Raw genomic sequence first — 69068 nt, 5'->3', positions numbered from 1 at the left:
AGTGGGACCCCCTGTGCACAGGGACCCCCAGCCGCGGGGTGGCCGTGGCAGCAGCCCCAGGGAGCTCCAGCCCCGGGATCCCGGAACAAGTGGAAATCCCAAGTGTGCAAATTCTGCCTGTGCCCAAAGGAATGGCAAAGAGAAGTGAGGTTTTAAAATGAAGCAGTATTTATTTGCCAAAGATTGCCAAACTCTAGGATTTACAGAACAGCTTTCATTACAACAATACTTATAACAACAACAACAATAACAATCTACAGGATTTATTTACATGGGATCCTATGGACTAACAATCTTCAAAACATATTTACAGTGAACTACTAACCTAAGGACATATTTACAAAAATCTTCTAAGTTTTCAAACATATATACAGAGGCGTAATATGTACGGCCATCATCTCCATCAGTCCTGGAAGAAAGGAAGAAGCAAAGTTGGAGTCTGCTGCCAGCTAGACTGGAAGCTGGGCCCCAGGAGCTGGGACAGGGCTGGCAGGGCTGCTGTGGCCCCAGACAAGTGCAGGGCAGGCCAGGGCTGGTGCTTGTGGCAGCACAATCCAGGCCCCCTGCGGGCAGCGTGTCCCTGAGCGGGGCCATCCAGCCCAGCCCCAGCCTGGCGTCAGGGCAGCCACTGTGTCTGTGGGCAGGGCATGGGGAGCATCTGCCTGTCTTACTTGTGAAGCTCCATCTTCATCCAAGGACCATGGGCTCCTCCTCATCCTTCTCATCCACTTCCATCGCCTCGATGTCATCCTCCTCATCAACTTCCATCTCCTCGATGTTATCCTCCATGTCCACTTCCATCTCCTCAACTTGCTCTTCTGTGTCCACCTCCATCCTTTCTTCCTCACCTAGCACCATGTCCACTTGCATCCCCTCCACCGTGTCTCTGGCAGTCTGCAAGAGACATCACAATCTGACAGTGGGGTTCCTGTCCCACACCATCCATTGCCACGTGGCTGCAGCCTGCTCAAGCAGGCTGCTTTCTCCCTGGAATGGCACTGTACCTCCACTGGAGCAGCAGTGCTCATCCTGCTGGGATTGGCGCTCCAGAGCAGGCAGCAGGAAAATCCCAGGCAGCAGCAGCAACAGCTGAGTGCTGACAGGCAGAGCGCAGAGCGAGCGCCAACTGACCACTGGCAGCAGGCAGAGTGTCTGCTCTGCTGGTTTCCAGGTGCTGGACGTTCCACCAGGAACACTGTGGGAGCTGTGATGTCACAGATGTTTCATGGCCGCTCCACACGGCATGGTGGAATGATGAAATCCTTGAATGGTTTGGCTAGGAAGGGACCCTAAAGATCATCTGGTTCCAAGCTGAGCAGCCTCCCAGCACAGCAGGTTGTCTCGGCCCCTGTCCAAGCTGGCCTTGGATGTTTGTGGCCATGGGGTATGCACAGCCTCGCTGCACTGGTCCCGGTGTCAGGGACAAGCACCCTGACAGGAAAGAACTTCTTCCCATCATCAAATGGATTCCAGCTCTTGCAGTTTCATGCCATTCCCCCTTGTTCTGTCACTTCAGTTCCTGACAAAGTATCCTCTCCCACTTCCCTGTGGGTCAGCCTGTTCCTGCAGAGTCACGCATGTGGCTGAAGCTGCAGGCAGGAGAGAGAGAAGCCAAGCTGCCAGAGAGAGGAAATGGGGAAAGTGACATGAGAGATGAGCAAAGAAGGAAAAAGTAGAGACATGCAAGGCATTGGTTTGGGTGGGCTGTGGGATTCATGCCTTTTATTAGAGGCCAGGTTCTCTGGTGCACTCAATGACTGTGTGATTGCGGCGTGTCCACAGTGAGCCCGTGTGAGTGACCTGCACTCCCAGAGCTCGGAGCACACTTGCTTCAAGTGCTGATGAACGAGGCCAGAGACGGGTCTTTGTGTGCAACTCCAAACGCTGTGCATTGTGTCGAAGAGGGTCCAGGGACAGGGAGAAAATGAGGCTGGGGACTGAGGGTTTCATATGGGGGGGGGTGAATGTGTGAAGGCAGGACCAGCAGGGAAGAAGAGAGGGAAGAACATTCTCTGGAGAGTAGCTATAAGGAAAAAATGGCAGTTGAAGTGGGTGATAGCAAGAAAAGCTGCAGATTGCAAGAGGCTGCAAGTGGCCATGGGTGAGAGCCTTGCATTCAGAGGGGTTTCTCTGTTTCACCTTGGTCCCCTTTGCCCTAAGGTATTACAGTTGCAATGAGAGGCCCCTGGGCCTCCACAACTGCCCCCTTTATGATTTCAAGAATGAAGGCTTCTGCCATGGACTTTTGCAAGCGTTGAGCAAAACTGGATAGAATAAGCAACACAATGAATACAAGAAACAAAGTCCACAAAACAGACTTAACTAAAGGTGAAAGCCAGCCTTTCGTGCCCGAGGCTTTCAAAAGTCCAGTGAGCCAGTCATTGTTGCCTTTCGTCTGGATCTTGTTTGTTTGATCTTTGAGCGGCTGGACGCTCTGGTATACTGAGTCCCTATGTGAGAAGAGGTTGACAAGCGTGGCCATGGGCAAGAAATTGTGGCTTGGCTGTGGAAGCAGCCAGCTGAAGGCACGTGGCATAGTGAGGAGCTTTGCTGCTTGTGGCTGCCTGCTGCAGCGGCAACAAAGGACAGCATCCTTTGACTTTAGCTAATTTAGTAGTGGGTGGAGGCTTGGGTGGCCTGAAAGTAAAGAGATAGGGAGATTGCAATGTTAAACTTAAATTCTGGTCCCACTAAACTTTCTCTTCTGTAAGGCAAGGGTTTGAAGTCAGCTTATTAGAAGAATCAAATATCAAGGCTAGAATATAGTTTTTCCAAATGTTAAGTGATATATCCCGCTTAGTGGTGTCTGAGCTATCTTGGTGTTGGTCTGTGTGGTCCACACTGCTTAGGAGATCTTCTTCTGTCCTTCTTCTTCTTCTTTTCCAGGCTGCTGCTGTCTCTCTTAGGCTTTCATTCTGTTCTTCTGATGGTGGCTCTGGTGTTTGCCTGGCCATTGGTAGAAGGGTTTGATGTTTTTTTGCTGGGATCCATGTTGGGCCTGCTGCTGTAGAGACACGAGCATATCCTCTCCCCCAGGTAATGAATGATAAAGGACCCATAAATTCTTTGGATTCAGGGTCTTTGATGAACACAGGCGGCTTTTCTTTTAACTGGCCTGCAGTCACATGAAATGCAAAAGGCCTGGTGACTGGGGGAGTTGGCTCCATAAATGAGGTGTTGAAAAAGTTGAGCACATCAAGGGCCTTGGCCAGTGTCTCAATGGGAGATAATATGTGGACTCCCTGTCTCTGTTGATCAAGGATCCTTTGGATGGAAGAGTGGGCCCTCTGGACTACGGAGTGTCCTGTGGCAGAGTGTGGTATGGCTGTGACATGTTTTGTACCCCACTGGTGAGAAAATGGTTGGAATCAGTGGGAGGTATAAGCAGGACCATGATCAGTTTTAATTTCCTGTGGAACTGGGAAAGTGGAAAAAGCTAAAAAGGAACGTTTTATAACATCTTTTGATTTCTCACCAGCATGGGCAAAGGCGAAAACCGCAGCGTTGTTGGTGTGGATTGAGACGGGGATGTATTTTAGTCTCCCAAAAGGGGCTTGGTGTGTGATTGCCCGATCTGGAGAGTCTTTGGTCCTCTTGGATTGAGTGCAGCTGTGACAGAAGCAAAGGCATGTTGCTGACAATTTGGGCAGGTGTTTGCCATGGATCTTGCCTGATCTTGGGTAATTTTAAAGATGCTGAGCGGTGCAGGAATGTTTGGATGGTGGAAGTGGTGGTGGATCCTAGCCTGGTCAAAACCATTCCGTAGGGAGATTTGGACAACCATTGCTGGGGCATCTGCTTTAGCATTGCCTACTATAAATGCAGGAAGGGTGGTATGAGATCTTGTGTGCATGATATAGTGTGGGTGTTGTCTGTGGGACAAAAGAGAAATGAAAGGGGAAAGCAAATGCTCTAGTTGGGGTTAGAAATGTCTTTGAAAATGGAATTTTTCAGCCCGCTACACTAGGCCATAGATATCTGACGAATCAGTGATCAGACGAATAGGCCCTTTGAAAGTGGAGAAGGTCCCAAGGACAGCAGTCAATTCAGCAATTTGGGCAGGATGAGGATCCCCTGGTTTGGCTTTTGTCTCTTGAGCAATGCGGGCCCAGGGCAGTGCGGGGCAGGCTGGGAAGCAGAGCCTGGAGCCTTTGGAGGCTGCAAGCCTTAAATATCAGCCCCTGCAGCAGCCCAGATGCAGGTGCCACAGTTGCCAAGGCTGTCAAGGCCTTGAGAGCGGGAAGGTGGATTTTGCATCCCTGTGGCTTGATGGCGGCTCTGGAGCCAGGAGTCCCTGTGGCTGCAGCAGGAAGGGTGGCTGAAAGTTTCCTGCCTTGCTTTGCTGGCATGGCTGCAGGGGCCCCTTCAGTGAGAGCCCACTCTGTGCTGGTGACAGCTCAGCTCTTGGGGACGCGGCTGTGCCCCAGCCCAGGAGCAGCAGCAGTGCCCAGCGGCAGCAGTGGTGTCAGTGGGACCCCCTGTGCACAGGGACCCCCAGCCGCGGGGTGGCCGTGGCAGCAGCCCCAGGGAGCTCCAGCCCCGGGATCCCGGAACAAGTGGAAATCCCAAGTGTGCAAATTCTGCCTGTGCCCAAAGGAATGGCAAAGAGAAGTGAGGTTTTAAAATGAAGCAGTATTTATTTGCCAAAGATTGCCAAACTCTAGGATTTACAGAACAGCTTTCATTACAACAATACTTATAACAACAACAACAATAACAATCTACAGGATTTATTTACATGGGATCCTATGGACTAACAATCTTCAAAACATATTTACAGTGAACTACTAACCTAAGGACATATTTACAAAAATCTTCTAAGTTTTCAAACATATATACAGAGGCGTAATATGTACGGCCATCATCTCCATCAGTCCTGGAAGAAAGGAAGAAGCAAAGTTGGAGTCTGCTGCCAGCTAGACTGGAAGCTGGGCCCCAGGAGCTGGGACAGGGCTGGCAGGGCTGCTGTGGCCCCAGACAAGTGCAGGGCAGGCCAGGGCTGGTGCTTGTGGCAGCACAATCCAGGCCCCCTGCGGGCAGCGTGTCCCCGAGCGGGGCCATCCAGCCCAGCCCCAGCCTGGCGTCAGGGCAGCCACTGTGTCTGTGGGCAGGGCATGGGGAGCATCTGCCTGTCTTACTTGTGAAGCTCCATCTTCATCCAAGGACCATGGGCTCCTCCTCATCCTTCTCATCCACTTCCATCGCCTCGATGTCATCCTCCTCATCAACTTCCATCTCCTCGATGTTATCCTCCATGTCCACTTCCATCTCCTCAACTTGCTCTTCTGTGTCCACCTCCATCCTTTCTTCCTCACCTAGCACCATGTCCACTTGCATCCCCTCCACCATGTCTCTGGCAGTCTGCAAGAGACATCACAATCTGACAGTGGGGTTCCTGTCCCACACCATCCATTGCCACGTGGCTGCAGCCTGCTCAAGCAGGCTGCTTTCTCCCTGGAATGGCACTGTACCTCCACTGGAGCAGCAGTGCTCATCCTGCTGGGATTGGCGCTCCAGAGCAGGCAGCAGGAAAATCCCAGGCAGCAGCAGCAACAGCTGAGTGCTGACAGGCAGAGCGCAGAGCGAGCACCAACTGACCACTGGCAGCAGGCAGAGTGTCTGCTCTGCAGGTTTCCAGGTGCTGGACGTTCCACCTGGAACACTGTGGGAGCTGTGATGTCACAGATGTTTCATGGCCGCTCCACACGGCATGGTGGAATGATGAAATCCTTGAATGGTTTGGCTAGGAAGGGACCCTAAAGATCATCTGGTTCCAAGCTGAGCAGCCTCCCAGCACAGCAGGTTGTCTCGGCCCCTGTCCAAGCTGGCCTTGGATGTTTGTGGCCATGGGGTATGCACAGCCTCGCTGCACTGGTCCCGGTGTCAGGGACAAGCACCCTGACAGGAAAGAACTTCTTCCCATCATCAAATGGATTCCAGCTCTTGCAGTTTCATGCCATTCCCCCTTGTTCTGTCACTTCAGTTCCTGACAAAGTATCCTCTCCCACTTCCCTGTGGGTCAGCCTGTTCCTGCAGAGTCACGCATGTGGCTGAAGCTGCAGGCAGGAGAGAGAGAAGCCAAGCTGCCAGAGAGAGGAAATGGGGAAAGTGACATGAGAGATGAGCAAAGAAGGAAAAAGTAGAGACATGCAAGGCATTGGTTTGGGTGGGCTGTGGGATTCATGCCTTTTATTAGAGGCCAGGTTCTCTGGTGCACTCAATGACTGTGTGATTGCGGCGTGTCCACAGTGAGCCCGTGTGAGTGACCTGCACTCCCAGAGCTCGGAGCACACTTGCTTCAAGTGCTGATGAACGAGGCCAGAGACGGGTCTTTGTGTGCAACTCCAAACGCTGTGCATTGTGTCGAAGAGGGTCCAGGGACAGGGAGAAAATGAGGCTGGGGACTGAGGGTTTCATATGGGGGGGGGTGAATGTGTGAAGGCAGGACCAGCAGGGAAGAAGAGAGGGAAGAACATTCTCTGGAGAGTAGCTATAAGGAAAAAATGGCAGTTGAAGTGGGTGATAGCAAGAAAAGCTGCAGATTGCAAGAGGCTGCAAGTGGCCATGGGTGAGAGCCTTGCATTCAGAGGGGTTTCTCTGTTTCACCTTGGTCCCCTTTGCCCTAAGGTATTACAGTTGCAATGAGAGGCCCCTGGGCCTCCACAACTGCCCCCTTTATGATTTCAAGAATGAAGGCTTCTGCCATGGACTTTTGCAAGCGTTGAGCAAAACTGGATAGAATAAGCAACACAATGAATACAAGAAACAAAGTCCACAAAACAGACTTAACTAAAGGTGAAAGCCAGCCTTTCGTGCCCGAGGCTTTCAAAAGTCCAGTGAGCCAGTCATTGTTGCCTTTCGTCTGGATCTTGTTTGTTTGATCTTTGAGCGGCTGGACGCTCTGGTATACTGAGTCCCTATGTGAGAAGAGGTTGACAAGCGTGGCCATGGGCAAGAAATTGTGGCTTGGCTGTGGAAGCAGCCAGCTGAAGGCACGTGGCATAGTGAGGAGCTTTGCTGCTTGTGGCTGCCTGCTGCAGCGGCAACAAAGGACAGCATCCTTTGACTTTAGCTAATTTAGTAGTGGGTGGAGGCTTGGGTGGCCTGAAAGTAAAGAGATAGGGAGATTGCAATGTTAAACTTAAATTCTGGTCCCACTAAACTTTCTCTTCTGTAAGGCAAGGGTTTGAAGTCAGCTTATTAGAAGAATCAAATATCAAGGCTAGAATATAGTTTTTCCAAATGTTAAGTGATATATCCCGCTTAGTGGTGTCTGAGCTATCTTGGTGTTGGTCTGTGTGGTCCACACTGCTTAGGAGATCTTCTTCTGTCCTTCTTCTTCTTCTTTTCCAGGCTGCTGCTGTCTCTCTTAGGCTTTCATTCTGTTCTTCTGATGGTGGCTCTGGTGTTTGCCTGGCCATTGGTAGAAGGGTTTGATGTTTTTTTGCTGGGATCCATGTTGGGCCTGCTGCTGTAGAGACACGAGCATATCCTCTCCCCCAGGTAATGAATGATAAAGGACCCATAAATTCTTTGGATTCAGGGTCTTTGATGAACACAGGCGGCTTTTCTTTTAACTGGCCTGCAGTCACATGAAATGCAAAAGGCCTGGTGACTGGGGGAGTTGGCTCCATAAATGAGGTGTTGAAAAAGTTGAGCACATCAAGGGCCTTGGCCAGTGTCTCAATGGGAGATAATATGTGGACTCCCTGTCTCTGTTGATCAAGGATCCTTTGGATGGAAGAGTGGGCCCTCTGGACTACGGAGTGTCCTGTGGCAGAGTGTGGTATGGCTGTGACATGTTTTGTACCCCACTGGTGAGAAAATGGTTGGAATCAGTGGGAGGTATAAGCAGGACCATGATCAGTTTTAATTTCCTGTGGAACTGGGAAAGTGGAAAAAGCTAAAAAGGAACGTTTTATAACATCTTTTGATTTCTCACCAGCATGGGCAAAGGCGAAAACCGCAGCGTTGTTGGTGTGGATTGAGACGGGGATGTATTTTAGTCTCCCAAAAGGGGCTTGGTGTGTGATGTGTGATTGCCCGATCTGGAGACTCTTTAGTCTCTCTGCAATTGTAAGCTGCCGCACTTGCCGGGGGCTGTCTTTTGGACTTTATCTTCTGCAGTCTCAAAAGCATTCCCCTGTACTCCAGTAATGACATCTTGTACTGCATTTTCTAAAATAATTTGAGCTTCTGCACAAATGAATATATCGCACATGTAATGCAAATTGCAGCATGTGGATGTCTGCTCTGGATGGGCAAGAGAATTTGGGCTACAAACCATTGACAAATCATTGGGCTATTATTCGTTCCTTGAGGCAATATGGTCTATATGGATTTGTTTTGTCTCCCTGCTGTGTGAAGATAGCTCACCATCCCATAATATGAAGCCTAAACTTACACACTAATGCAGAATAGAATCTGAAACATATAAAAGCTAAAACTTGAGGCATCACCTGTGGCTCTGTGCTCAAGTGGGAGCTCACCTGCAGAGCTGGCCCAGCACAGGGAGGAGCTGGAGCTGCTGGAGCCAGGCCAGAGGAGGCTTCAGGATGAGCAGAGGGATGGAGCAGCTCTCCTGGCGGGAATGCCTGGCACAGCTGGGAATGTTCACCTGGAGAGAAACTTTGGGGTGATGTTACCTGAAGGAGCTGACAGGAAACAAGTCTCTACATTTTCCAGGGGATGGTGGGACAGGACACAGGGAATGGCTTCCCAGTGCCAGAGCGCAGGGATGGATGGGATATTGGCAAAAGCCCAAATTCCCCATTTTTTACCACTTTTGGGAATACCTGGTCCAGCAGGAGAGCTCCCTGACACAAGTGAGCGTTCCTTGGCTGCCAGCAGGCAGGACCCCCCCACACCACACAGGCAGCAGGCACCCAGCCCTGGGAAAGAGGAAAATTGCTGGACACAACATAAATCCATGGAGAAACCCCTGATTAGTTTTGCAGGTGGGATTTGCTCCTACAGAAACAACAGAACTCAGGCTTCAACCAGGAAAAACTTTTATTCCCCAGTGATTAGTATTTTAACAAGTATTCCCATGTGCAGTACAAAAAAAGTGCATTCAAAGCTCTGGATATTCAGGTGGCAGAAGGGCTCATGGCTAAACTAACAGTGCCAGGGACATTTAAGGAGTCTGGATTATTTCACAAAGTCAGGGTTTCCTAGAAGACTTCAAGGAATCCAAAGGGATCCAAATCTCATTTTGGAAAGCAAATTACTCCTTTTGTTCCAGCTTTTGCATTTAAATACCATTTTTGTCTGAAGCCCTGTCTGTCCCTCCCTGTGGAGGATTTTGTGAACAGCTGGCTAGTTGACAAAGGTCACACTGATATAATACCGTTAGTTAAGGAAGAAGGAGATAGGTATAGGAGCCAGCAGTCAGTGTCTAAATCAGGCAAGGGCGCTGTGCCCTTGGTGCAACATCAGGATGGGGGAGAGGATTGTTAGTTAGAAATATGAAGAAAAGATGTGGACAGCTGCAACATAGTAGTCACAAGAATGTTAAGGTAGGCATAGTTAGCTGATAAGTAACTAACCAATAATGAGCTCGCCTTTTGCAATATGTATTAGCCTCATTAACACCAATATAAATGTATGTGCCTATCAATAAAGTTTTGAGATTCGCTGATCACTCATATTGAGTGCTGCATTTCTTCTGCCGATACCACACCCTCCCACCAGTTCTGATGTATTTTACACATCCATCAGCCTTTTCCAACCTTCCTTTGTGGGCTCATTTCCCCCCAGGCCCAGGGATGAGAGCTGGTGCCTCACTACAGCCTCTCCAGTCTCCACTCTCAAATCCTGCTGCATCCAACAGCCTTGTAAGATAATGAAAAGCAAACTGAGCAAGCTTAAATATAAATACGTTTAATTGAGGTCATATAAAAATGTATTTCCAAAAAAGCAATGAGAGGAGATCAACAATAAACTCTACACATAATTCTTGTTATACTTTGCCCCAAATCACCTTTGATGTTTCCAATTCCTACATCCACATCCTGAAAACAAATTCTTCTCCAGCTGCCCCATTTAAACTGTGGGCTCCAGGTTTCCATCTTCTCAATACCTTTCAAACAAGGATCTTCAAAGCAGCATCGACAGCTTTACTTCTGACCACTCCTGCTGCTCCAGCAAGCCTCACACCAACAATTTACCTGTAATAAAAACCCAATAAAGACAGCTGAAAAGAGGACCCCTATTCAAACCTTAGCATTGACCAGTTAATTAACTGACATTCATGTTTATATAAAAGATGCACATTAAAATATCTGCAACAGAATTTTCTATTTTCTGTGTGTTGTCCGCATCCAATCTAGGCTGTAACTCCACTCTCGGGCGTGCAGAGTGCTGCCAAAACCTGGCACCACTGAGCACCAGGATGGCCCCACCGGTGCCAGGAAAGCTCAGCAGCACCTTCCTCTCCCAGCAGCATAACACTGGCACAGGCACTGAGCAGCCACGGGCAGCTGACTACTGCTGGGAGAAAAAAACCCACCAAAACGGGGGGGTTTACAGGGCAGAAAAAATGTGGAGGCACTTCTCTGATGATGCCTACTATCATCAAGGCTTCATCCAGCAAGTGGGATAAGCTAAACCTAACTGCTGGATAAACCAGCAATGTTATTGCCACCCTGAGGACCTGAGGCTAGCACAGGAGCCAGCAGAGGCCTTTTAGTTAATTCAAGACAGCAAAACATTTTTCCCCATTTCCCCTCACTGGCTCATGGTCACACCTCACCCACGTGGCTCCAGAGCTCTCCCTGTCTCTCAGGGGCAGCTTATTCCTTCTCATCTCCTCTCCACAGGTTCAAGTGCCCTCCTGGAGAGTCTCCTTGGCTGTCCCAGCACAGCACAGCTTGGGCGTTTCACACACGACAAGGTCGGGCCACCTCAGGGCTGCTGCCGGCCACCGACAGCTGCGGGTCACCGTGATCCCCCCATCAGCTGAAGGCCTAAAGAGAGGACAGCAGAAACATCGCAAATAATCCATCAGGTCCATCTGTATTCATAAAGTTCAACAGCAGCGGCCTGGCTTATGGCAGAACACAAAAGCCGAGTGAAGGCTTTTGAGCTCAGTCTCTCACTCACCACCCAGTGAGAGGCTGAGGAATTAATGCTGAACAGCACAGCCGAGCAACACCCCCAGTCCCGGGCACCAGGCCTCAGTGGGCTGCAGCGCTTGCCGGCTACCAGGAACAGCTAAATAAGAAAAAGTGAGTGAAATAAAATAGGCAGGAGATCTTTCTCCTTTTTTATGCCTTTATTAAGAAGAATCAGCTCAGGTGGGAAGAAATCGACGGGTTGCGCCCTCGCCGTCGCTGCTCCCAGGCGTGGCACGAAGCAGGAGGATGATGCAGTTTTGTCCACTGGTCTGCAGACAGACTCTGTCCTCATAGGAGAGTCGTTGAGTCCTTGGTTTGTTGGTTTAGAAACCCGGGGGGTCTCTTTAATCAGTTTCTTTTCAGGTTAGGGTGAGAAATAAAAAGGTTCAAGCAGGTACGGGACTATGCTCCCATCCTTAGACGTGACTTTAAATCACTTGTTGGCTTGTGATTTTAGGGGTTTTTCTTGTAAAAACTGTAAAACTGTAAAAACCCAAGGTGCACTGCATTTCTTATTTGCATACTGGCTCCGATGTCACTCCTATTTTCTTTACCCTGGAGGGTTTCCCTTGGTATCTCCTTGGCATACGGCTAGCATCAGGGAAACAATCAGTTAATCACCCGCCATTAACTGGTGATTAAGGGCTTTTCTTCTGCAGGGAACCTAAAGAAGTCTGACCCGGTCTGACTTGGTTTTTTTAACTCTGAAACTTAAAAAAAAATACAACTTTCTATTCATAACAGCTCCCCCCTATTTTTCTTTGATCAAGCTTAAGCTTGCATCAGCTTATAATTTTTGGCTCATTAACATAGAATTTCCTATATTTTTTTGTATTGATTATACATTTCCTCAGCACTTGGGTGATCATATTTACTAAACTTCATTACTCTTTTTGGTTTTTTTCAAGTTAATTCCTTTAGAGATCTTTAGGTTATTCTGTACAGCAGATGTCACTATTTTTGTTGAACATGGAAATAAGAACAGACTAACAAGTGTACCCACAGTGAAAGTTATAGTTTTCCAATTTTTTTTGAAAATCCATAGATTATCCCACCAACTGGAATCAAGTGTAAGAGTCTTTTGATTTCGTAAATATGCTAGTTCTTTTATTTCATTTAAAGTGTTTCTAATGACTGCCACAATTAATTTGATTTGATAAACTATTGTTTTGGTTTGGTTGAGTTGGTCATTAATATGATTAAGAGCCAATGCAGTCTGATTAGATATTACTTCCAATTCTGATTGTAGTTTCAAAATTTTGTTTAACATATCTTGTTTCTTCAGTTTTGTTTTTCTCAAATTCTCATATATAGGAACTCTTAAACTTAATCCAGATTCTTTGTGTATTATAAAGACAGTTTGTTTTATAATTTTAATGATGCCACTACTAGACCAGCCTCTTGGCAATTCAGTGGATGTTGTGGTACTATTGACCCAAAACAGGCGTTTAGGGGTTTCCTGAAAGAGATTAATTTTTGTCGTGCCCTCCCAATATTTAGAAATACTTTTTCCTTTTACCAGATTTACCAGGTTTGTTTCAGTAGCATCACGTTCAAAGCACCACCAGGTTTCTCCTACAGGGTGCTCTCCCAGGAGTGGCTGCCTAAAGGTGGCGGTGTTCCGGGTTATCCAATATATTTTCTTATTCTCTTGATAAAAGATCAATTGGGAGAGGTTAACACAATTGTTGTGGACTCTCAGCAAGGAGCTTACTTCTTTCTCATAGAAAGGTTGGTAGTACTCATTGCACGGCTCTCCTGGGCTCTCCAGAGCACCACCAGCAATCAGAGCCAGCACTACTACCCTTCCCAAGAGTCCGGTATGGGTCATCTTGCACAGCCTGCCCACCCGGCCTTGCCTCTTGAGGATTTTACTGAGAAGAAGTCTCCAAGTTCTTTAGAGTCTCTTGCTCCTCTGGTTAAACCTCTCTTGATCTGTCCCTGTTAATTTGGTCCCCCCTAGGGGAGCACTCTGGAGAAGATTAACTTGGGGTCTTTGGTACTAAGTTAGGACGACTTAACCAGAATTACTTATTAACAATTTTTAACTTTTACAAATTTCTTAAAACACTTCAAGACATGTTATGATTCTAAACTTTTTTCTTACGCAGTTCATCAGTCTTTTTGAATGTCAATTTTAAGTCATTTGGTCCTTTTATAATAGTATACTCAGCTGAATTAACTTCCGATGCGGTTGAATCCTGTCCTGAGTTAGAGTGTGAGGGTGGTGTGGAATCTGGTCCAATACCAGAAGGAGACGCTGATGAATCTTGTCCAATGCCCGGGGGTGAGAGTGGTGTGAAATCTGGTCCAATACCAGACACTGAAGAATCTTGTCCAATGCTCGGGGGTGGGACTGGTCCTTTAATTCTCGTAATGTGAGTCCAACCTTTTTCTCTGGTTCGCACAGCCGAATTAGCGATGAGGAGTACCTGAAAGGGGCCTTCAAATTTAGGCATTAATGGTCTATAATTCCAGGATTTTATTAAAACCCAATCTCCTGGGTTGATGTCATGTGCTTTTGTATCAAGAGGGGAGGTTTCGGGGAGGTATCCTCTTTTTCTAAGTCCTTCTAGAGTTCTTCCAATTACTTCTAAATATTTCCTTGTAGCTTCTTCTCCTTCCAGGTAGTCTCCTGTGCTATAGGGTGTTAACAAGAATGGCAATCCGAACATCATTTCATAGGGGGAAATCCCTATATCAGACCAGGGTCTTGTCCTGATGCGCAAGAGCGCTAGGGGTAAACACTTTAGCCAATTCATTTTTGTTTCTTCGATCAATCTAGTCAATACATTTTTGAGAGTTTTGTTCATTCGTTCCACCCTCCCAGAACTCTGGGGGTGCCACGGAGTATGCAATCTCCATTTTATTCCTAAAACTTCAATTATATTGTGCAATGTTTGAGCTACAAAATGTGGACCTCGGTCTGAGTCTATGGTATTCACCATTCCGTATCTGGGGATAATGTTTTCTAAGATTACCTTTGCTACTACTTGGGCTGTTTCTCTTTTGGTTGGGAAAGCTTCTACCCAGTGAGTGAGATGATCTACTATAACTAGTAAATATTTGTATCCTTGTACTGGTGGCATCTCAGTAAAATCTATTTGTATGCTCTGGAAAGGTCTTAGAGTTAGTTCTCTCCCTCCAGGTGCTACTTTTCTCATGACTTTCTGGTTTACTTTTTGGCAAATTAAACACCCTTTTGTGATTGCCTTTGCTAGGTCATATGCACCTATGCACAGGTTATTTCTTAGGAAATGATCACATAGTCCTTGGACTCCCCAGTGGGTTAATTTATGTAGTTCGGTTAGCACTGTCCGTGCAAGTGCTTTATTTAAGAACACCCGTCCGTCTGATGTTAACCACTCCCCTCGTTGCCCTTGGCGTAACTTTAAATCTTTTATAGCCTTTAATTCTTTTTCACTAAATACGGGGGTTTCTCTTTCATTCTCTTTGAGTGTGGTTGCTGCTTTAAAAACTCTTACTGGATCTCCTGGTTCTAAAGCTGCTTCCTTTGCTATCTGATCAGCCAATCGGTTTCCTTTAACTTCGAAGCTGTGTCCTTTTTGGTGCCCTTTTATATGGACTACTGCTATTTCTGTTGGTTTTTGTAGAGATTCTAATACAGACTTGACTAGATTCTCATGAGCTAAGTTTTTTCCCTTTGAGCTTAGATATCCACGCTCCTCCCATATCTTCCCAAAAGTGTGTACTATTCCAAATGCATATTGGGAATCTGTATAAATGGTTCCCCGGTCTCCCTCTAATAAGTCTAATCCTCTTTTCAGGGCATATATTTCACAACTTTGGGCTGACCAGGTTTGGGGTAGTTTTCCTTTTTCTTTAATTTGTAAAGTTTTTCCGTCTATGATGGCATAACCTGAAGCTCTTTTCCCATCTACTACTCTCGAAGAGCCATCTATAAACAAAATTCTTCCAGCTGTTAGAGGTTGATCTTCTAAATCCTCTCTTACTTTGGTTTGGAGACTTATCACTTCAAGGCAATCATGTTCTAGATTCTCTATAGGCTCTCCCATAAGGAATTGTGCTGGATTGAGGGCGTTTGATGTGATGAATTCTAAATTTTCTGTGTTAGTTAGTATTATTTCATATTTTAGTATTCTTGCATTGGTTAGCCACTGTTGAGCTCTTTGGCTCAGCACTGTTTTAAGATCGTGAGGGGTATGTACTTTAATTTTTCCTTGCCAGGTTAATTTTTGGGTCTCTTCTATTAGAATAGCAGTTGCTGCTATGGCTTGTATGCAAACTGGCCAACCTCTAGCTACTGGGTCTAACAATTTGGAGAGGTAAGCTACAGGTTTTCTGCAGCCTCCTCACTCTTGGGTTAGTACACCATAGGCTATACCTCTTTCAGCACTTACAAACAGATCAAAGCCTTTCTTGAGGTCTGGTAAGCTTAGGACTGGAGCAGAAGACAACTTCTCTTTTAGGTTCTCTAGTTGTTGATCGTCTTCTGCTGTCCAAATTATGGGATCTGGGGCTACCAGCTTATCATATAAAAATTTCACACTTTGTGAGTATTGATCTAGCCATAACTTGCAGTACCCGAACAGACCTAGAAGCTTTCTCACATCTCTTTTTGTTTGTGGAGCTGGGAGAGATATGATGCCTGAAATTCTGTCAGGGCTCAATTTCTTATATCCTTCTCCTATTATGTGCTCAAGGTATGTTACTTCTGATTGTACGAACTGTAGCTTCTCTTGTGAGACCTTTAATCCTTTCTCTCCCAGAAAGTTCAAAAGTTTAATGCTAGTTGTTCTGACCTGATCTTTTCCTTTCCCTGACACCATCAGGTCATCAACATACTGCAGGATTTGTACTTCTTCTTCAGGAACAAACTGTTCTAACAAACTCTCTAGGGCTTGTCCAAAGAGGTGGGGTGACTCAGTAAACCCTTGCGGTAATCGGGTCCATCTTAGCTGTTGTTTTCTTTTTGTATTTGGGTCTTCCCATTCAAAAGCAAACCAATCTCTACATTCAGCTGCCAGAGGACATGCCCAGAAAGCATCTTTTAAGTCTATAATAGTGAACCAAGCATGTTCCTTTGGAATTCGGCTTAGAAGATTATATGGGTTGGGCACAACCGGATGTCTAGCAATGGTCTTTTTGTTCACTTCTCTTAAGTCTTGTACCAGCCTGTATTTCCCTTCAGCTTTCTTAACTGCTAGTATAGGGGTATTATGTGGTGACACACAGGGTTCCAAAATTCCCTCTTGCAGCAATTGTTCAATAACTATGGCTAGCCCCTTTTTTCCTTCTAGGGAAATTGGATACTGTTTGACCCGTATGGGTGAAGTACCATCTTGCATTTTTATTGTTATTGGAGGAATGTCCAGTAGGCCTCGCTTTCCTCCTTCAGCCCACACCTCTGGGCTTATTTCAGCAACATCACCTTGGGATAACTTCATTATTTGTACTACCATTTTCCCTTTTCTCGGGATAATTCCTACTCCCAAATGAACTTGTAGATCTCTCCCCAACAAACTTTTTTCTAGGTTAGGCAGATAGATCAAATCTGCTTCACACTGTCTTGAATTTCCAATTATTTTTACATTTTCAATCACTGAGGCTCTAAATGGTTTCCCTTCAGCCCCTAATACTTCACAAAATTTTTTACCAATTACCATACCTTCTGGTAATTTGTTAAGACAGGACTTATCTGCTCCTGTATCAACTAAAAATTCAAATTCTTCCTTTTGGGGTCCTACTTCAAAGTTTACTAAGGGCTCTTCTAGGTGTTGCATCGGGTCCCCTAAAGTATAGAGCCCCTGACACCCCTAATCATCGCCTTTAAGCATTTTCTCTAAGGCTTCTTGTTCTCTGGCTATTGCTTCATCCAGAGTCAGCTTTCTACAGAACCTTCTAATGTGCCCAGTTCTCCCACAGTAATAGCAACGCCTTTCACTTAAAAGGACTTGGGGCCTCTCCGTTCCTCTTGTATATGATGGTACTGGCTTATCTTTACCTGCTCCTGGTGGTGGACTCCCCCACTCTTTTGTAGCCTTGGACTGCAGGGAAGGGTTGTTTGCTCCTACACTTTCTCTGGCTACAGCAACCATGATCTTAGCTTTGGCCTTTGCTTTTTCTTCTTCTCTCCTTAAATACACTTTCAATGCTTCCTTCAATAATTCATTAATATCTTTTCCTTGCCAATCCTCAATCTTTTCCAATTTTCTTCATATATCAGGCCAAGATTTAGTAACAAAATGGACTTTTAGTAGCATTTCACCTTCGCTAGTGTCCAGGTCTGTTCTAGAATACAATTGAAAGTTCCGCCTCAGGCGATTAAGCCAAGCGGTAGGAGTTTCATCTTTCTCCTGTATACCCTCAAATGCCAGTTTTGTATTAGTTCCTTTGGGAATCGATTCTCTGATCCCCCGAATTATCAAAGACCTGTACTCCATCATGGCCTTCCTCCCTTCCTCCTGGTTAGGATTCCAATTGGGATCCACTAGTGGTAATTTTTCTTCTCCTGATGGCACTTGGGGCCCTGGACGGTTATCTTTTTCCCAAACTCTTATGCTAGCAGCCTTAATCATTCGGGACTCTTCTGGGGAAAATAATATATTTAGAATGGAATTCATCTCCCCCCAAGTGTAGAAATTTGGACCTAAGAACTGATCCACTTGGTTAGCAATGCCTACGGGGTCTTCAACTAAATTCCCTAACTCCTTCTTGAATCCTCTTACCTCAGAAGCAGTTAGAGGAGCATTTACAAAACCAACACCTCCTGCTACTCCTCCCATAGGAACTTCTCTAAGGGGAAAAAGTTTCTCTGCCTTGGAGGTCTTGGACCAGGTACTACAGTATGGCCCATCTTCAGACATAAGATTGTTCACTTGAGGGGTATTAGCATTAGCTTGGACCTGCTGTAAGTCAACAGCTGTACCTGGTGATAAGGGGTTACTAGATAAGGAGGCATTTATGTCCCAGTTAGGAGGAGGTGGAGGGACTGCAGTAGGAGGGGGAGAAGAGCTTGGGTGCATGTTAGGTGGAGCTGGAGAAGGGGTGGAGCATGCAGCAGGTGTAGTAGGTATTAGTGGTGGTGCAGAAGCAGCTGAAGGAGTCGAAGGGGGTGGTGAGGGAATGGCCCCCATGGCAGCTGGGAGAAGGGCTGGATCTGCTATTTGAGGTGCTCGAAGGAGAGGGTTATAAGGTGGAGGGGCATCAGGAGGCAAGTAGTCTAGGGGGTCCCACCTTTTACCAATTTCTTTAATTCCAGCATCCCCTCTTTCATTCCCTTCTTTCTTGCTCTGCACCTTACAAATTTGCACTCCTTCATTCTTTACAGCATTCAACCAACAAGCTACATATAATAATTGTTCAGCATCAGTATTTTCTCGGGCCGTCAGATAGTTACTCAGCTGTTGACACATCCACTTGTCTTTCGTCCCACACCACGGCCATCCTCCTTGCACCTCTAATTCTGGCCACACTTCTGAACAGTAATGTATCATCTTAACTTTATCTAATCTTTCTGTGCCTTCTATAGAGTCCCATTTCTCTAATAGTTCACCTAGGGGACTGTGGGGAGGTATATTCTTCAGCCTTTGGCCACTTTTCTTTCTACTGCACCCTCCCATTTTTTTCTGACTCTAAACAAATCACAAAGATGTCTTTTTTTCTCTAAAGGAAATATATCTTATTTAAGAAGTCTCGACCTCCTGCCAAAACTCCAATTTCACTGACCCTTTTCGTCAGGACTTTGTTGAGACCTTCGCCGTCCCTTGCCAAGACTCAACAAACAACCAAAACATAAAAAAAATCCTCGAGGTCCTGACCTCTGAGGTTTGCCTGACCTCCTTCGTCAGGACTTAGAGAGACCTTGGCCTCCTTTGCCAAGGCTCAAACAGTCAAACCTCGAAACCCTGGCTTCTGAGGGTGCCTGACCTCCTTCGTCAGGACTTAGAGAGACCTCGGCCTCCTTTGCCAAGGCTCAAACAGTCAAACCTCGAAACCCTGGCTTCTGAGGGTGCCTGACCTCCTTTGTCAGGGCCAAACTGCCTGATATCCTAAATCCTAACTTCCTTCGTTAGGACCTGTATCAGGGCCTTTGGGGTGCGTGCCACTCACACAGTATTTCCTTTACCCCTTTGGAGGCGCCTCAATCACCAATTCCACTCGCTTCCCCCTGTTCCCGGCCGGCCCCCTCGCGGGGGTGCGGAACCGCGGTACTGAGGGGTCCTCACTCGCTTCGAGGGGCTGAGCTGCCGGCCCTCGTCTCACTCACACACACTCGCTCGCCTCCCTCTCCCGCCGCCGGATATTCTTACCAATCCGGCGCTGCTCCGTGTCACTGTCCCAAGCCGATCTTCTCTGGTCCTGATAGCCAGCTGTCCTGCAGGTCCAGGGTGGGCGGCTGTCCCAGTCCTGGTGTCCTCTTCAGGCGTGGCTATCCCAGACGAGTCCCCCAAGCTGAAATAAATGGGCAGGAGATCTTTCTCCTTTTTAATGTCTTTATTAAGAAGAATCAGCTCAGGTGGGGAGAAATCGATGGGTTGCGCCCACACCACTGTTGCTCCCAGGAGTGGCACGGAGGAGGAGGGTGATGCAGCTTTGTCCACTGGTCTGCAGACAGAGCTGGGGACTCTGTCCTCACGGGAGAGTCGTGGAGTCCTTAGCTTGTTTGTTTAACACTCCGGGATGTCTTCTTAATCAGTATCTTTTCAGGTTAAGGTGAGAAACAAAAAGGTTCAAGCAGGTACGGGACTATGCTCCCATCCTTAGACGTCACTTAAGTCACTTGTTGGCTCGTGATTTTAGGGGTTCTTCTTGTAAAAACTGTAAAACTGTAAAAAACCCAGGGTGAAATGCATTTCTCATTTGCATGTTGGCTCTGGTGTCACTGCCCATTCTCTTTACCCTGGAGGGTTTCTCTTGGTGTCTTCTTGGCAAGCGGCCAGCATCAGGGAAACAATAGTTAATTACCGGCCATTAACGGGTGATTAAGGACTTTTTCTTTGGCAGCACACCCAAAGAAGTCTGACTGGTTTGACTTGTTGTTTTTTTTTTTTTTTTTAACTCTGAAACTTAAAAAAAATTACAACTTTCTATTCATAACACAAGGACAGGATGGCATTTGCCTCCGGGCCACAGGCAAGGGCAAGGAGATGCCCCCAGGCTGCCCTGCAGCGGGGGCTGTGCTGGGCTGGGAGATGGAGCAGGAGACAGAGGAAAGGGGCACTGAGTTCGTCCTCACCTGCCTCAGTGTCCAGGGACATCTTCCTCACAGCCTCACAAGAAGTGGCAATGGGAAATCCTGGTTTGAGGAAAACAAGAGATGAGCACGTTGAGTTTGAAGGTCCCTCTGCCCAAGTCCATCTCTATAAGTCACTAGCGAACTAGGCCCTTTCCTTGCCCCTTTTCCCCTCATGGTTCAGCCTTCAGGAGAACCTTCAGGAACGGGAAATGAGGAGGAGGAGGAGGAGGAGGAGGAGGAGGAGGGAGGGAGGAAGAGGCCGAGCAGCAGCAGAAGAGGAGAGGGAGAATCTCGTGGCCCTGGCGGTCCCTGAAGCCGCCGCAGCCCCAGGAGCATCGCCCCCCATCCCGCAGGTGCCCGGGGAGGGGAAGCACAGCCCGAATATCCCGGGGGTGCCTGGCTTTGCGGTTTTTTGGGGGGGATGTTTGCAGCTGGCAGGGCTCCAAAGCAGCCCAGAACAGAGAATGAGGGGAGAAGGGAGCCCAAAAGGGAGCCCAAAAAGCCCCGGCACCCCTGAATGGGCAGAGCGAAGAGGTGGCAGCTTTTGGGATTGCTGGGACTGCCAGCAGCCTGGAGAGGGTGGACACCGAGGAGAAGGGGGACCCCCAATGCAAGTGTAACCCCAGCAGCTGGGACAGGGGGAACTCCGAAGAGCAGAGGGGAGGGACAAGGGACAGGGAGCTCTTGGTAGGATTTTTAGGGCTGAACCTTGGTGTTTGGGAGGTTTTTCTGGAGCCCAGATGGCCGGTGACTTCTCGAGGTGGGCTCGGGCAGATGGACCTTCAAATTCAACGTGCTCATCCCTTATTTTCCTCAAACCATGATTTCTCATTGCCAACCCCTGGGAGGCTGTGAGGAAGAGCAAGATGCCCTGGGACAATGAGGCAGGTGAGGAGGAAGTCAGTGCCCCTTTCCCCCTCTCTCCTGCTCCATCTCCCAGCTCAGCACAGCAGAACCTCGTGGCAGAGGCCGTTTTGAGCGGCTCCACGGCGCAGGAACCCAACAGGGAGGAAAAGCCCCGGAGATGCCGCACGAGGAGGGGCTGCAAACGCAGATCACGGGGATCTGAGGGGGAAAGAGCCAGCCTGGGCCGGGAAGGCAGCCGGAGATGGAGCCAGAGCTCAGAGCTGGTGGTCCATGAGCAGCTCCATGATGGGGAGAAGCCCCACAAGTGCGAGGAGTGTGGGAAGAGCCTCAGGAGGAGCTCCAGCCTGATCAGGCACCAGGTGATCCACAGTGGGGAACGGCCCTACGAGTGTGGAGAATGCGGGAAGAGCTTCAGACTTCGCACCAACCTGATCTACCACCAAAATATCCACTCTGGGGAGAGGCCCTACGAGTGTTCCAAGTGTGGGAAGGGGTTTTGGATCCGCTCCCATCTTTTCTGGCACTATCGGATTCACACAGAGGAGAGGCCCTTCTGCTGCCCCGACTGCGGGAAGGGATTCAGGCACAACTCCACCCTCGTCACCCACCGGTGCATCCACACTGGGGAGAGGCCCTACGAGTGTCCCCAGTGTGGGAAGAGCTTCTCCAGGAGCTCTACCTTGACCCAACCTCAACGGAGGCACCGGTGAGGGAAGCCCTGCGAGTGCCCCGAGTGCGGGAAGAGCTTCGTGCGCTGCTCCAGCTCCATCCCCCACTGCAGGACCCACGCTGGGCACAGCCCTGGTGGCCCACATTTCCTGTGATCCATGGTGGGAACATGTAGCCATGATATTTTAGTGAAAAAGCCTCTGCTGGGATTTTTCCTGTCTTGAGGAACTGAGAGCCTCAGGAAAGAAATGTAAACAATAACTATCTGCTGCTGTGGAAGGCCACAGGTGCATCTTCCATTGGTCCATGTGGATTGTTTTCAATCAGTGAACAATCACAGCCACCTGTGCCAAGGCTGTGAGCAGTCACAGGATTTTTGTTATGCATTCCTATTCTATTCTTGTCTTTGTAGCCTTCTGATCTTCTTCTCTCTGTTCTTTTAGTGTAGTTGTAATGTAGTATTTTAGTATAATATATAACATAATAAATCAGCCTTCTGATGAAAATGGAGTCAAGCCTCGTGTCCTCACACAAAGGGCAGCCTAAACAACAATTGGTGACCCCTGGACGTGTGAAATTGATGGCAACCCCAGGAGTGACCACAGAGTCCAGCCTGGAGCTGAAGAAACGAGACCCTGAAGATGGGCAGAGTTCACAGCCAAGGCAAACAGGAGAACCTGTTGGACTTTCCTGGAGATTGTGTCCAGAGACCGCAGAGCAGCAGAGCTGCACAGCTGGATCCACAAGGACACTGTCTAAAGGTACTGTTATTTTTTCCCTTCCTGAAGATCCTGCCATTCTCAGAAGGTGGGAGGAAAGTTGGAAAAACATACCTTCGGGAGCTCAGGTTCCGTTTACTGCGTCAGAGAAGAAAGTTATTAAACTCTGGCACAGATGGGGACATGAGAACGGAGTTAATAGTGTGTGGGAGAGACTGTGTTATGAGTTTTTAAGATGGGCAAAATTTCATAGACTTTTTACAAATGTCGTATACTCCCTTGATTTAGATCTTTGGGAGTTCATGGACGCTGCTTTTGAGTGGACAAAGGACCAGGGTGTTACACTCCCAACAATGTATGGAGTACACCTATGGCTCTTATTCTGTATTTTGGAAAAAAGGGAGGCTGCAGGGGACATCGTGGCTCGGTGTCGCGGTCGCGCTCCGTTTCCACCAGGTTCGGCACGAGAGGAGCCTCTCTCAAAGAAGACGAACCGCGGGTTTGCAGCCCCCCCGCATTGCCCACAGCTGAGCAAAAGTTTTTCTCCGCTCCCTTGGAGCATGAGCAGGCAGAGCTGCCTTCCCCCCCGCTCTTTCTCTTGGGGGGGATGGGGAGCCGGCCCTGCTCGCTTCGCCGTGGAATTCTCCGCTCCCCCCACTCCGGGGGGATGCGGGTCCACCTCAGCCGGCCCCACGGGAGGCGCTGGACCCCGCGGCTCCGCCCGCGATCCTGCCGTTCGGGCCGGCTCCGCCGGCTCTGATGGCTGCGCCTGTGCTGCAGTGTCCGGACCTAGAAGGAGACTTGGCCGCTGCGCCCAGCCCGGCGGGGGATGCGCCCCCGCGGCCCGTGCCAGTCCCGCTGCTCCCTGCCAACCCAATTGCAGTGAAAGAGCATGCCAAGAATGGTGCTGAGCCCATGGGACCGTCTCAAGAGCCGACACCAGCGCCCGTGCTGCCCGCACCACCCACCCCAGTTGTCCCGCTGCCTTCCAGAGCTCCGACCTTCGCATCAGACCCTGTGAACAGTCTGTCCCTCCGTGGAGAAGGCACGGCCCGCCAGCTCACCGCAGGAGCAGTTCGGCTGGCTGTGTTCAAAATCAGTGTGGTTTCTGGGCCATTTCGTGTGTGGTCGGGGGCTTCTCCCTAGGGGTTGGGGTGCCTACCTTCCCCCAAGCGCCCCAGCGGCGTGGGGGAGTTGGCTCCTGTGGCATCTGCCTCTGGTCCCCAGCCCAGAGGGGATGGGGGTGGTGCCGAGGGGCAGAAAGCAGGAACAGTGGCATTTGCCTTGCAGGAGCAAGAGAAACAGAGCAAAGCAAGCATTGCTCGCTTGCTCTGGGGACAAGAAACCCTCACATCTGGGATGACAATTCCTAAAAAAGCTTCTCTTTCCGAGCTGCCGGTGTGCACCAGTGCTGCTGGGGGGAGGAAGCATTGGGTCATTTCTGCTCTCAAGACACTGGCAGCATGGTCCTGCCAGGTTCTGAGCACACAGAGCCCGCCTCAGAGGCTGGTTCTGGGCCGTTTGGCTCATTTCCCTGGGCCGGGGCCTCCGCCCCGTCCAGTGCTGGGTTTGGGGAGTTTGCTTTCCCCGCAGGGACCTGGGCCACCATTCTGTGAGCCAGGTCTGGGTTCTCTAGTCCGCCCACCAGGACCAGGGCCACCCAAAGGTCCTAGAGACCCTCTGCTGCTGCTGTTCTTCTTCTTTTGGAAAAAAAAAAAAAAAGAAAAGAAAAAAAAAAAAGTGGAAAGAGCTAGCAGCTCAAAAGCATTGAAAAGCCAAAAATTAGCCTCAGCCCAAGTGGTTCAATGAAGGGCTGTGGCCAGAGCATTCCAGAATTTTCTCTCTGAATTGTTTGATGACTGTCAATGGATTTTTTTATAATTCTTGTTCTCTTTAGCAGTTCTTTGTTTCAGAATTCTGCAAGCCTGTTTCAGGACCAAAGGGGACTTCCAGAGATGTCAAAGAGGAACATCTTCAGTCCATGGACTCTGTCCTGAAACTCAGCTATTTGGACTTGAAACAATGAACTTTCTTTGCATGAGTTTTTGCATTTTCTTATATTTTTCAAGATTGTTTTAGTGATATGATAGAATTTGATGTTTTATAGGTGAAGAATTTCCCTGAATGTTCTACAGGTGAAGAATTTCCCTGACCATTCCACATCAGCAGTTGATTGAGATTTTGATTGGCAACAGATGAACCTCAAGGGGTGTTTGTTCTCTCTTCTGCAAGGGCCCAGTAGAAGAGATTGCAAACATTTCTTTTTCTATTTAATTTAATAAATTTTAAAGGGTGAGATGTAGCCATGATATTTTAGGGAAAAAGCCTCTGCTGGGATTTTTCCTGTCCTGAGGAGCTGAGAGCCTCAGGAAAGAAATGTAAACAATAAATATCTGCTGCTGTGGAAGGCCACAGGTGCATCTTCCATTGGTCCACGTGGATTGTTTTCAATCAGTGACCAATCACAGCCACCTGTGCCAAGGCTGTGAGCAGTCACAGGATTTTTGTTATTCATTCCTATTCTATTCTTGTCTTTGTAGCCTTCTGATCTTCTTCTCTCTGTTCTTTTAGTGTAGTTGTAATGTAGTATTTTAGTATAATATATAACATAATAAATCAGCCTTCTGATGAAAATGGAGTCAAGCCTCGTGTCCTCACACAAAGGGTTCTTGCCGAAGCAAGAGTACAGGCCCTGGAGTTCTGCTCTTGGCTTGGTGCTGTCAAAGGGGCTGCTTTTGATGGTTTTAGAGGCACTAACCTGGGCAGTGAAATGCACCTCAGGCACCAACTGTATCTCTGGTGTCTGCAAGTGCCTTTATCTCCCTTCATGCTCCTCAGAACCAAAATCCTGCAAGGACCAAGTGAATCTGAGACTTTGGAAAGGCCCAATCGTGACAGATTTTGGTGAGATTTGAGTCAGGAGATGGAAGCAGCAGCAGCAGGTGCTGTAATCTTCATCCTTGCGCTCTCCTGCATGCTGATGCATGTGTGAAGGAGGCAGGGATTCCATAAAGCACCTTCTGTAGCTCCTGAGGGAAAACCAGTGGCAAGTTCTTTAATTTCTTAGAGTTTCAGGCATGTGTTGTGTGGCTGTGCTGCCCCCCAGGGCCAGGCTCTGCCACTCTCTGCTCCAGCTGGTGCTTCCAAACTGCCCTCTGTGATTTTTATTTGCAAACCACCTCTCTGACCAGATTCCACTTTGCTTTAAAAATTCAGCATCACGTTTGTGGCTGAACAGGTCCCAGAGCTGGGGAGGAGGATTTGAGATGCAATTTGCATGACAGAGTTGTTACAACGGGGAAAATGTCACATCCCTCCTGTGCCTGGAGTTGCTAATCTTGTTCTGAACACTGAAAACCTGTTCAGCTGCTCTCATTATACCTCAATTTGATTACTGCTTTGATTTCACACCTCTTTCATGCAGGCTTTTCCTCTCTCCTTAGCTGGAATTGTCAGGCCTGAGGAGAGAAATTTTGTTGAGCCTTGGGACAGTACCCATATATCCCTGCTCCTAAAGCTGCTTTGAATTGTCTTGGGAACCTGAGCATGAGATAAACTGTCAGGACTTTAGTGAGAGGAAAAGTAAGGCACAGAGGCCAAAGTGTAAATGCAGAGTCTGGGTTACCAGAGTTGTGGGGATCTGGGCCCTGCAAACTCATGTTGTTCTCTATGAATGGCTGATTCCTTCTGTATCTCCTCCTGAAATTTCTGAGGACCAGGGCTGGTGCTGGAACTGCAGCCACACAAACTCCCCACGGAGCTTTGTGGGACCCAGTGGGAATCATTGATTTGCTGCTTTTGATGAAAAGTAGTGACATGAACCTCAGTGTCAGGGAGGTGACAGGTTAATGCTGCTGCTGCCAGACAGTGCCCACACACTGTGTCTGGAGACAGCTCTGGAGAAGATGAAGAAAAACCAGTATTAAATCCCATGTGCTACTGAGCTCTATCAGAAACTGCTTAGAGTGAAGTCTGTGAAGTGACTGGGGAGAGCTGGGTGAAAGGGACAGCTCTGAGAAGTGTGTGGTACATCAGGGATGTCCTAATACTGATCTTTGCACAGAGATGAAAACTTGTCAGTTTGCATGGCCTGAATGTCTGGTTCTGGAAATTCTGCATTGCACAAGATGTGCTGAGCTCATCTGGCTCTGAAATATCATCTCTGCACCTTAGCCAGGAACAGCATCAGAGTTCTGAACAGATTCATCAAAATCAGTCATAACCCAGAGGCAAACCTTGGCAATACACATCGGTGGCAGGTGAGGAGACCAAAAGCTTCCATTCTTGTTCTTGCAGAATGAATTCAGCAATAAAATAATCCTCTCTCTTGGCATTAAAATACTTTAGTTTCAGCTCTGCCCCAGACTGTCAGTGTCAAGTATTTCTCGTGGTGCTTGGGGGTAGGTTCTCCCCCTGGAGCTCTCTGCAGGTTGATGCTAATTCCAGATGTTCCCTCAGGTTCAGATGTTTGGCTGCCTGAGCAGAGTGTGCAGAACAGGGATTACAAGCACTGACATTTGCTGTGGTAGAAAGTGCAAGGGACACATTTGTGCCAATGAAGGTCACACCTTGAACTAGGAGGATCAATTCTTGTTGTGCTCAGAGGAGTCTGGGGAGAGAGGGGGTTTCCAAAGGAAATCTTGGTCCATGTAGGGCTGAGGCTCCCTCCAGGCTGGCTCCAGCCCCTCAGGGTGCCCAGGAGCAGGGCTTGCCCACAGCCCAGTGCACCCTCCTTAGCCCTGGGGCTGCCCAGGGAAGAGCCATGGCTGAGGCTCTGCAGGAGCACACAGGCTCAGCCCTGCTCCAACATGGGATCCATGGGCCAGGGCACGCTGGGCTTTGCCCCTACAGCTCCCAAGTGTGTCCAGAGAAACTGCAAGGAGAGGCTCACCTCTGTCAGTGGGACCCCTCTGTGCACAGGGACCCCCACTCCTGGGGTGGCTGTGCCAGGGTCCTCCAGCCCTGGGAACCTGGAGCAAGTGGAAACAACCACTTTGCAAAATGCTGCCTGTGCCTGAAGCAAATGCAAGGAGAACTGGGGTGTGAAAAATAAAATTTGTTTATTACAGAAGAACAGCAGGAAAAATACTGAACATATTTACATTGTAAGAACATTTGTAAAAACAACAATCGATATAACATATATACATAAAAACCTACCTAACAAAACTATGGGAAACGTACTTACAGAAGTCAAAAATAGCCCTAAAATCTACATTCTAAAGAACAACAACAAACTGTAGAACATATATACAAAGGTTGGTGTCTCTGTCTGTGCTGTCCATCGCACCTGGAAGAAAAACAAATGCCATGGTCACTCCAGTCAGGCACAGAGGGCTCTTGCATGTGCCCCCAGGCTGGCACATGCTGGCCCAGCAGCAGGACTCTGCTACCAGAACGGAGCCTGGCTGGGTCTGGCATGGAGCTTGTGTGGAGCAAAGCAGGCACAGGACAGGCTGTGGATGGCCACCAGAATCCAGTGCCCTGGGTGCAATGTCCCTGAGCAGGGAGCACCCAGCCCAGCCCCAGCCTGGCAGCAGGAGACCCACTCTGCCTGTCCGGCTGCTGGCATTGGTCTTCATGCCAAGATCAGGGCCTCTTCCTCACCTTCTTAATCAATATCCATGTCCTCAATGGACTCTTCCATATCCACATCCATCTCTTCTTCCTCATCCACATACACGTCCATCTCTTCTTCCTCCTCCACATCCACATCCATCTCTTCCTCTCCAGCGTCTTCTCCGTCTATTTCCATCTCCTCCTCCATATCAATCTTTGCATCTACCTCCATCTCCTCCTCTCTGTCTGGGACAGCCTGCAGAGGTAGCAAAACCTCAGAGTGGGGTCCCTGTCCCACTCCATGCCCACAGAGCTCCAGCCCACCCGGGCAGGTGGGGGTGTCCACCTCCATGGAATGGCACCATACCTTCCTCAGAACAAAGAGGAGCATGCTGCAGGGCTGGATGAGGAAATCCAGGCACTAAGGACCTTTCAGGACTGAATGGGTTATCAGGGGGCAGGTGAAAAGCAGAGTGGGCAGGAGCAGGGTGAAGAGCATGCAAACACAACGAACAACGGTTGTGTTGTGCCCTTTGCTGGGCGCTGGACGTTCCAGCCGGAGCGTGGGCTGTGACATCACAGTTCCCAGGATCCATCTGAAGTGGACACTGGAGACCATAGAATGATGGAGTCCCTGAATGGTTGGGCTTGGAAGGGAGCCTGAAGAACAACATCTTGTTCCCAGCTGAGCAGTCTTCCCCCAGAGCTGGCTGCTCAGAGCCCTGTTCCCAAGGATGGGGCATGCACAGCCTCTGTGCACAACCTGGGCCAGTGGCCCACCACCCCCAGTGGAAAAGAGCAGCTTCCTTAGATGCAGCTTCAATCAACCTCCTGCAGTTGAAAGCCATCCCCCCTTGTCCTGTCAGCACAGGCCCTGCTGAACACTCTGTCCCCTTCTTTCCTGCGGGACCCTTCCAGTCCTGCACAGCCACAGGGAGGTCTCCCAGTGTCTCCTCTCTCCAGGCTGAGCATCCCCAGCCCCACTTGCCCAGCACTCAGTCACATCAGGGCGAGTCAAGGCTGAAGGGTAGCAAATAGCATCAGGAACTGAGAGATGCAAGCTTTAGACCCAGGTTTGCCTCTAAATGTACAAAATTAATAACAGTGGAAAGGAAGATGGTGGGACACTGGTTCTGTTTTAACTGGTGATTTATTTTTCTTCTTTTCTGTCATGCTGACCCAGGTTTTTCTGTTTGAAAGGAAGCTTGGCACAATGTCCATTGTCTTCTCCATTTGTGAAACTCTAAGTGGAGTCTGGGCAGGCTGATATGCAGAGCAAAACCTGAAAATACACTAGTGATCCTGAGCCTGTGGGATGCAGCTAAACCCAGCCAAAAGCAATTTCTGGAAAGCTGATCCTGGTTTACATTGTCTTGAGTTTGGCTTTGCCAACTTCACCAGTCATTTATGAAAAACCAAAGAAAAACCTCAAACCAAATCAGACAAAAACCCAAACAAACACAAACCAACCCATGCAAACTGATCCAAGAAATAGATAAAAAACGCCAAATAAAACCAAAGGAAATGAAGAGTTAGTATTAGTTGTGAGGATAGCACAGCAGGCAAATGGCTGCTTGCCACAGGATCACCATCAAAAGCCACATAGAACAGCTGCTCCAAAATATACCTGAGAGGAGAAAAAGAAAAAGTGATGCATGGCAACTTTGGGGGCAGCTCCACATTCAGGTGAAGGATGAGCACGCAGTGGTACAGATCCAGCATTGCCCACCCTCCAGGCTGCTGTTTGCTCCTGGTGAAAGACCCTTGCAGGACTGTGGCCCCTCTCAGTGCAGTGTCAGTCACTGCCAGAGCTCTCAGCTGAGCCACTGGCATTTGCGGAGTGACATCCAGGCACAATCCTGCTGCCTTCTGAGCACCTGTGGAAGATCCTGAGCATCTTCATGCCTAGCAGCACAAAACAGCTCAGGATTTCTCTGAACTGCTTTTCAGGAGAGGTTTCCATATCCCTGTGAGATCTGTTCATCCCTCAAAACATCTGACTTGGTGTACAACAATGCATTTGGGTTTTTTCCTTCCTCCTGTGTGCCAGTGAGAAACCATCCATGGGAATGGAGGATGTTGTGTGCAGGGCAATGTATTCCTGGCTTGCCATTTTGTTTCACTGTCACTCAGCTGAACATGGTCCTTACCTAACCAGGACTTCAAAGAAATGGGTAGGAATTTTGGCTCCGAGAGGAGCAGAAAGCACATTTTCTACACCACATTCCAGCAGATTCCCTTTCCCTGGCAGAAAAGTGATTGCCACTCATCTTCCTGGGAAGAATGTGAAGACACATTCAGAGATCCCAGGTTCAGCTGGCCTTTGGCTTTGTCTACCTCATTTCACACATTCACTTTCAAGGGCCATTAGAAGAGCCACGTCTGCCTTGCTACCCAGAAGTTCTTCCCAGGAAAACAACCAAAAATTTGCTGTCCTGTGCTGTGGTAGAAATCTCATCACAATTGTGACTCTGTGAGCCATGACAGCCAGTGATTTTGGGGCTGTAACAGCCGAGAGTGTGGCAGAGCAGGTTTGATATTCTTTTTAGAGTCCTGAAAGCATTGTTCCTAAAACAATCTTTCTCTCCTGTCTTCTGTCATCAACTGTGGAACAGAGAAAATGGAAAGGAGTAGAGGTTTGTTTAAATTTACTTTATTTTTAAGTCTTCAAATAGTGTCAGCTCGATGCATGATACTTTAGGAATTGGATTAGTAGCACCTATTTCATCCCATCAGAGAGGTGGGATTGAAGACTTCCAACAACAGAAACACTGGATGTGCAAGAGCTCAGTTTTCCACCCCTCACACAAATAACTTGCTGTACTATTTGAAGCAGCCTCAGCCAGATCGATTAAAATACTGCTCCAAACAACAACAGAATGAAAATGTTCCACCAAATGGGGAAAAAGAAGAAAAGTGGGCAGCAGCCCTTTCTGAAGAGCTTGTGTTGATTTTGCAAAGTTAGATGCAAACAAGGTTTGCCATATTTCTTTGCTAGAAAAATGCAGCTATTGAATAGAAATCAATCTATGAGGCTGCTAAGTTGGGTATGATTTTAGAGCTGGGAGGAGCAAAACAGGTTCCAGAGAAGCTGTGGCTGTGTCACCCTTGGAAGTGTTCAAGGCCAGGTTGGATGGGGCTTGGAGCAACCTGATCGAGGGGAAGGTGTGCTGAGTCTGGTGAGTCCATGAAAAGAAACTTTTGGTTTTCCTGAAATGCTGCCTTTGCAAGGGGAGGTCACAACTACCCCACGTAATTTGAAATGCCCTGAGCAGAATCCAGCTGTGCTTTCTCACAGGTGGGGAGGGATTTTCACTTGTATTTTACGGGGGATTTTGACAGGGCAGAGCAAGAGCAGCTGAATGTGTTTGACAGGCAAAGAGGGCCAGTGTGGCAGCAGCTGAATTCAATGGAGCTTTTCCTTCTGTGATCCTGTACAACCTGAGGCACTCTGGGGCTCTTGAACCTGGCAGCTGGGCAAGTCAGTCATTGGAACAAGTGATAAATTAACCTGCTCCACTCTCTTGAGCATGGGTGTGATGAGCCTTAAGTAAAGCCACGAGCACTTGCCAGGATGGGAGCTTGTTGTTTGCCAGGGAGGAGGGAGAAAATCTTGCTTGGAGTAAATAAAGCAACTCTGCTTCCCCAGGAAGATGAAAAGAAGCAATTAAACATGTGAATGCTGCATGGAATAATTTGCACAAGGCTATATCTCGTCTGCTATGCAGGAATGTTCCAATTCAACCATGATTCTCCCGACCTTTATTTTTCTGGGTTTCCACCACACGATACAAGACACTCTCACTTGAAAAAACCAAAACACCTTGTGGGGAGGCATTATTTCCTTTCTTCAGGCTGTCTCTTTCTTTTGTTCCCTCCAGAGCTCTCCCTTCATTTCTGCTGTTGTTTGGAGCATGTGCTTACATCCTTGCTGATCCCCTGGGCTTCTTTTGGCTCTGGGTGTCACGGACACTATTAATGGTGGGTTTTTTCCCCTCCATCTTCTTCTGTTTCTTCATGTGGTTTACCTTCATTCACCTGTTGGAGTGATGGATTTTTCTCACCTTTTATTACTCAGTGCTTTTTCTTCATTCTCTAATACCAACTTCTCACTTGCCCTGTGGCTGTTAGGTGCCAGTTATGGAAGCATGAATTCTTTCTCTAGTGCTTGTCTGAGCTTTCTCGGGGAGCTGAGAGCTCTTTGGGGTTCAACTTGACTCACTTCAGCGCCTTCCTTGGTGCTGCCTGTGTACTTGAACACTTGAAGGGGATAAAGTCTCAGTGTGGAGATGACAGTTGTGAAACGATAGCCCTTTTGGAGAAGACAAGAATGCTATTGTCAATCTTTTCAAGGATAAATGGAGCACCTGGTTTTGGGAGAAACCGGCTCAGCTCAGCGCAGAGGTGGCTGCTGCAGGTGCCCAGGTTTGGAGGGAAGGCTGCAGCTCCTGGGGATGTGTTGGTGTGGGGCTATAAGGTTTGTGCTGGGTCCCTGGAGCAGTGGGAACACCCCACAGGGAGATGCACATTAGGAAATGGGTGCAGAAAGGGCCTGAAGTGTGACCAGCTTTGGTGAAGGGTTCCATAGGAAATAATATTTTTACTGAGATTTTGGACAATTTGAGGCTCCTTCTCATGTCCTTTGCCCGATGAACATTCCCCCTTTGCAAGAGCTTGGGGAATGCAGAGCTCACACAATGAAAATCCCTGATCATTATATCTCTTTTCTGTTTTTTGGTGTTGTCATCCCAGCAGGAGTCAGAGGAAGAGAATATGTGTGACCTGCCTGGCTTTAACGTTGTGCCAGGAACAATGCCATGGGGAAGCTGGTCAGAGGAGCATCTGAGAAGTGTGTGGTACATCAGGGATGTCCTACTACTGATCTTTGCACAGAGATGAAAAAGTATCAGTTTGCATGGCCTGAATGTCTGGCTCTGGACATTCTGCATTACACAAGATGTGCTGAGCTCATCTGGCTCTGAAATACCATCTCTGCACCTTAGCCAGGAACAGCATCAGAGTTCTGAACAGATTCATCAAAATCAGTCATAACCCAGAGGCAAACCTTGGCAATACACATGTGTGGCAGGTGAGGAGACCAAATGCTTCCACTCTTGTTCTTGCAGAATGAATTCAGCAATAAAATATCCTCTCTCTTGTCATTAAAATACTTTAGTTTCAGCTCTGCCCCAGACTATCAGTGTCAAGTATTTCACTGGGTGCTTGGGGGTAGGTTCTCCCCCTGGAGCTCTCTGCAGGTTGATGCTAATTCCAGATGTTCCCTCAGCTTCAGATGTTTTGCTGCCTAAGCAGAGTGTGCAGAACAGGGATTACAAGCACTGACATTTGCTGTGGTAGAAAGTGCAAGGGACACATTTGTGCCAATGAAGGTCACACCTTGAACTAGGAGGATCAATTCTTGTTGTGCTCAGAGGAGTCTGGGGAGAGAGGGGGTTTCCAAAGGAAATCTTGGTCCATGTAGGGCTGAGGCTCCCTCCAAGCTGGCTCCAGCCCCTCAGGGTGCACAGGAGCAGGGCTTGCCCACAGCCCAGTGCACCCTCCTTAGCCCTGGGGCTGCCCAGGGAAGAGCCATGGCTGAGGCTCTGCAGGAGCACACAGGCTCAGCCCTGCTCCAACATGGGATCCATGGGCCAGGGCACACTGGGCTTTGCCCCTACAGCTCCCAAGTGTGTCCAGAGAAACTGCAAGGAGAGGCTCACCTTTGTCAGTGGGACCCCTCTGTGCACAGGGACCCCCACTCCTGGGGAGGCTGTGCCAGGGACCCCCAGTCCTGGCGACCTGGAGCAAGTGGAAAGCACAACTTTGCAAAATGCTGCCTGTGCCTGAAGCAAATGCAAGGAGAACTGGGGTGTGAAAAGTAAAATTTTTTTATTACAGAAGAACAGCAGGAAAAATGCAGAATACATTTACATTGTAAGAATATTTGTAACAAAAACAATCGATAGAACATATATACAGAAAAACCTACCTAACAAAACCTACCTAACAAAACTATGTATTTACAGAAGTCAAAAATAGCCCTACAATCTACATTCTAAAGAACAACAACAAACTGTAGAACATATATACAAAAGGGTGGTGTCTCTGTCTGTGCTGTCCATCGCACCTGGAAGAAAAGCAAATGCCACGGTCACTCCAGTCAGGCACAGAGGGCTCTTGCATGTGCCCCCAGGCTGGCACATGCTGGCACAACAGCAGGACTCTGCTACCAGAACTGAGCCTGGCTGGGTCTGGCATGGAGCTTGTGTGGAGCAAAGCAGTCACAGGAAAGGCTGTGGATGGCCACCAGAATCCAGTGCCCTGGGTACAATGTCCCTGAGCAGGGAGCACCCAGCCCAGCCCCAGCCCAGCAGCAGGAGACCCACTCTGCCTGTCCTGCTGCTGGCTTTGCTCTTCATGCCAAGATCATGGCCTCTTCCTCACCTTTTTAATCAATATCCATGTCCATAATGGACTCTTCCATATCCACATCCATCTCTTCTTCCTCATCCACATACACATCCATCTCTTCCTCTCCAGGGTCTTCTCCGTCTATTTCCATGTCCTCCTCCATATCAATCTTTGTATCCACCTCCATCTCCTCCTCCATATCAATCTTTGTATCCACCTCCATCTCCTCCTCTCTGTCTGGGACAGCCTGCAGAGGCAGCAAAACCTCAGAGTGGGGTCCCTGTCCCACTCCATGCCCACAGAGCTCCAGCCCACCCGGGCAGGTGGGGGTGTCCACCTCCATGGAATGGCACCATACCTTCCTCAGAACAAAGGGGAGCATGCTGCAGGGCTGGATGACAAAATCCAGGCACTCAGGATCTTTCAGGACTGAGGAAAGGTGACAAGCAGAGTGGGCAGGAGCAGGGTGAAGAGCATGCAAACACAGCAGCCAAGGGTTGTGTTGTGCCCTTTGCTGGGCGCTGGACGTTCCAGCCGGAGCGTGGGCTGTGACATCACAGTTCCCAGGATCCATCTGAAGTGGACACTGGAGACCGTGGAATGATGGAGTCCCTGAACGGTTGGGCTTGCAAGGGAGCCTGAAGAACAACATCTTGTTCCCAGCTGAGCAGTCTTCCCCCAGAGCGTGCTGCTCAGAGCCCTGTTGCCAAGGATGGGGCATGCACAGCCTCTGTGCACAACCTGGGCCAGTGGCCCACCACCCCCAGTGGAAAAGAGCAGCTTCCTTAGATGCAGCTTCAATCAACCTGCTGCAGTTGAAAGCCATCCCCCCTTGTCCTGTCAGCACAGGCCCTGCTGAACACTCTGTCCCCTTCTTTCCTGTGGGTCCCTTGCAGTCCTGCACAGCCACAGGGATGTCTCCCAGTGTCTCCTCTCTCCAGGCTGAGCATCCCCAGCCCCACTTGCCCAGCACTCAGTCACATCAGGGCCAGTCAAGGCTGCAGGGTAGCAAATAGCATCAGGAACTGAGAGATGCAAGCTTTAGACCCAGGTTTGCCTCTAAATGTACAAAATTAATAACAGTGGAGGGGAAGATGGAAGATGGTGGGACACTGGTTCTGTTTTAACTGGTGATTTATTTTTCTTCTTTTCTGTCATGCTGACCCAGGTTTTTCTGTTTGAAAGGAAGCTTGGCACAATGTCCATTGTCTTCTCCATTTGTGAAACTCTAAGTGGAGTCTGGGCAGGCTGATATGCAGAGCAAAACCTGAAAATACACTAGTGATCCTGAGCCTGTGGGATGCAGCTAAACCCAGCCAAAAGCAATTTCTGGAAAGCTGATCCTGGTTTACATTATCTTGAGTTTGGCTTTGCCAACTTCACCAGTCATTTATGAAAAACCAAAAAAAACCTCTAACCAAATCAGACAAAAACCCAAACAAACAAACCCATGCAGCAAACCAATCGAACAAATAGATAAAAAACACCAAATAAAACCGAGGGAAATGAAGAGTTAGTATTAGTTGTGAGGATAGCACAGCAGGCAAATGGCTGCTTGCCACAGGATCACCATCAAAAGCCACATAGAACAGCTGCTCCAAAATATACCCAACAGGAGAAAAAGAAAAAGTGATGCATGGCAACTTTGGGGGCAGCTCCACATTCAGGTGAAGGATGAGCACGCAGTGGTACAGATCCAGCATTGCCCACCCTCCAGGCTGCTGTTTGCTCCTGGTGAAAGACCCTTGCAGGACTGTGGCCCCTCTCAGTGCAGTGTCAGTCACTCCCAGAGCTCTCAGCTGAGCCACTGGCATTTGCGGAGTGACATCCAGTGGGATACCCTTTTCGGTTTGTCTCCTAATGCCACAGGGGTCCTAAACAGTATATGCCATCCCATTTTTGTTCCGTTGATATTGACTGCTTGGTTTTATTTTGTCAGCAGTTCTATTCATTATGAATTGGAATATGATGAAAAAACTAAGGAAGTTAGCACCTATAATTAGTGCACATAGCTTAACTGATGCGGCAGCTCATTTAATGCTTGCTAGGAAAGACCTAGAAAGATTTAATGAACAAAATTGGTAAAACAAGAAATGGGGGATTTGTAATAAGTAGTTGTGGGAACTCAGTACATCACTCCGGATGTCCAGAGCTACCGAGACAACCCTTGGGGGGCTCGGAGGCCCTGGAATGTTGCCAAAAGTACCTGGTGGCTTGACTTTGATCCTTTTAAAGAAATGACACCTGAAGGTGAGGAGATGAGAGAATTTCAGGTCTGAATGGTGAGGGGATGTTATTCACTTGTTAGAACTCAAGTTAGAATGCACTGTACAGGGGGGTTTTATGTGTTGTACAGGGGGGTCTAGAATTCTGTGCATGGATCAGGAGTCCCAAGATGGAGGAATTTGGGCGTGCCCTGTCCTTCTTCTTTCTTCTCCTTGGCATCCATGTTCAGGATGATGTTGGCATGTGTGGACTGGTTCATAGAAAGAGTACACTTGCCAACAAGGGCAGAAAGTATTGGGAAGTAAAGGTAAATATCTAATACATAATTTTCATTATAAAAGAGACAACCGCCTCGTGGGCGGGAGAGAGTGCCTTTGGCTGTCTTGCTGATCAGACCTCGGCTGGACAGACAGAAAATCTTTGTAGATAAGAAATAATAAACTCAACTGAAGACCTAAAAGCAAGAGTCCAGACTCCTTCTTCGAGAGCGTGGCCTACCCAGAACCACTTTTTCCCGTGCTGGGGCAGAGACAAGTAACAGCCGACCCCGGCAAGTAGTAATACATTTGTTCATTAATTAAATCAATAGCTAAATAACTATATGTTATAAAACAATAGTTAAATAGCCAAAAAAACTTCTTGTGCACATACATATGGTTGCTGGTTTACTATAGTGCTTTGGGAATTCCATTGTAAAGTTATGCCTTGTGAAAGGAAAGTAATGAGAAGCAGCTGTAACAACAATCCTTAAACTTGCTAGAATTGCTTAGCTTGCAGAAAGTGTATAGTACTAGTAAGAATTGCTTAACTTGCAGAAAAGAGTATAGTGTTCTGTATAGATATGCCTTATAAGGCATAAGTTCACTCAGCGTTCACAAAGAGGAAGACTAAGGGGGACTAAGCCTTCATCCCACGACCACCAGAAGGCAGAAAAAGACCCCATAGCAACTGAATGAGCAAGCGCAGAAGACAGATCACGTCATCCCTAAACCCGGAGAAGAAGGCAATAAAAGGTGGACTCAGGGGATAGGAATTTTGTGAGCCAAAGTGGAGCGGAGACTCCGGGCCGCCCAGCGCTGTCCTTGTTTATTCTTGCTTGCAAAAATAATAAAGATAATTATTTGATTCTTAAATTCAGTGGACTTGTTTATCACACTGCCCAGACCCTAAACTGCCCCAAATGTGCCCCAGAAATGTCTCCAGGGACACCAGAGTGGCCCCTTTTACCCTGTCCATGAAAATAATAAAAAAATATGTCAAAAGATCTAAAAATAGCACTAATTAGCATTAAGAAGGACAAATAAATGGCCAATAGTGGTCAGTGATTTAATGAAAGGAATTGTTTTATTTAAAACCAATGACAAATAATTTTTGATTGCTAAAAATGTATTCAATTTTTCACATAAATATCAAAGGTAATAGAAATATACAGTAATACTAATATAAATTAAAAAACTATAATTATAATTTTATAAATTAATCAATCTTATTTATTTTAAAAATGAATAATTTTTATGTTTTGGGATGTCAATCCCAGGTGGGCGATGTCAGACATGGTGAGGCTGGGGTGAGGAGCAGCTTGTCCAAACAGGGTCAGCGTGCAAGGGGCTTGTTCCTCTCCATGCCCAGATCTCCTAGGGAGACATTCAGCATCAAGATCACCTGGGGAATCATTCTTTCACCTCTTTTCTGAACTGAAAAATAAAAACCCACACACGTGATTAAAACCAACCATCATGCAGTCGGTGCACTGTGAAATCTCCCCCCTTAACAGAACTCCAAACTGACTCCAAGCAGCTTCACAAACCCTGGAGGCTTGGAGGAAAATTGAAGGAAGAGAAAGAGCCCCCCAGGGCTTTCTGTATTTTAATCAGCCCCATGGTGGATTTGGGGCTGGGTCCAGGAGCCTCAGGCACTGAGAGAAGGATGAAGAAGCTGCTCAAGGAGTCAGCAGCAAAACTCCAAGTGCCTTGGAGCATGGCTGGGCCCCAGTGAGGGCAGGGAGTGCCAAAGGCTCCCCAGGGACTGGTGGGAGCAGATCCTTGAGGCCAGGAGTGCAGGGAGCCCAAGGCTCTGGGCAGGGAACTGCAGTGCTGAGCAAGGCCTGGGCTGGCTGGGGGAAGCAGAAAGGCCAAGCCCTGAGCCCAGCCTGGGCCAGCAGGGCCTGTCGCTCACGGGTGGCTCGGGGCTCTCTGTGGGGCAGGGGGATGTCAGGGGCAGCAAGGACAAATGCCATCAACCTGCAGCCCCTGCCAGCCTGGCCAGGGAGGCCGAGGGAGAGCCAAAGTGCAGCCCCTGCCAGGAAAGTTCCTGCTGTGGGGCCTCCAGAGGCGCTGCCCGAGCCCAGGGCACAAAGGCCTGGGTGCCTGTGGCCCTGCCAGCCCTGCCCAGCCCTTGGCCATCTGTCCTGCAGGCTGTGCCCCCTGTGCGTGCTGCTCCTGTGCCCTGGCCGGCTGCACTCGCCCCTCTCGCTGTGCCCCAGCATTTCTCAGCCAGCGTTTCTGTGCCCTCCCTGGGCTCCCTGCACCCAGCGCTGCCGGCTCCTGGCACACAGAGCCGGCCATGGCCCAGCCTCACGCTGCCACACCTCGAGCACCACAATTCCACCCTGGCAGGGACTTTGCTTTCTCCTCAGCTCCAGCCTGAACCTTCCAAGCTGCACTTTGGGGATGTTTCCTGCAATCCCCACTCCCAAGGAAAGCTGTGTCTCCTGCTGCTCACAAACAGGGAAGGGCTGGTGGGAGAAGTGCTGGTCAGAGGCTGTTTGGGGCATAGTGACCATGAAATTATTGAGTTTTTAAATATTCCATGAAAGAAGGAGGGACATCAATAAATCTTCTACACTGGACTTTTGAGGGCAGACTTTGGTCTGTTGAGGATGCAGATTTGGGGAGTACCAAATCATGTACTGATTCTTTTAAGGGAAACAGCCCTTAAAAACAAAGGGTTCCAGGAAGGATGGACACACTTCAGCAAAGAAACCTTGATGGAGCAAGAGTAGGTTGTTCCTTTTTGCAGAAAGATGACCCAGAGAAAGAAATGACTGGCTTGGCTGGGCATGGAGCTTTTGCAGGAATTTAGGGGTTAAAAAGAGGGTGCATCACCTTTGGACATAGAGGCAGGTAAATCAATAAATGTTTAAGGATGTTGTTAGGTTCTGCAGATAGAAAATTAGAGAGGTGAAAGCTCAGTTACGACTTAAATTGGATACTTCTGTGAAGGATAATAAAAATGTTTTAAGTACATTAATGGGAAAAAGAGGGCTAAGGACAATCTGTATTTCTTATTGTGGGGGATATGGTTACAAAAGATGAGGAAAAGGGTGAGGTACTTCACCCCTTCTTTGCCTCAGTTTTCAACAATAAGACAGGCCATCCTCAGGACAAGTGTTCTCCTGAGCTGGTAGATGGGCACAGGCAGCAGAACAGCCCCTGGAATCCAGGAGGAAGCAGCTGGAGACCTGCTGAACCACTCAGATGTTCACAGGTGTCTCTGGGAGCAGATGGGATCCATCCTAGGAGCATGAGGGAGCTGGTGGATGATCTCCCCAAGCTGCTCTCCATCATTTACCATCAGTCCTGGCTCGGCAGGGAGGTCCCAGAGGAGTGGAGGTGCCAACGTGAGCCCATCCCCAAGAAGGGCTGGAAGGAGGATCTGGGGAACTCCAGGCCTGTCAGCCTGACCTGGGTGCTTGGCAAGGTTATGGAACAGATGACCTTGAGAGCCATCACAGGGCACCCACAGGATGGCCGAGGGATCAGAGCCAGCCAGCATGGATTTCAATATCTGCACTGATGATCTGCATGAGGGGATTGAGTCCAGCATCAGCAAATTTGCAGATAACACCAAGCTGGGTATGAGTGTGGATGTGCTGGAGCATAGGAGGGCTCTGCACAGGGCCCTGGACAGGCTGGATCCAGGGCTCAAATCCAACAAGGTGAGGTTGAACAAGACCAAGTGCCCGGTCCTGCACTTTGGCCACAACAACCCCTGCAGCACTACAGGCTGGGGACAGAGTGGCTGGACAGCAGCCAGACAGAAAGAGACCTGACGGTTCAGCTCCTGCTCTGCTGCTCCCTCCCATTTCCCCCAGGGCCCTTGCAGAGCCCCAGCCATGCTGTTTGCCCCCAGCCTGCCCACGGCCAGCCTGGGGCTGCTCACCCTGGGGCTTTTCTGTGCTGAGCATTGGCCTGGCCGTGTTCTTGAGAGAGCCTGGGCAAGGAGCCTGCAGCCCCCAGGGCCTGGCCTGAGGCGTCAGCGCTGCCCCAGCAGTGCCCATGGCCTGTCCCTGCTGCAGCCCCGGCACTGCCACCCCCAGGACTGTGCCCGGCCCCGAGAGCACTCAGGCCCTGCAGCAACACCAGGGCCACCAGGGCAGCGGGGCAGGGCCACGGCAGCAGCACTGGCAACACCAAGTGCTGCTGCTGCTGCTGGGAACAGCTGCTGGGCCAGCACTGCTCTGCCCCCAGCTCTGCACACAGACATTGCTGCTGCAGCTCCAGAGATGGCAAGAATAGAGGGATCTCTGGAGAAAACTCTGCTGGGAGATCCTTTAGTTCTTCTAAAGTCACTGAGAACACTGCTCCTCATTGTCACAGTCTGTGGCCACAGGGAAGGTGGAGAGAAACAAAGTCAGAAATGGCAGAAACAATCATCTAGCTTGAGGAAAAATATTAAATAAGCACAAAGAACCAAAGCAAGAGAGCTATAAAAGATAATTTTATTACAAGTGATTTGCAGAAATTGGCAATCAGTTTAATGCTTCCTAAGATGTCCAGTCATCAGTCTCCACACTGCAGCCCTGAGCTCCTGGTTCCTCAGGCTGTAGATGAGGGGATTCAGGGCTGGAAGCACCACCGAATACAGAACTGACACTGCCAGATCCAGGCATGGGGAGGAAATGGAGGAGGGTTTCAGGCAGACAAATACTGCAGTGCTGAGAAATGCATTTTTCCTGCATTTTTCCTTTTCAGATTCTTTCAGTCATCTCCTGAGAGGTACAGTTTTTTCTGGTGCTTTTCATGAATTGATTGTACTCTTGATTTAGGTGGAGATTTTAGAATTGATTTCAGATGTAACAGAATCTGAACTGAGCACAGAAACAAACTCCCTCTGTCAGCCCATTTTCATCTTCTAGATCAATTTCAAGATGTCCTTGGGGGTGTTGGAATGATGATCACACAGCTCTCCACTTCTGGCTGCAGGCTCTGCAGATTCTTTCTTTGCATTCAGTCAGGCTTGCATTCCCCAGGAGTTCTTGGTAGCCCGTCATGTTTTCTTAGGGTAGAACAGTAACAATGAAAACCTTACCAATGGCACAACTGCCCAGCCCACAAGGAAAAGAGAAGAACAAGCTGTCAAGTTCTTCAAATATTTGTCCTGCTTTGCTGCAAGTGTGCTGCACACATAGTGTGGAAAGCCAAGAGAAGCTGCAGTTGGTGGCACACCTTGTGACAGAAGCTGCACCTCATTCTTCAGGAAAGGTTCTTGGAAAAAGTATACAGGACTGAGGAGAAGTTTCTGGAAAAACTGAAAGAGCTTTTAAGAAATTAACTGAAAATTGAAACAATTCAAGATGTTTTTCTCGATTTATTTTTATGCTCCCCTTTTCCATCTTGCACTAGTTGTCCATCCCATTAATTCCAAACAGATCTCACCTCTAAGATCCATGAGTTGGCACATTTTAGACATTTTAAGATACCATGACCTACACACAGTTTGGCTTCCCCTGTTTTTCTTGGAAAGCAATGTTGGAGAGGTAAGTGCAGTGTTTGTGTCAGGTACAAATTCTGCATTCAGGGAACACGCTCTGAGAGTGTTTGACCCTCAGCAGGGACAATGCACAGCAGGGACCAAGGGGATTCCTGAGCCACTGTGCAGGAGTCCAGACTCTGGCTCTTGGCTGAACTCGGCAAAGTTCCCGTGTTTGGACAGGCTCAGGGGCTGCCCTCGGGGAACGTGGGGCTCGAGGCGGGGGCGAGTGGGCAACGGACAAAAGGACACGGGGACAAACGGCCCCGGAGCTTCAGTTGCAGCAGCGGCAGCGGCAGCAGCAGCGGCAGCAGCAGCAGCAGCGACAGCGAGAGAAGAAACTTCAGATTCCCTTCTCCTCTCCCTCTCCCTCTCCCTCTCCCTCTCCCTCTCCCTCTCCCTCTCCCTCTCCCTCTCCCTCTCCCTCTCCCTCTCCCTCTCCCTCTCCCTCTCCCTCTCCCGCTGTCCCGTACCTCTCCCGCTCTCCCTTTCCCGGTCTCCCCTCCTCTCCCCGCCTCCCTCTCCCCGTGCCCGGCCGGGCCATGCCCCCGGCCCGCCCCCGGCCCCGGGCGGGGCTGCCCCGTGCCCGCCCCCGGCCGTCCCGCCGCCGCCTGGCTCAGCCCGGCTCTGGCCATGCTGGCGGTGGCGCTGCTGGGCGGGGATCAGTGCCTGGGGCTGGGGTGGTATTGCCGGCTTTTGGCTCCGCCTGGCCCGGCCCCGACCCCGGCCCCGGCCCCGGCTCCTCCCGGGGCCCGCGGAGGACACAGGCGGCCCCGCCGCTCCCGCCGCCTCCGCTGCGGCTTGCCCGGCCCCTGCTCCGCCGCTCGGCAGCGCAGCCTCCGGCCCCGAGCCGCCGCTGTCCCGTTGCAGGGAGCGAACGCCGGGGGATGGCCGGGCCGGGGCGGGTGAGGGGCGCTCGGGGGCCGTTGCTGGCCCCGGGCCGAGCGCTGACAGCCGCGTCCCGCCCGCAGGGAAGGCGCAGCAGCGCCTGAAGGAGCGGTACCGGCTGGGCTCGCTGCTGGGCCGGGGCGGCTTCGGCAGCATCTTCGCAGCAACGCGGCTCTCGGACGGCGCCCCGGTGAGCGGCGGGGCCGGCGGCGGGCGCAGGAGGAGGGGGTGGAGGAGGAGGAGCAGGGGGTAGGAGGCGAGCGGAGGATGGCACTGGGCAGGGTGGACAGCGAGCTGAGCCCACTTCTGCACTTGGCTTGCAGGTGGCCATCAAAAGGGTGCCACGGTACTGCGTCCATCACTGGGGTGAGCTGGTGAGTGAGCGAGGTGCCGTGCTGGGCAGGGATGAGCCGAGGCCCGGCAGGGTGGAAGCCGCCAGGACGCCTCGAGGGAGAGCGGGCATGGGGCCAGAGCAGGGTGCAGAGCATCCCGGGCTGGCTGAGGGCTTCCTGACCCCCGGCACGGCATCAGCCCCACTGACAGCATCGTGCTCCTCCCGCAGCCCAATTGCACCAGCGCACCCCTGGAGATTGTCCTGCTGGACAAGGTGTCCAGTGGCTTCTCCGGTGTGGTCCAGCTGCTGGAGTGGGTTGAGCTCCCCAACGACATCTTGATGGTGCTGGAGCGCCCGGAGCACTGTCAGGACCTGCACCATTTCATTCGGGCACGGGGCTTCCTGTCCGAGGGGGTGGCGCGGCAGCTGTTCCACCAGGTGCTGGAGGCCGTCTGGCACTGCACCAGCTGCAGGGTCCTCCACAGGGATATCAAGCCAGAAAACATCCTGGTTGACCTGGCCACCAGGCAGGCCAAATTGATTGATTTCGGCTGTGGCACCTACCTGCAAGAGGCAGCCTACACTCACTTTGCAGGTGAGCCTACACAGGGGTGTGCTCCCGGTTCTGGTATCTCATGGCCCAGCATCTCAGGGCCCAAGCTGGGTGTGGCAGCGGGGATTCTCCCTTTTGCTGCCCTTCATGGCCCTGAGATTTCAGCTGAGTTGGGTTTGAGCAGGGCTGGGTGGGGAGCCAGCTTCCAGCCCTGCTGGCAGCCTTTGCCCACCACTCTGCCCAGGGCTGGGGCTGGGGCAGCCAGCCCAACAAAAACACCTGTGGGTGAGGGTAGCAGAGATGGAGGGGCCTGGAACCTGTGCCCCAGCCAGTTTGGTGTGCAGGTGAGAAGGGCTTGGGCTGCTCCACTCACCTGGTTTGTTCTGGGTTTGTTTTTTGGGGCAATACAGGCAGGGAGGATGAAGGCATGGTTTTCCCTCAGCACTAAGTGTGTTTCTGTCATGGTTGGGCCTTGCCAGGGCTTCTGCTGCCCTTTTCCAACACCGATGGCTTCTTTTCCAACCCCATGTGTTGGAAAGAGGGGCAGTGGGTTACCCTGTGTGCCACTGGGACAGCCCCTGCATGCCCAGGGATGCTGGGGCCAGCTTCTGGGAGCAGCAGCATCCCCCTGATGAACTCCATCTGTATTCCATAGGAACACCATCATACAGCCCCCCGGAATGGACCCATTTTGGCTGGTACTATGGCAAGCCAGCTACCATCTGGTCCCTGGGCATCGTGCTGCACCAGATGGTCTGCGGGGAGCACCCTTTCAGGAGGGACCAGAACATCAGCTGGGACCATCAGCTCTCGCTGCCACAACGGCTCTCTCCAGGTGGATCCTCATCTCTGGGCACGGGGGGAATGCCAGTGCTGGGAGACAGCAGCGGGCTCGCGAGCATCCCGCTCTGGCAGCTGCTGAGGAGGTGGCACATGTCCTGCTCTCCCCCAAAACCAAGAAAGTTTAGGCCCAGCTCTGAGCACATCCAGCATGGAGTGGGCAGGGAATGGTTGGGCAAAGCCAACAGGAACTTTCTCCAACTGACCAGTGGTTTCTGGTTTCTCTGCCCAGAGTGCCAAGATCTGATCAGGCGGTGTTTATCCATGCTGGACTGGGACAGACCCTCATTAGAAGAGGTGTTCTGTCATCCTTGGATGCAGGATATTCATCTGCCCTAGAAGAAGGGAGAGAGCCACAGGCACACTGTGCTGCAGAGCCCCGGTAAGTTACAGCTCCACACCTGCCTTGGCCATCAGAAGCAAAGGAACCCCAGACTTTTTGTCCTGCCTGTGTCACTGCCCAGGGCTCATCAGATGGGAGCACACAGCCCTTGTGCTGGAGCTGAGCTGCTCTGCCCAGCACTGGTGACCACCATCCAAGCTGGTTTTGCTTGTCCTGGTTCCCTGACAGCTGGGGCCCTGGGCAGAGCCCTGACAGCCTGGTCTCACCCCAGGGAAGGAGAAGGAGCCCGTGGAAAATCTGTACCAGGTGGGCCCTACTGCTGCAGGAGACAGCGAGGATCACATCAAGGATGACAGCCTCTCCCTGGACCTAGCCACTGGTAAGCTTAAGTTGATGGACTTCAATTCTGGCACCTTCTTCAAAGCCTGGCTGCACAGCAAATTTACAGATGAGTCCACATGCAGGGGGATGCTCCCAGATTTGGGCATTGCACAGCCTGGCTGGGAACCAAAAGTTCCCACCCCACTCATTGCTGGGGTGGATACAACTGATCCTTCAGTCAGCTGCCCAGCTGCTTTTGGCAGGGCTGGGGGCATGGGCTGGGGTGGGTACGAAATGGGAGTGGGCTCCTGGTCCTGCCAACAGCCCCCAGCACCCACTGTGCCCCGGGCTGGGGCTGGGGCTGGGGCAGCCAGCTCAACACAAACAAACCCCCATGGTGGGAGCAGAGGTGGGACTCCAGAACCTGTGCCGGGGGTGCTTTGCTGGGCAGGCAAGGAAGGGCTTGGGCTGCTCCACTGCCCTTGTTTGCTTTGGGATCATCCTTATTGTGGGGGGCAGTGCAGGGGGAAGGGAGAAAGCCTGGGCTTCTCTGACATGTGGGTGGGTTTTTCCCTGGCATGCAGGGCTTGGGCCTTCCTCAATCCCCTCACAGAGGTACGATTTTTTTACCTTTTGTCTTGTTTCCCCTTTTTCTCTGTAATCTATTTTCAATAATTTATTGTTTGTTTTTCTAGAGGAATCGTTCCAGCTGGGATCCAGTCTGGATCAGGAAGTGCTTGGGAGCAGCTGTGGCGTGGATGGGCCGTGCCCTTGGAGCAGGCTGAGGACATCGTTTGGGACCAGCTTTTCTTCCAGTCATGGATGGCATGAGGTGGGTCCCCGTCTGCTTGGCAGGGTGGGCTCAGAGCTTTTGGGAGATGGCAGCGAGCACAGGAGCATCCTGCTCTGGGCAGCTGCTGAGCAGGTGGATGTGCCATGGCTGGCTGCAGGCTGGGCACATGTCCTGCCCTCCTGCCCTGCTCCCAAAGGCAGCACTGATGGGCAGCTCTGGGCACAGCTCTGAGCACAGCCAGCATGGCCTGGGCACCGCGGGCAGCTGGGACAAGGGGACAGGAGCCATCAGCTGACGGGCAGTTTCTGCTTTCTCTCCTTGCAGCCGGGCTCTGCGGATGCTGAGGCTGCTCTGGGCTCTGCCATAGCTCTGCTGGAGCTCAGCACCGGACCGGAATCAGCCAAAGAAGAAATGGTGTCACCTGCAGCACAGACTTGCTTGAGCATTTTGGCAACACAGCTCAAGTTTGCAGAGTGACACCTCCCAAAAATTAAACTTGTTCAATACCTTCTGAAATCAAATCAATCTGGGATGACTCCAAATGACATTTTTCAGCTTGCTCAAGATGTAGCTCAGCCCTTCTCTGAACAGTTCACTCCCCCATCTGCCTTTTACTTCTCAAATGCTCCCTTTTTTCCCCCAGTGAATTCCCAGCCCGTTGCTGTCTCCATCACTTGCTGGCCTTCCTTGTTGCCCCTGACCACAAGGAGGGCTGAGCCCCAGGTTTAGGGACTCATGCTGTCACTGGCTGAGGAGCAGCAATGTTTCAGAGGTCCAGTGGCATTTTAGTGTCATTCAGAACCACTCTCCAGCCCTCAGCTCTCCTCACTGCTGAGTTCCCACTCCCTTCATCCTTGCAGCAGGATGAGCTCTGTGAATCCCCTTGAGCCTCCCCACTCTTCCCAGCCCACGCAGCCACCTCAGTGAGGCTGAAGCTAAAGCTTCTCTGTCTCCTCTGGCACACCAGTCCAGTCCCCTGTGTGGGGAGCCCCAGCCCCAGAGCACAGCACACAGCAGTGCAGTCCGGGCTGGAGCAGCTGCCCTGCAGCCCTGGCTTGGCTGTTTGTGGCAGCTGAATGCTCCCTGTTTCCAGCTGTCCCTGCAGGATGATCCCAGGGCAGAGCCCAGCCGGGCTCCCACTGCAGCTCCTGGAGCTTGGGGCAGACAGTGCTCCCAGAGCTGAGGTTCATGGGGAGCACCCGGAGCTGTGCCTCGCACTCAGTGCTGGCAAGTGTTGTGTTCTCATCTCCTGCAGCCTGAGGGGAAAACAACCTGTGCTGCCAGGCCAGCACTGCCCCTCTGGGCAGAGACAAGGCTGAAAGGCTTTCCCATTCCAGAGGAGCCTGCACTGAGCCTTGGCAGGGCCTGGCAGGGCTGGAGCCGGGTCTGGCCTGCTGTCCGGGACTCGCTGCCCACCTACCACCCCCACCTGCCACGCTCCGTCCTCCAGAGACAGAAGGGTCTGTGTGTGCCAGGGGCTCTTGGATGTCTCTGTATCCATGGACAGAAGGGTCTGTGTGTACCAGGGGCTCTTGGATGTCTCTGTACCCAGGGACAGAAGGGTCTGTGTGTGCCAGGGGCTCTTGGATGTCTCTGTATCCATGGACAGAAGGGTCTGTGTGTGCCAGGGGCTCTTGGATGTCTCTGTATCCAGGGACAGAAGGCTCTGTGTGTGCCGGAGTTTCCATAATATCTCTGTACCCATGGGTATGGGATGAACATGGACAGTGAAAGTGTCAGCCACGTTTCTTGCACACTCCTTCCTTTGTACACAAGACAAATCCATGCACACCCCCATATATGGATATATTAATAGGATAGGGATGGATAGAGATTTCCCACAGAGCTCTAACTTTGGCATAACTCGCCATTTAACTGGTGGCCAGGAGATTTTTTTCCCAGCTCTGTGTGAGAAGGTGTCCCAGAGCTGAAGGAGCAGCATTCAGAAGCAGTTTCAGGATTTCTAGGCAGGAAGTGGAGCTCACAACCATCCACAAAACTCACCATATTCATCAGGATGGGCTGCTGCTTCTTTAGGAATATGGCCCAATGCAGACATGAGACTTGGAAAAATCCCAGCTCTCTGTGGGTTTGTGCAAAAGGGGGAGCAGCACAAACACTTTGTGCCTGCCTGGGGGGCACAAGGTCCAAGGAGCTTTGGTGGCAGAGGGTGACCTGGGCTGGTGGCAGGCGAAGTTCCATTCCATGACATCTCAGAGTGGCACAGGACAAAGGTCCAAGTACCCCCAACCCCACTGATGAAGTCCTTGGAGCACTGCACATCCTCTAGGAAAAGCTGCTGTCACACAATCCATTGGGATTTATAACTTTCATTTGCAACACTTTAAATCCAAATTCCAAACTGCAATATTTTTACACTCAAGACACAGTCCATGCACAATCCATCTTTCAATTTCTTATTGATTCAACCACAATTTAAAATTACTTAATATTGCAAACAAAACCCTGAATCTTTTAAAAAAGTGATGCTGAGGTCAGTAAGATGGATCCATGCCATCAGAACCTTTACAAAGTAACTGAGTTATCTTTTTAAAAAGATCAGTTACCTCTTAATCCAAAGTTAGAGAAGATTTTCACTACACATTTGTTTTTTGTTTTTATCTTTCATATTTTTTTTCCTTTTTTTTTAACAGAGAACTCATAATAAAAGAGGAATGTACAGCAAAATGAGAAACATTTCTCATAAACAATGAAAATGTAGGCTCCTCCTCTGTTTACTTTTCTCTGGATACCCTTAAGAAAAAAATCTAGCAGATATGAGCAGAGGTGTCAAGTGTTACATTTGGACTGTGCTGGAGTTCAGCACTGCTGACATCCTGATCCAGTCAAGAGCTTCAGAATTCTTTTGCAGATCTCGAACCTGGTGTTTGCAGGCACAGCACCTGCAGTGCTGACGCACCAATGCACATGAATAACTCTGTTATTCCCTCTCAGAATTCAGGCTCTGCCCCAGCACGAGGTGCTGCAGCCCTTTGCTCCTGGTTCCCGTGTGGAGCAGCTCCCTTCCTGCTGGCTGAGCTGCTCAGGCAGAGCCCGGCAGCTCCTGGCCCTGCAGGGCTGAGGCTTTTCCCCATTGCTGGGCACAGACTGATGGAGCAGCACTGCTGAACACGGGCACACAGAGGGACCAGGAGCAGCTGCCTTTGGCCACCTGAAGCTCCAAGGCCCAGACTCTGAGCAGCCAGGGCTGGCAGAGACTCGCAGGCTCCCTGTTGGCTGTGCTGCCCCACTTGTGCCTGGCCCAGCTTTGCTTGGGGCAGAGGGAGAACAAGGGGCAGCTCCCTCCCAGCCCCAGCCCAGGGACCCCTCCAGCCCCGGGGCTGGGGGCACTGTCAGCACCTGCTGCTCCAGCCACCACTCCTGCTGGCCCTGACAGCAACACCCAAACTGGGGCTGATCCCGAGGGAGCAGCAGCAGGGCCTGGATCTGATCCCTGACTCTGGGCCAGGGCTGGACAAATGACCCCACAGCAGCAGCAGCAGCACATGGAGCTGACTTTCAGCACAGCCCCTGCCACTTCCCTCCTGTGTGCAGCAGTGTCACAGCAGCCTGAGGCACCTGGGAGCCCCCAGTGCCAGCAGGGACTTGAGATGGCAGCCCTGGGCTCCTGGAGGTTGTGCAAGGAACGGAGCTGGGGACTCCCTGTCCATGGGGAGCTTCCAGATGGAAAAGGCTGCTGTGCCCAGGCAGCTCCAAGGCCACAGCAAGGAAGGTCTCAACCACTGGATCTGTGCCAGTCCCACAGTCCTGGGCAGCAGCCACTGAGCCCTGGGGGAACAGAGGGCACAGCAAGAGGGACAAAACCAGGCAAGGTCAGAGAGTGGAGAGAGCCAGACCTGGGACCAGGAACAGCTGCTTCATTGCACTCTTGGAGAAAGCTCTTGGCTGGTTCAAAGCGCTGAAAGGCATGAAGGGCAGAGAGGAGGCCACAGCAAACAATGCTCCTGTTTCCACACCCTCCCCTCTCTGTGTCCCAGGGGGAATTGGATGGACTGTGCTCTTCTCTCCGAGTCGTCTCGTTCAGCATGAGCAGCTTAGCACCAGGAGCTGAAGGAGCTGCAGCCATAGGCCATAGGAGCTGAGCAAGAGGGAACTTGTGGAGCAATGTAATGCTGCTCAAATAGACCTAGCTGAATGCAGTGGATATAATAATGGAATCACAGCATCCTTTCTGTTGGGAAAGACCTCTGAGCTCATCCAGTCCAGCCATTCACCCAGCAGTGCCAAGCCCAGCACTAAACCACGTCCCTGAAGTGCCAAGGCCTGGACAACAGCCCTGAGTGAGGCCTGAACAGCAGGCCTTGAACCAAAGGTGGCCTCTGGATGAACCTTCCAACCAAAGGTCATCTTTGTATTTGCTCATTAATAAAATATGCATGGTCATTAGCACTGTGATAGATGTAGCCACTCATTAGTGAAACCTGTATTGACCTTTCTGTATTTAGAAGCCAGACAGGGCCATGAAATCTGACATCTGGCCTTGTTTGGGGCTGAAGGATCAAAGTCAGCTCCCTTGGTTCCTCCTTGAGCCCTGGCCAAACTTTGGGAGGGACCCAAGAGGAGGATGAAACCAGATGTTCCTGCACTAGAAGTGCTGTCAGTTTGTTCATTCAGCACTGTCAGAGCTGGGCCCTCTCACAGCGAGGCTGGAGCCTCACCTGTGGCTGGAGGCACCTGCAGGAATTCCCAGTGTCCAGGAGTGGCTCTGCAGCCCTTGGCTGGGACAGCTTCCCCCAGCTGCTGTGTGGATCTGGGGGATGGTGAAGTGTGAGGGGAACTGGTGCTGGATCTTTCTTAATCACTGCAGGCAATCTTTGGTGGTGATGATTGGGTGCATTGCTGAGCTGCTCCTTTTGTGATTCTTTGCAGTTTGCATTACAATAAATCACACAATTCCTGAACTTGGTGTCTGTGTCTTTGGTTCTGACCCTGCCCACCAGCAAAACAGACACTGCAGGCCCACAGAACCAAAGGTGCCTTGTGACACTGCAGGCCTCCTGTGACCAAGGGGACCAGAGTGACACTTTGCGCCTCATTGAACCATGGAGATCATTCTGACACTGCAGGGCCCACTGTTTTCCTTTCCCTTCCCCAGCCTAGCCCTGTCTGGCCCTGCAGCAGGAACTGCAGGCACTGGAGGTCAGGGACAGCCACTCTGGGTCTGGAATGCTCAGCAGATGCTCAGCTCGGGCAGCTCCTGAAGCCCCAGGGCCAGCCCCGCTGCCCAGCCCAGCAGCAGAGTTGGCCCCGGGGCTCCTCAGGCAGCTCCTGCTGGCCCAGGGACAGGCCAGCATCTTGCCAGGGCTCCTCTGCACACCCACGGGCTCCTGCTCTGCTCCTGGCCCATGCCAGCTGCCCCCAGAGCCTGTCCCAGGGGAACACGTCTGTGCTGGCCCCAGCAGCCATTGCTGCAGCCCCTGCCCTGCTGCCCAGAGCCCCGAGCTGGGGCTGCTGCTCTGCAGAGCACGGGGGCTGTGCTGCGCGGGGCCCTGGGCTGCCTCTGCTGGGCTCTGCTGCTCAGCCTGGCACACAGAGGCAGCTGATGGTGCTCCCTGCACTGACCCCCTCCCACACAGGCTCTGCGGGGCCATGGAGGGGGCTCAGAGGTGCCTGTCTTGTGCCAGGGCTGCCAGAGGGGCTTGGGGCTGCCCTGGATCCTCCTGGGGGAATTCCCTGAGGCTCAGACCAGGCAGTGCCCAGACTCCTTTCCCTGGGCCTGCTGTGTCCCTGGGCTGCAGAGCTCTCCTGGCTCACAGCACACATTCAGTCCTTGATCTCGGGGTGAGCCCAGCCTGGCCAGGCCTGTGCCCAGTGAGCTCCACTCACTGCTGCTCCCTGGCACACACTGTCCCTGCAGGTCCCCTGTGTTCTCCTGGCAGCTCCCAAGGCCCTCCAGACAAACCTTGCCCTGCCATCAGCCCTGGCACAAGCTGCAGGGCCCAGGAAGGTTCAGCACAGACCATTCCCCATCTGATGGGCACTGGCCACCAACAAGCAAAACCTGAGCCAGACCTGAGTCCTCTGGAGGCCCCAGTGAGACCCTGATCTCATCCCACTGAGCCCTGGGAGAACAAGGAAGACAAGGAGCCTCTTGAGAGTCCTGAGAGTGACTCTGGAGGGGAGCAAAGCCTTCCTGCCCTGCGCTCAGGAGATGCCCTTTGCTGGTGGAGCTGCTGTGCTGGAGCCCAGCTGTGTCCCAGCAGTGCCCATGGCCTGTCCCTGCCTGAGGGCACAGCACGGACACACAGCAGGACAGTGACCAAGCTGCCAGAGCACTCCGGCCTTGCACCCACAGCAGGGCTGGGACGGGGAGTGTGGAGCTGGGAGGAGCAGATGTGGAAAGAGGCAGGGCCATTGTCCCTGGCCATGCTGCTGTGCTGGGAGCCCCTTCCCTCCACCTCTGCTCACAGGCACTGCCCCTGCAGAGCCAGAGAAGGGCTGAGGAAATGCCTTGGGCACACAGCTCAGGATAGCCACTTCTTTTTATTCACATGCACAAGGAACAAGCCACCTAAAAGCCTTTGCGTTAAAAAGGAGAATATCATGTAGAAATACTCAGAGTAGTACTGCAGTATCTTATAAAAACATTGTAACACCAGAAAAATAATAGGAAAAATTCCCAGTGACAAAATGGAGAAATAGGAAAAGAAGGCCAAGATTGTCAAGAATTACATTCTGAAGGTTCTGGAGAAGAAAAGTTTAATGTTTCTGAAAAGATAGGGTCATCATTTTCCTCAGGGCATCCTTGATCTCCTGGTTCCTCAGGCTGTAGATGAGGGGGTTGAGGGCTGGAGACACCACCGAGTACAGAACAGAGACTGAGAGATCCAGGGATGGGGACGAGATGGAGGGGGGCTTCAGGTGAGCAAAGATAACAGTGCTGACAAACAGAGAGACCACAGCCAGGTGAGGGAGGCAGGTGGAAAAGGCTTTGTGCCGTCCCTGCTCAGAGGGGATCCTCAGCACAGCCCTGAAGATCTGCACATAGGAGAAAACAATGAACACAAAACAGCCAAATACCAAACAGGCACTAATTGCAATGAGCCCAAGTTCCCTGAGGTAGGATTTGGTGCAGGAGAGCTTGAGGATCTGTGGGATTTCACAGAAGAACTGGCCCAGAGCATTGCCATGGCACAGAGGCAGGGAAAATGTATTGGCCGTGTGCATGAGAGCATTGAGAAAGGCACTGGCCCAGGCAGCTGCTGCCATGTGGGCACAAGCTCTGCTGCCCAGGAGGGTCCCATAGTGCAGGGGTTTGCAGATGGACACGTAGCGGTCGTAGCACATGGTGGTCAGGAGGAAATACTCTGCTGACAGGAAGAAATACAAAAAAAAGAGCTGAGCAGCACATCCTTTGTAGGAGATGGTGCTGGTGTCCCAGAGGGAATTGTGCATGGCTTTGGGGACAGTGGTGCAGATGGAGCCCAGGTCGCTGAGGGCCAGGTTGAGCAGGAAGAAGAACATGGGCGTGTGCAGGTGGTGGCCGCAGGCTACGGCGCTGATGATGAGGCCGTTGCCCAGGAGGGCAGCCAGGGAGATGCCCAGCAAGAGGCAGAAGTGCAGGAGCTGCAGCTGCCGCGTGTCTGCCAGTGCCAGCAGGAGGAAGTGGCTGATGGAGCTGCTGTTGGAAATTTGCAGGGGCTGCACATGGGAACCTGTTCATGGAGAAAGGACAGTGACAAGTCAGGAGAGGCTGCTTTGAGCCAAACCTGGGCCATTCCCTGCAGACTGTTCCAGTGGTACTCGCTCACCCTTGTTCCTGCTCTGGGAAAACCTTCACCCAGGTCCCTGCCTGAGCTCCAGTTCTGCTGGCTGAGTGTGCCAGGAGCAGCCAGGCCTGTGCATGGGGGCTCTTGAGGAGCCATCCCTGCCCTGCTGCCCTGGGTTTGTGGCAATGGGGCAGAGGGACAAGGCTGGATATTCAGGATTTGTCAGGGGAATCACTTAATGGAGAAAGAATTGGTACCATCTGCACTCACACTTCTAAAGAATGTCAGGAGTTGTTTTTTGGAATTGTTTTAGAACTTCATTGCTGGCTCTCTGAGGTCAGAAATCCCCAGCATTCCTTCTGCACTCAGAGTTTGCCACTGAGAGGTGAGAGAGGCAAAGGATTCCCTGTGGCAGATGGAAGGTGAGGAGCTGGATGGGCTTGTTCCCAACTGCCCTGGCTTTGCACCTTTGGCTGCAATGAGAGCACAGTCACACTCCTGGGTCACCCTGGCATAAACCAAAGCCTGCCCAGAGCAGAGGGATCCCTGAATGTCTCACCCTCTCTAAAGGGCTCTGGGCAAGGTCTCAGCACCCCCTTGTGCCAAGGACACTCACGGCTCCCTTGGCAAACCCAGCAGCATTTCCTCAGCTGTGGCAGCTCTGCCCTTCCCCATGGGACATTCAGGGAACTGCCAGAGGCTCTGGCACAGATTTGCACCCAGGAGGGCAGCTCAGAGCTTGGAAGGGCACAGCAAGGAGATCCCCGGCTGTGCCCATGATGGGATCTCAGGGAGGGGGCTCAGCTCATTCCCCTTTTCCATGGACTGCTTTGCCCACAGCCCCACATGTCCCAGGGAAGCTTGGACACCCCATTCCCATGGACACCCCTGCCTGGCAGGAATGCCAAGGGCAGTGCCTGACTCAGTTGCTGCAGTTGCCAGAGCCTCCCTCAGAGCAGCAGATAACAGTGACAATATCAGGGCAGGGCAGAAACAAGAGAAGATGTTGTGGTGCTGTGCCTGAGAGGGCAGGGCAGAGACAGGCGGGCACTCAGGACAGTGTTCCCGTGCCCAGCTGTGTCCGCACCTCCCACACACCAACAGTGTCCTCCTGCCCCAGCACTGCTCTCTTCAGCCCCCTCTCCTTCCCTGGGCATCTCCCTGGGCCTGGACATTCCCTCCTGAGAGGAGCCTTGTCCCTGCCAGCGCTCACAGAGCCCATCCCACCCTGTGTGCCCTGGCCCCGGCCCTACAGAAACCTGCCTGTGTGCAGGGCCCTGGCTGGGGCAGGCTCTGTGTGCAGGTGGGCAAGGGCAGCTCAGGAGAGCCCTGCTGGGCCCTGCAGAGGTGATGCTGCTGCTGTCCAGGGCTGAGGAGTGGCTGAGGGCCCTTTGGGAGGCTCCCAGCAGAGAGACTCACCACCCACAGTTACAGTTCTGGAGTCTCTGTAAATGTTCAAACATTACTTTCATGATTCTGTGTGTCTCTTTCAACTCAGAATGTTTTGTGATTCTGGGATTACAGTTCCTGTTCTGCTTCTCTCATCCCTCTGTTGTCTCTAATAAAAAAAGAATAAAACTCTTGCAAAGGTGTTAGAACAGTAAAGTAAAAAGAAAAGACATTTATTGGAAGATTCCAGGTGTCCACGTGGGAATTGGGCACAACTGATTTCAACAATTCATTAAGGTGGATTAATTAGGATATTTAACAGAAACATCCAATAGGAGATTCTGTTTCCCCAGTTACACATAGCTGCTCAACTCATAGGAGTAGGTCCAAGAGCTTCTTTGCCATCACTTTTTGTTATGATTGCTCACATTCTGGTAAAAAAACCCCAAAATGTTCTTCTAGTAGGGCCTCTTCCTGATAATAAGACTATACAGTACCAGGAATGTATTTATACATTCATCCTATTGTTCTAAATTCGAGGAGAAAGGTAAGGAAATGTACTAGAGATAATTAAGGATTATAGTTAAAGAAGTATGTAATAATTGTTTAATTGACTTAATAAAGAGTTCAATAGAGTAATGTAAGGATTATAATTTTAAAACTATATAATAGTAATTTTCAGAGCTATGAATATAAGAAAATGTATAAAAATAAAACATCTTTTTGTCCTTACCCCAACTTTCTCATCCTTCTCCAAGCAGGAAATTGAAAACACTCTCAGGAAAGCTCCTGATCTTTCCAGCAATGCCAGGCTTACCTTCTCTGGGAAGTGTCCTCTGGACCTGTGCCCAGGCTGCTCTGGAGCTGGGAGCAGCCCTGCCCCACCCAGCCCCTCTCAGCAGCAGCACCTGCCCTGCTCAGGATGGCTCCTTCCCCCCACAGCTTCTCCCCAGTGCTGGGAGCAGCTCCCCGGGCCAGCTGAGAGCTGTCCCTGGCAGGCAGCAGAGTCCCTGCCCCAGCACAGCGCCCTGGGCTGCAGGAGCCTGCTCTGCAGGACAGCCCTGGGCACCCCTGGCTGCTCTGCACAAGAGAGAATCAGAGAATGTACTCACAGGGTCTGCAGGCATTGGGATGTTCCAGCTTTAGGAGATGGCTCCAGGAGCTGCAGCTGCATTGTCCTGCAGCCAGAGGTTCCTGTGCCAAGGGCTGGCAGTGATTCTGCCCCAGGCACTTCTCAGCACCTTCCCAGCCCTGACTGATTGAAGCTCTCTGTGCCTCTGGGCTGTGCCCGGGCTGGCTGCAGGCAGTGCCCCAGCCCTGCTGGGCTGGCAGAAGAGCTGCTCATCAAGAGAAATGTGCTTTTGAAGCTCTTCTTGCTTACCAGGAGCTGCCTCTGTGCCAGGAGCCCAGCCCAGCTCAGCAGCACAGACACAGCAGCAGGACTTTAATGACCCTCTGGGGCTTTGTGCTCAGGCCCTGAACATCAGTCCCTCAGAGGCAGCTGAAGAAACCTCTCCAGAACTCCAAGTCAGAATCACACTCCAAACTTTCTTGGACTTTTAATGGGTCCCACTGAGGGACACGACTCAGAAAGTGTCCCCAGGCCCCAGCCAGGGCAGAGAACTGGAGGCAGTGATGACAGGTGGGGACAAAGAGAAGCCAAGTCTTGGTGGCCTGGGGCACAGCAGCAGGGTCTGTGCCAGCAAGGGCTGGGAGGAGACACCTTGTCCTGAGGCCCTGGGGCCTCCTGGCACAGCCCCAGCCAGGCTGGGCACTGTCAGCCCCTTGTCCTGCCCTCAGCATCCCCCCTAGCCCACATCCCAGTGGCCTCAAGGATCTGCTGGAAGGAGTCCCTGGGGAGCCTTGCTCAGCAATGGCCCTGGGGGCTCCTGAATGCTCCCAGCAACTGCAGGTTTTTCAAAGGACTTTGGGTTTGGCTTTTGCCTTGGACACTCTGAGAGGTTTGTGGAATCATGGCCTCCAATTATCTGCTGTAATTAGTCCCTGGAGAGGCTTTGCCAGTAACAACACTCAGTGGGACTCATTAATGCTTCAAGGTACTTCAGTTATTTGAAGGTACTTGGTGTTTCCCTTTTGATACAGACTCTGTGAGAGGTTTGTGCAATTATGGCCCTAATTATCGGCTTTAACAAGTCCCTTGAGAGCTCTGTATTGACACTCAGCGGGTCTCATTAATACTTTGAGATACTCAAGTTTTTTAAGTTATTTTGGATTTTCCTTTCTACATGGAGTTTCTCAGAGGTTTTTGTGCCATCTTGGCCTCCAATTCTCTCCTCCAAGGAGTCCATGAGTAGCCTGTGTTGGGGATGGACCTCATTGGGTCCCATTCATGCTTTGAGACACTTTGGATGTTTCCATTGACTTTGACTCCTGGAAAGGTTTGTGCAATCTCTTCTCAGGCCCTGAGGTTCAAGGGCTCAGCTCCAAATGCACCTCGGGGCTCATTAGGATCAAGCAAGTCCTGACAAACCATGGCTCTGCCTTGATTTTTCTCTGCTCTCATGCAGTTCATCAGGAATGTTTCTGTTGTGCTTTTTGTTCACCAATTTGACATTTCTCAGCCAATGCATCAACTAGTGTGGTGGGTTCAGTGTAGGCTAATTTTCAATGCACTCACTAGAATATTCTTACTCATTTCCTGTTGTGAGACAGGATCAGGAGAAAAGCAAAGTAGGCTTAAAACTTTAAAAGGGTACAAAGAAAAATTTATAAATAGTAACTAAAAGAAAGAGTAATATGTATCAGAACAAAACTTTCAGAATACTTTTCCTCTCGCTACAACCTCTTCTTTCTTACTGACAATGTAAAGAGTCAAAACCTAAAATGTTCACTCAGTTTATCACCTCTAGCATAGTCTTCCTTGAGATCTTTCACTTAGAGAAAGGAGTCTCTCTTTCGGGCTATGGAGACTTCTCCATAAGAAGTTCTCTCATGGCTCTCAATTTCCATGAATAGCAGCTGCCAAAAAAATTAACGATCGTGAAGTCCCTCCCATTATTTATCAGCTTTTTTCGCCGCTGTGTTTATGGGCCATGTCAGCTTAAGGGGTATTAGTTTAAAGATGAGCTGTTTAAGAGCAAAGGTTCTCATCATCTTCATCTCTGGGAACAGAGATCTTCTTCTTCTCTCCTGAGGCACAGGGTCTCATCACTTTTCTTTCTCTTTTCAAACTTCTCATGGGACCACAGCTACCTCAACATTTGCTTACTTTAGCATGGAGGCCTTTGCTGAACAAGTCATCTCCCCATAGTTTTCAATGTGCTATAGGGAAAAAGAGAGTCTGATGTATCAATTACATCCTTCTCCAAAGATTTACAAGGGGATTTCAGCCCCAAGATCAAAGCGTCTCTTCATCCCTCCCATCTGGGACTGAACTTCCTCTTCACTGACCTCGGTGTCTTCATGTTGCTCTTCTGTGTGCCTGCACTTTGTCCTTTTCTCTCACTCAAGGGAGGATGGAAGCACTGAAAGAGTTAGTATCTCTCCCAGGGCCTGCAGATGGTTCCGTGACCCCGGCCGGGCTGGGTCCTTGCGGCCGGAGCTGTTTTACCATGGAGGTTTCTGCAGCGGCTGCGCTGGGGCTGTGTCAGGATGGGCCGCGCTGGGGCAGGGCCAGGATCTCAGCAGCCAGGCCAGAACACAGCAGCAGCACGGCCGGGGCCCATGGCTTCTCCTCCCCCTGCCCGGGGCTTGCGGGTGAACCCCAAGGGTAGCAGAATCTTGGCCGAGCCGGCCCGGCCCGGGGCTGCTCCTGGGGCCCGGCGGATCCTGGCTGGGCCCGGGCTGGCGGCGGGGCAGGGCTCGGCAGCGCCCAGGTGTTGGCAACCGCAGCCATGGCCCGGCCCGGCCTCGGCCCCGCGGCCTCCCCTGCCCTGCCCGGCAGCCGATGGGGCCTGGAGGGCTCCCTGGGAAGGGGCCCGGCCCCACGGCAGGAGCCGCCCGGCCCGGCTGAGACGGGGGCTGGGCCAGCCTTGTTACCTCTTTGCTGGCCAGAAGGGAAAGAGACCCTCCCAGGCTTTCTCATCTTCAACATGTGTCTTCACAGAGGCATGTACAGTTTCCTTAGTGGTTTAACAGATTGTCAATTCTCAAAGCTATTACTGATTTTTTTTTTATTAGACACAGAGGAATCTGCTAGCAGCTTCTCTTAGAACATCACTTCCATGATGCAAAACCCCCACATCAGCACAGAGCACAGAGCTCCTTTCTCCATATGGAGTGGTCATGGGCCTGAGGCCTCAAAACCCCTTTTTTGGGAGATCTCTGGGGGCTCCGCCCAAGGTGTTTTAAAACGAAAACATTCAGTTCGGAGTCTAAGAAAATCACCAGAGGACAGGACCTGCCTGGCCTGTCTGTCCTGGCTGCTTTTGTCTGGGAGCAATCCCTAGATATACGGAATTTGGGAGGCCAAATTCTAATTTTGGCCATGGCCCTTGGCATGAAAGCTCATTCTTTTCCATCGGAAGGAAGGAACAGCCGCAGTGTTTCAGGGGAAGATGAGAGGTGATCACCAGAGGCCAAGGCCAGCCAGAGCTGGCAGGTTTTGTTCTGGGAGATATCCTTGCCTACAGGAAATTTTTTAGGGAGAGTACCAATTTTGGCTATGGTCACCTGAAAAGACGGATGGTTCTTTTCCATAGCAATGAAATCATGGAGTCCCAGTGCTGCAGGAGCTGATGAGAGGCAGCCCTTGATATCCCAAGATCAGCTGGACCTGTCAGGTGGCCCCTGGGAGGCCAAGCCAACCAGACCTGTTCCATGTTCCCTTGGTTCCATGGGGCCCTGAGGTGTCATAATGCTCCCTTGGTTACAGAATCACCAAATCACAGAATCACAGGGTTGGAAGAGACCTTTAAGATCATTGAGTCCTACTCATTCCTTGATGCCTCAAATAAACCATGGCAGCGAGTGCCACATCCAATCTTTTTTTAAACACATCCTGGGATGGTGACTCCACCACCTCCCCGGGCAGACCATTCCTGTACTTTATCACTCTTTGCATGAAAAACTTTTTCCTACTATCTAGCCTATATTTTCCTTGGCATAGCTGTAGACCGTGTGCTCTGGTTCTGTCACTTGTTGCCTGGAGAAAGAGACCAACCCCCACATGACTACAACCACCTTTCAGGAAGTTGTTGAGATTGATAGGATACCTCTGAGTCTCCTTTTCTGCAGGCTAAACACCCCCAGCTCCCTCAGTTGTTCCTCACAGGGTTTGTGTTCCCAGCCCCTCACCAGCCTTGTTGCCCTCCTGTGGAAGTGCTCAAGCATCTCAATGTCCTTCCTAAACTGAGGAGCCCAGAACTGGACACAGCATTCAAGATGCAGCATCACCAGTAAATGAGTACAGGGGAAGAATGACCTCCCTGCTGCTGCTGGCCACACCATTCCTGATCCAGGCCAGGAGCCATTGGCCTTCTTGGCCACCAGGGCACACTACTGGCTCATGTTCAGCTGGCTGTCGAGCAGTACCCCCAGGTCCCTTTCTGCCTGGCTGCTGTCCAGCCACTCTGTCCCCAGCCTATAATATTGCAGGAGGTTATGTGACCAAAATACAGGACTTGGGACATGAAGTTATTAAACTTCATCTTATTGGACTCTGTCCAATCACCCAACCATTCCAGATCTGCCTGCAGAGCCCGCCTACCTTCCACCAGATGGACACATGCTCCCAGCCCAGTGTCATCTGCAGATTTACTAATGAAAGACTCAATCCCCTCATCCATGTCTTCAGTGAAGATATTGAACAGAGCTGGCCCCAGCACAAAGCCCTGAGGGACAGCACTGGTGCCTGGCTGCCAGCTGGATGCAGCAGCGCTCACCAGCACTCTCTGGGCCGGCCATGCAGCCAGTTCTGAACCCAGCCCAGAGTGCTCCTGTCCCAGCCCTGGGCTGCAGCTTTTCCAGGAGTGTGCTGTGGGAGACAGTGCCAAAGGCCTTGCTGGAGTCCAAATAGACACATCCACAGCCTGTCCTGCATCCACCAGGAGGGTCACCTGGTCATAAAAGGAGACCAGGTTGGTCAAACACAACCTACCCCTCCTAAACCCCTGCTGGCTGGCTCTGATACCCTGGCCATGCTGTAAGTGCTGGGTGATGACACTCAGTACAAACTGTTCCATCACCTCACCAGGTGCTGAGGTCAGGCTGACTGGCCTGTAATTACCAGGATCCTCCTTCCCACTCTTCTTGTGAATGGGTGTCACATTGGGCAGCTTCCAGTCATCTGGAACCTCCCCAGTGAGCCAGGACTGTTGGTAAATGATGGAGGGTGGCTTGCCAAGCTCATCTGCCAGCTCCCTCATCACCCAGGGGTGGATCCCATCTGGTTCCATGGATTATGAACATCCAAGCAGCTCAGCAGTTCTCTGACTGCCTTCTCTTGGATAATGGGGGGACCATTCTGTTCCCTGGCACCATCTACCAACACAGGAGGACAGTTGTCCTGGGGACAAGCCGTCTTCCACCAAAGACTGAGGCAAAGACTGTGTTAAGCACTTCTGCCCTCTCCTCATCTGCAGTTGCTAAGTTCTCTCCCTCATCCAGTATAGAACAGAGGTTGGTCTTACCCTTCCTTTTACCATTAATATACTTGTAAAAACATTTTTTATTATCCTTTACAGAAGTCGCCATTTTAAATTCATAATGAGCTTTGGCCTCCCTGATTTTTTTTCCTATATGCTCTAGAAGCCCTCTTATATATTTCCTGAGAGACCTGACCCTCCTTCCAAAGATGATTCATCCTCTTTTTATTCTTAAGGTCCTCCAAAACCTCCCTCCCCATCCCGGCTGGGCGATTGCCTCGTCGCCTCATCTTTCAGCACACAGGGACAGTCTGTTCTTGTGCCCTCAAGGTCTCTGTTTTGAAGGATATCCACCTTTTCTGAACCCCCCTGCATTTAAGGGCTGCTTCCCAAGGAACTCTTTGAATAAGCCTCCTAAATAGGCCAAAGTCTGCCCTCTGAAAGTCTAGTATAAAAGTCTTATTAATGTTCCTCCTGACGTCACCAAATATCAAGAATTTTATAATCTCGTGATCACCCTGCCCCAAGTGGCTTCCAACCACCACATCTCCCATCTCTATTTGCAAACAACAAGATCTAACACAGTACCTCCCCTGGTGGGCTCACTCACCAGATGTGACAAAAAGTTGTCCTCCACACACTCTAAAAATTTCCTGGACTGCCTTTTTTCTTCTGTATTAAGTTCCCAGCAAATGTCGGGCAAATTGAAGTCAGCTACAAGAACAAGGGCTGATGATCCAGACACATTCTCTAGCTGCTTACAGAATGAGTTGTCCACCTCTTCTTCCAGGCTGGGTGGACGATAACAGGCTCCCAGTAGGATGTCAGCCTTGTTGGCCTTCCCCCTAATTCTCACCCACGGGCATTCAACTTCATCGTTACTTTCAACATCCATAGCATCAAAGCCCTCCCTAATATAAAGGGCCACTCCTCCACCTCTTGTCTTTTTTTTTATCTCTTCTGAACAGTTTCTAGCCATCCAGTGCAGCACTCCAGCCATGTGAGTCATCCCACCACATTTCCATTATGGCAATTACACCACAGCTCTGCTGCTGGGCCATGGCCTCCAGCTCTTCCTGTTTGTTACCCATGCTGCGTGCACTGGTATCCATGCGCCTCAGCTGGGCTGCTGATTTCACCCCTAATTCAGGCTCACTCAGCCATTGGGCCTGCTTCCAGACAGCCCAGCTGCATCCCCTTCCCCCTTCAGACCTAGTTTAAAGCTCTCTCAACAAGTTCTGCCAGTTCATAGCTAAAAACCTGCTGCTTCTTAACAGAGAAATGGAGCCCATCTGGTTGCAGCAGGCCAGGTACAGTAAAAGTTGCCCCATAATCAAAATTCTGCATTCAAAATTCAACATCAACTCTTAAGCCACTTGTTAATAATTTGAGCTCTTCTATTCCTTTCACTGCTCTTCTTAGCCTCCAAAGGGACTGAGGAAAAGACTACTTGTGCCTCTGTCCTATTAATCATCTGACCCAATGCCCCAAAGTCCCTTTTAATTGTCCTGACACTCCTCTTTTCAATCTCATCACTGCCAGCCTGGAGTATCAGCAGTGGGCAATAATCAGAGAGCTGAATCAGCCCAGGCAGTCTCTCAGTGATATCCTGTACCCAGGCCCCAGGGAGACAGCAGACCTCTCTGTGGGATGGGTCCGGTTCATATATGGGCCCTCTGTTCCCCTCAGAAGGGAGTCACTCACCCCGATTATACTTCTTTCCTTTTTGATGTTACAGGTGGTAATCCTTCTCAGACATCAATCATAATTTCGGAGGCTCACTGGGCAGATAATTTTCTTCTAAATCATGCGGTTGACTCTCTAGATCCAGGGGCTCATAGCTGTTCTGAAGTGGCACCTGGCTGGGGAGTGGGGGCCAGAAGGAATTTTTATTATTCCCTCCTCGAGTAGATATCCACTCCCACTCCCCTTCATCTGCCAGGTGTCCTTCTATTTTCTGACAGTGAGAGGCATAAAAGAGAGTGGGAACCAAGGAGAGCATTGCTGTGCTGCCAGACCTCATGGAACCAAGGATCCACTGGGACACTGCAGGGCCTTGGGGGACCACGGCGCCATTGTGACACTGCGGGACCCAAGGATCCAAGGGACTTTGTGACACCAAGGGGTTCCATGGAACCAAAGGGACATTGTGACACTGTGAGGCCTCATGGAATCATGGAGACCATTGGCACACTGGGGCCTCAAGGAACTGTGGTGACACCAAGCTGGGTGTGAGTGTGGATCTGCTGGAGGGTAGGAGGGCTCTGCACAGGGCCCTGGACAGGCTGGATCCAGGGGCCAAATCCAACAAGGTGAGGTTTAACAAGTCCCAGTGCCGGGTCCTGCACTTTGGCCACAACAACCCCTGCAGCACTACAGGCTGGGGACAGAGTGGCTGGACAGCAGCCAGGCACAAAGGGACCTGGGGGCACTGATGTACAGCAGGCTGGACATGAGGCAGCAGTGTGCCCAGGTGGCCAAGAAGGCCAATGGCTCCTGGCCTGGATCAGGAATACTGTGTCCAGTGGGAGGAGGGCAGTAATTCTTCTCCTCTGCTGGGCGCTGGTTGGGCAGCACCTCGAGTGCTGTGTCCAGTTCTGGGCCTCCCAATTTAGGAAGGACATGGAGCATGTCCAGAGAAGGGCAAGGAGGCTGATGAGGGGTCTGCAGCACAAGTCCTGTGAGAAGCAGGTGAGGGAACTCAGTTCGTTTATTATGGAGAAGAGGAGGCTCCGGGGAGACAAGGCAGTGTCAGGGCACAGGTTGGACTTGATGATGTCCAAGGTATTTTCGAACCTTGCTGGTTCTGGGATTCTCTGAAACCATCCTTGGAGCAGTTGCAGGATGAGCCCTGGGCCTCCTCTTCAGAAGCTCCAGGAGCCCAGGTGCCTCAGCTTCTCCTCCCAGCCTCAAAGCCCATCAAGGACATGGATGATCCAGGTCACTGTGGCCTGGGTTGGGTTCCCCAGGTTCCCCTCTGCAGCTCGTCCTCATTGCCCAGAACAGGGAACCCCACAGGCAGACACAGCAGCCCAGATGTGCCCCCCTGGCCTGGGGTGCCTCTGACAAGGGAGCAGCACCAGGCACTGCAGGAGCGTGCAGACAATTCCTGCAGCACTTGGAGGATGATCCTGCTCCCCAAGGGACATTCCCATGGTGCCAAGTCAGGAACTACACTGGGGAGTGGGGCCAGAGAGGAAAGGCCAAATGGGGATGGGCAGTTTGCAGAGGAGGGAAGAGGGGTGGGCAAGAGGAAGAAATTTGTAAGAGGAAGAGTAAAGAAAGCAAAGTTGAAGCAAAGGAAATGCTCAGGGCAGTTTGGGGATAAAGCCCTGGCTCTGAGCAACAGCGTCTGCAGCGGGACAGGAAACTCCCAGCTGATGGGAACAAACTTTCTGGCTGACTGCACAGGCCAGGACAAAGCTGAGTGGTTTCCCTGGTGTTCCCCAGCCCTTGCTGGCCCCAGGGGCTGATGGCATTTGTGCTCCCTCAGGTTCATGACCCCACAGCAACAGCATGGGGGTGCTCCCACCTGCTCTGTGCAATGCAAACAGGGGCTCCTGAGCCAGTGCTGCCGTGGCTGTGCCTGCAAGGATGTGGCACCTCTGTGAGCTGGGGGAGAGGCCAGGGCTGCAGAGGGGGGATGTTGTTGGCAGCTCCATGAGGATGCTCTGGGACGCTGCCCTGGGCTGTGCAGCGCACTGGGGATGGATCAGCCCCTGCTCTGCTGCTCCCTCCCGTCTCCCCCAGGGCCCTTGCAGAGCCCCAGCCATGCTGTTTGCCCCCAGCCTGCCCACGGCCAGCCTGGGGCTGCTCACCCTGGGGCTTTTCTGTGCTGAGCATTGGCCTGGCCGTGTTCTTGAGACAGCCTGGGCAAGGAGCCTGCAGCCCCCAGGGCCTGGCCTGAGGCGTCAGCGCTGCCCCAGCAGTGCCCATGGCCTGTCCCTGCTGCAGCCCCGGCACTGCCACCCCCAGGACTGTGCCCGGCCCCGAGAGCACTCAGGCCCTGCAGCAACACCAGGGCCACCAGGGCAGCGGGGCAGGGCCACGGCAGCAGCACTGGCAACACCAAGTGCTGCTGCTGCTGCTGGGCACAGCTGCTGTGCCAGCACTGATCTGCCCCAGCTCTGCACACAGACATTGCTGCTGCAGCTCCAGAGAAGGCAACCAAAGGGCATCTCTGCAGAAAACTCTGCTGGGAGATCCTTTAGTTTCTTTAAAGCCACTGAGAAGGCGGCTCGTCTTTGACAGAGTCTATGTGAATGCCACGGGGGAGATGGAGAGAAACAAAATGAGAAATGGCACAGACAATGACATTTCTTGTGGTCAATTCCATGTCTGCACTGTGTGGCTCCTCCCTCTGGGCAGAGCACCTCACAGTGGGATGATCTAATTTTTATCAGTCATGCAGTGACACTCAATGGCCCATTAACAAAAGATATCTCCCCAAAGGGAGGACTGATTTGTTGAAGAGATAAAGTAAACTGCCCAATTAGCAGACGATAACTGCCCTACCTCTGACAGATGGCAAATACAATACACACATTATCTCTCAATCCAGAACAACAGGAGTTCAAATTAATGGAATTTAACTTGACATTGCTCAAATCTAGCAATAACAATGCTTAACCTTGCTTAGCCTTGTCAACCCTGAATTTGCATTAAATTAAACATCATAGAATCAAAAATTAATATCCTTAAAAGTTATACATACAACAAAATTTAACTTATTCTGATGCTATTAATGGAAAAAAAGTCACAGAAAAGTTGAACAATCTGCAATTGAAATAATAGTGTGAAGGATTTACTGGCGGGATACAAAGGATGTAATAAATATGTCATGTTTTTATGTAAACTAGTTTTGAGAGAAGCCCATGGCAGCCACAAATTTTATGCAAGCATAAATTTACTTAGACATTTTAAAGTGCAGTTTTACTGAAAGAAACAACAATGTGGAATTCAGCAAATTGCCCAGCAAACCAGCGGCTTCTTGAAATTGTATTTAGTGTCATTCCAGATGGTCAATTTACCAGCATTTCTGCTAAAGAACCTCCAGCAAGCGCCGTGGGGGGGGGGCCTGGCGGAGCCGCGCTGGGGGCTCGGGGGAACCGCGCCGGGAGCAGCCGAGCCACGCACCCCAAAGCGCCCGCGGTTCCCCCTCCTGCCCCAGAGCCTGTGAATGTGCCTCCGTGCCACAGGGAAGGGGCAGGAGATCTCCCAGTGCATCCCCAGCAGGACAGCGTTGGCAGTGGGGTTGTCCTGCAGCCAGGGGCCATGCTGGGCTGGGAGATGGAGCAGGAGAGAGGGGGAAAGGGGCACTGACTTCCTCCTCACCTGCCTGAGTGTTTCTGGGCATCTTCCTCTTCCTTGCAGCATTCTCCTGCATTGGGCCAAGGTTTGGGAATGGGAAATCCTGGTTTGGGGAAAAACAAGGGATGAGCACCAGGAGTCTTAAGGTTCTTCCGCCCAAGTCCATCTCTAGAAGTCACCTGGTGTCCATAAAAACCTTCAAAATCCAAAAGTGAATCAAAAAAGCCACCAGGAGTGTCCCATTTCCAGTCTCATCCCTCTGGGGTTCTGGTGGTCCCCCCTCTCATGGCTGCTTAGGATCCCATGGGTCGTGGGGATCCCCCCTCTCCAGGATCCTGCTTAGGGATGCTGGGGGGTTTTGGGGTCCCAGGGTCACCCTCTCCAGCCTCCACGCTACCAGCCACTTTGGGCTCCCCCTCTCCCCACTGCCCTCTCCTGTTTAGGGCAGATTTGGGAGAGAACCTCCAAAGTGGTTTCCACGAGACAGCAAATTCAAGTGGCTCCTCCCCCAACCAGATCTGGAAAATATCTCCTTGGATAAAAGTGGCAAAAATCGGTTTATTTAACAAGGAAAGTATTCACCAGCCAGCAAGAATTGACCAATATTAAACAATAAAATCTCTTGCTGCTCCAAGAGAGATGACAAACTCAGAAAGTCCCTCCGTGGGCTGTAGCTCAGCTCATTCAGTCTCTTATCAGTTTATCCAGCACTGGAAATGCCACGGACCAGGCTCGGCCCAATGGGTCAGAGTTACGAGCTGCCAGTGCCCTTCTGGGTTTTCAATCCAGAGCAGGTATAAACAGCTCCAAAGAAAAAGAAAAATCACAGTCTAGGGAACTTATCTGCCTCAGAGAGCTAAAAACTAACTAAAAGCAAAGGAGAGCCCCACCCCACCAGCTGTCTGTCCAGGAGCCGGAATGTGGAGAATTGAGTTTAGTTTCTAAAACAAACTCCTCGCTTCTTCCTTCCTCCCTTCGCGCTCAGAACCAGCCTTAAAGGTGCAGAACTCATTTCTGGGCTAAACAGAAAAATGGGGGTACGAGCATGATCCCAGGTCTAGCCCTTCTGGGGGTTTGGGGGTGTCTCTATCCCTCTGACTTCGATGATGTTTGGGTGGGGTCACACCAGGGCTGAGAGGGACAGAGACCCCCCCGGCCTCCCCAGGGATGAGAAGGTCGGAGAGCCCCCCCAGCCCTGAGCACCCTCAGTGGTGAGAGGAACACAGAGCCCCTGGTCCCCAGCCCTGCACAAGCATTCCCTGAGGCAAGAGGGATGGAGACTGCCCCAAGCATCCCCTGGGCTGAGAGGGACAGAGACTGGGCTGCCATCCCCTTGGCACCCTGGGGTGGAGCACCCCACTTCCTGGGCTGAGAATAATGGAGACCCACTGGGGAATGGCCTGGGGTGACAGGGACAGGGACAACCCTCCCATGCCCCTCCCAAGCATGGCCCAGGGCAAGAGGCCCAGAGACCCCTTCAGCA

General features: G+C 50.9%; 4 protein-coding genes and 1 non-coding gene across 5 annotated transcripts; 1 reads left to right on the top strand and 4 right to left on the bottom strand.

Annotated features, from left to right (window-relative positions):
- Positions 1–10311: 10311 nt before the first annotated feature.
- LOC135306995 (small nucleolar RNA SNORA74) lies at positions 10312–10496 on the bottom strand. The gene has a single exon (XR_010367758.1). It is a non-coding gene; the product is annotated as a small nucleolar RNA SNORA74 (small nucleolar RNA).
- Positions 10497–27633: 17137 nt separating this feature from the next.
- LOC135305676 (probable inactive protein kinase DDB_G0270444) lies at positions 27634–28681 on the bottom strand. Its single transcript, XM_064429424.1, has 3 exons — positions 28519–28681; positions 28200–28407; positions 27634–27882 (listed from the first exon to the last, which is right to left on the bottom strand). The coding sequence occupies exons 1-2, from the start codon at positions 28540–28542 to the stop codon at positions 28204–28206; spliced, it is 228 nt and encodes a 75-aa protein (XP_064285494.1). The 5' UTR covers positions 28543–28681; the 3' UTR covers positions 27634–27882; positions 28200–28203.
- A 5340-nt stretch (positions 28682–34021) lies between these two features.
- LOC135305668 (probable inactive protein kinase DDB_G0270444) lies at positions 34022–35044 on the bottom strand. Its single transcript, XM_064429415.1, has 3 exons — positions 34921–35044; positions 34596–34809; positions 34022–34278 (listed from the first exon to the last, which is right to left on the bottom strand). The coding sequence occupies exons 1-2, from the start codon at positions 34942–34944 to the stop codon at positions 34600–34602; spliced, it is 234 nt and encodes a 77-aa protein (XP_064285485.1). The 5' UTR covers positions 34945–35044; the 3' UTR covers positions 34022–34278; positions 34596–34599.
- A 5516-nt stretch (positions 35045–40560) lies between these two features.
- Positions 40561–45579, top strand: LOC135305569 (serine/threonine-protein kinase pim-1-like). The gene is made up of 6 exons (XM_064429304.1): positions 40561–40642; positions 43511–43617; positions 43751–43801; positions 43990–44356; positions 44970–45149; positions 45387–45579. The coding sequence occupies exons 1-6, from the start codon at positions 40561–40563 to the stop codon at positions 45491–45493; spliced, it is 894 nt and encodes a 297-aa protein (XP_064285374.1). The 3' UTR covers positions 45494–45579.
- Positions 45580–53283: 7704 nt separating this feature from the next.
- LOC135305656 (olfactory receptor 14J1-like) lies at positions 53284–53919 on the bottom strand. Its single transcript, XM_064429401.1, has one exon. It carries the CDS (start codon positions 53917–53919, stop codon positions 53332–53334), a length of 588 nt encoding a protein of 195 aa, XP_064285471.1. The 3' UTR covers positions 53284–53331.
- Positions 53920–69068: the final 15149 nt, after the last annotated feature.

The sequence above is a fragment of the Passer domesticus genome, chromosome 8 (assembly GCF_036417665.1).
Source record: "Passer domesticus isolate bPasDom1 chromosome 8, bPasDom1.hap1, whole genome shotgun sequence".
In the NCBI taxonomy this organism is placed as follows: Eukaryota; Metazoa; Chordata; class Aves; order Passeriformes; family Passeridae; genus Passer; species Passer domesticus.
Note: the sequence above shows the minus strand (reverse complement) of the source record. Positions and strands in the feature narration are given on the sequence as shown.

Excerpts from the sequence above, each read along its gene's own strand:
- LOC135305676 (XM_064429424.1), bottom strand. The coding sequence starts at position 28,542 with ATGCTCCTCTTTGTTCTGAGGAAG. Across the intron at positions 28,408-28,518 it reads TCCTCTTTGTTCTGAGGAAG|GCTGTCCCAGACAGAGAGGA; the intron begins GTATGGTGCCAT and ends CTACCTCTGCAG.
- LOC135305668 (XM_064429415.1), bottom strand. The coding sequence starts at position 34,944 with ATGCTCCCCTTTGTTCTGAGGAAG. Across the intron at positions 34,810-34,920 it reads TCCCCTTTGTTCTGAGGAAG|GCTGTCCCAGACAGAGAGGA; the intron begins GTATGGTGCCAT and ends CTGCCTCTGCAG.
- LOC135305569 (XM_064429304.1), top strand. The coding sequence starts at position 40,561 with ATGGATTTCAATATCTGCACTGATGATCTGCATGAGGGGATTGAGTCC. Across the intron at positions 43,618-43,750 it reads GGCTCTCGGACGGCGCCCCG|GTGGCCATCAAAAGGGTGCC; the intron begins GTGAGCGGCGGG and ends CTTGGCTTGCAG. Across the intron at positions 45,150-45,386 it reads GCCACAACGGCTCTCTCCAG|AGTGCCAAGATCTGATCAGG; the intron begins GTGGATCCTCAT and ends TTCTCTGCCCAG.
- LOC135305656 (XM_064429401.1), bottom strand. The coding sequence starts at position 53,919 with ATGTGCTACGACCGCTACGTGTCCATCTGCAAACCCCTGCACTATGGG.